Here is a 72,089-nt window from a genome sequence, read left to right as displayed (position 1 = left end):
ACTTTCACTAGGGTATGGATTTTTTATTCGACATATAAACATCTTGAATCACAAATCACACATTTGTCCACAAATGTGTAAAAATATAGGGAAAGAGGAGTAGGTTGCGAAATATGCTTATTGAGACCAGAATTTTCACAAACTTACCATTTGCATCAGCTTGAACTCCTGAACTGGATATATCTGCTACATAAAAAAAACATATCTTATGCAATCAGAAATATGTTTCATGAATGCTATTATTACAGAAGGCAGATTAACGAAATCAACAAACAAGAACATAGATTTTACATGGGTCACTAATAATGAGTTAACTATGTCAATTGATCTTGAGGATAGTATGGATCACACAGTGATTAGGTTTAGGTTAAACCCTAGAATTTATGTAGTACTTCTGAAACAATAAACAAAATAAGCCAATACAGATCAATATTTTGGCTTATTTACTTCTGAAACAATAAACAGAATTAACCATTTGCAGAATTGTATCCTAGGGAGTTTTTATTGTTCTCAAGGATGGTAAAGATCACAAAATAGTGGCAAGATCCATGTGATAGTCATTCGAACGGGGCTAATTTATTTAAAGCACAGTCTAATAAATGCTATATCTTTTGACTTGTGCCCTGTTTTAAAACACTTGTCTTATTGAAATCTTTAACCTTGACAATTCTGGATCTTGGATACGTACCCATACTCCACTCATACATGTGTTTGATCAAAATATACTGATGCATTGGAAATATGTGAGGAAGGGGTTCATCCTGCTTTGAGCATCTACTCTTATTCTCCTTGTAAATGCATAATAGTTCTTATATGTGGAATTTAGATCCATACCTTATCGGTGCTTACTGGCTTTGGATATAAAAGAACATTCTAGAGGCTACAGTCTCTCAAATTTAAAATTTATCAGGAAATGAAGGGGATTATAAATGACTTAAAAAATAAAGTTTGATACTTTGAATTACAGTAAGAAGCTGGTGATTAGAAGGAAAAATCTTCAAACTAAGTGAAAATAAAATTTAAATTATCGGAGAGCAACCGTTTTAGAAAATAAAATATTGGAGTATATTGTTACTGTAATACTATCAGATTTTAGATAAAATGGAAATCATCTTGTTCTTTGAACCTGCTATCTTAACTTCCTTAGGCTTAAAAACCAATGTGATTGCTCTTTCCTCTCAAATCCTACCCCAAGTTACGCCTTTATTTGTGATCCCAGTTATGAGGTTCTCCACTCTCTTTCCTTTTTAAGAACCCACCTTTTTTGGGTAGAAATTTAGGTGTGTGGGATCCTGTGATTGGGCAGAAATTAGGTCATTGGGTTTTAACACAAAATTACATTGCAAATGATAAATACCTAAATTTAACCACCATCCTCATTACCCACCATAGTTAGGGTATTAAGAAAAATCACGATGTTTTAAGAAAATATTGGGATCACAAACAACTTGTGGAGGAAAGGGAGGATCAATGAGAAAATTTCTCTCTTTGTTCCTCCTTGGCAAAAATAATGGGTGATTAGTTAGGACTACAAAACTAATTTGGGTACTAGGCCCCGTGGAGGACTCCTCTTGATTGTGGCATGGTTGTAAGGACTCTGATGAATATCACTTCTTTTTCCACATTATTTTATTTATTTATAGTAATAATTTGAATGCCCAATAGGATTGCTCTTCAATCTACTCGCTTTCCTCCATAAGCTGTTTGGGATGTCAAAATTTTCCTAAAACCTCTAAAAAAAGAAGCCATAACTAAGATGAAAAGTGGAGATGGATGTTCTTTTTTTCCTTTTTTTTTTAAATTAAAAAAAAAATTGTTATTATTATGGTAGTATGGTGAGAATGATGTGGGGAATCCAGTTTTGTAAGGGATTTTGATAAGAAATTTGAGGTTTACAATGTTTGGATGGAAGGTTTAGCAAGGAGGTATTTTTAGAGAGATTGTTTAAGGTTTGGGCGAAAATGAAACAGGGGGTTCATACCCTTATTTTTTTCCTCCGCTTTTGCATTTCCTGCCCTTTGCTCCTCAGGTCTCATTTTTTAACAAATTCCCTTTTCTTGTGAATTACACCCAGTGGGTAATTACTCTCCCCTTTCTTGCTTGGCTTTGTTTCTTAGCAAATAAAAAATTGCTTGTTTCCCAAGCCGAAGGCTCTTGATTCTTCAAAAAAGTTTCACCCTACAACCATATGCACAATTCATCTTAAAACTGACAAGCAAATTACCAAACAAGAAAGATATGAGATGTAGTGAAAGGATATGAAAATTGGGTTGCCTCCCTAGAACCGCTTGTTTGTATTCGTCAGCTCGATTTTGTCATGCTATCAAACCAATTAGAAAGGAAAGCTTGCATCCTTGAGGGTGATGATGCAAAAATTTTACAAGGGATTCTTTCTGATATAGCTTCAAACGACGCCTGTTTGACTATTTAGACCAAATTTTTACTGACCCATGAGAATACACTTTCACCGTATAGAGAGGACCAATCCATTGGGACTCTGAAAAGCTTGAGTCTTGAATTGAATGAGGAATTCTATCGCCCACTTGGAAATCCTTTCTAAGTATGTGTTTGTCATGCGATTCCTTGAAATGTGCTTTGTAAGCTTGCCAAATCATACGCATTCATGCTATAGCTCCTCCAACTCATGTAAGTCCAGTATATGTTGCTCACAGTCACTTTTGAGGCCAAATACAAGGTCTCGATGTCCTAAGCTTTGTGTTCCAATCTTAAGGGCAAGTGACACTCCTTTCCATAGATAATCTTATAGGGTTTTCTTGAATGCCGCTCTATAGGCCCAAAGAGGATCATCCAACTAATCAGACCATGACTTTCGGTTTTTATTAATGGCCTTTTCTTAAGTGAACTTGATTTTCCCATTGGTGATTTCAGGTCTTGGTGTGGGTTGGTGTGGCAGAACAAGCGTGAGAAGAGGTGTGAGATTATGTGTGGCCTTCAGGTCTTGTGAAAGTGCAATTAATTATGAAAACTTTATATATGCTATGAAATAAATATAAAGAAATGGCGCAAAAACTACTAAAAGAATAGTTAAAATGCAAAGAAAGAAATAAATTGTTGTTTTAGCTATCGAATTTTAAGAGGTAGAAACTAAAAAAAATGAAGTTAGAAGTGGATTGTGGTGATGTGATGTTAAAATGGCCTAAAATATAGTTATAAATTATTCGTATCACTCTGGTAAGAGGAGACAATGGAGATTGCTGTGAAGGAGAGATCATCACTGTAGTTTGTCTATTACGAACTGGAAAGAGCTAGTGTGTTCTCAAATGAGGTTTCTATAAGTTTTTTTGTTGACAAAGAATTCTTGGAGGATCTGGGATGAAACCTCCAATCACATGGTCTTACAAGAGTTGATTGATTGGTAGCAATATAAGCTTTGTTACTTGGGCAAGGTAGACAAGGTAGCCATGTCTGACATAGATACGTGTCCAAGTGTCTGACTTGGCTATTTTTGTGAAAACATTCCATGATTGTGAACTAAAAGTGAAGTGTCCAAGTGTCATATCCATGTCCAGGGTTTGACACAGTTACTTGAAATGAAATGAAGAGTCCGAGTAACATAGAAAATAAGACATCTGTAGGCCAAAAGTTGCTATACATGCTAAATGCAACCTTATTACCTATCTCAAGGTTTTAGCTCCAATATTAGTTATATTTAAATCTGTATCATTTGAATATGGTGAAATCTGATATGAAGCTTGTCTGAATGGGCTCCTTGTCATTTTCATGGCTAGTAAAATTATAATTTTATGAAAGTCTCTCTGAATTGGTTAAATGTTTGGATTGAAGTTAGACATATATAGATTCATATAGTTTTCCATAACAAGTTCAAAGAGAGCAAGACTTCAACCAGGCGATTGGTTGCTGCTAGCAGTTGACTTAACTACAATTTTTAAGATGAAAAGTTAGCTTACCCAGCTCAACAGTTGGCTTTTCCAAATGAAACAATTTGAACTTGTTAGTTGTAATTGTTAACGAATGGTTATCCTACTAATAATTAGAGTTGCCATATTCAGTTCAAATAGTTAGCCATAGCAATCTGGCTGACTGTCCAGGTACCTGTTAAAATACTGTCATTGTGTTGTGGTCATCCTCTGCAGTCTATTGGAAGCTGTCCATTTGTGTCAGACTCGTAATATTTTCACGATTTCCAGAGGATATGTGGAAAATTATATCCCTTTATTTAGCATCTAAGGTCCCAAAAAACCTAGTTTCCCAAGCTGATATTCAGCCTATAATAAACGGTGGTTATGGGATTTCTTATTGTGTAACTGAAAATGCTGTTAATGTCCTAATTGTGTAACTTATCCTGTAGTGGATGCAGCATAGCATAGCAGTCTTTCTGTTGTCTTTATTGGTGATACATTTGATATTTGGATTCAACATCTGCTTTTGGTTTTTGATTGATTACTTCGTTCAACCTGCAGGCTGGGCTTTTGCAGATGCTGTTTTGCATAGGTTAGCGCCTCTTTGGGTGGGTGCTAGAGGATCGGAATTCACATGGGATTACGTCCTGCAGGGTCTTGAAGCGAATGCTAATCTGGTATAATTTCAATTTTTTTACTTTGAAATATATGTATTGCAAAAGTTTAGATTAAATTATAAGCTTCCTTATCCCATACATTTTGAAATAGAAATCGATCATTCCATGACAAGTGCCATGTTCATTTTATTCTAAATAACTTTAAGGAACAGTACTATGCCCTTCATTGGTTTGGAAATACAGTGGTGTCATATTGGTCTTGGAAAATCTGTGAAGACTGATAGCGGAGAGGTTGAAGTGGTTGACAGAAAGGGGCAGTGTTGTGGAGGATTTGCTATTGAAATGACCTTTCATTGCTTTTCTCTGCTTTTTCACCATCATTTCTATGCTGATTTACAATTCTTCTTCAGGTGTTGTGCATCTCTCTGGCTGCATTAGGGTCCTTGATGTGGCTCAGGAAAAACAAGCCAAAGACACTGATACCTATAATATACTTGTGTGCTGGGATAGTGGCCACCATGCCATCTATCACAAGGTTTGTTTCATATACTTTCTATAGATTTCAAAAGTGCATCATATGGCATTAATCTATCTCGCTGCAACTTCTACACCACCTATCCATATTAAATCACCTAAAATGTTTGGGAGATAATTGCCTTTTTATCCATTGAAAGGCTTTCATAACAAACTTTGAAATTAATAAAAAAATGACTTATTGTTCCAATGTTTGCAACCCTAAGAACCTTATATTAAAACAAGGTTGACTCCCAATACCAAGTGGTGGAGTCAGCTCAGGAAGTGGCAACATTTATACAAAGATCATGCAGTAAACTATTAATACAAAAATCAGGATACTGCAGAATGAGTATGAAATAGCAGATTAGCAGGTGGCTCCAGAAGCATCCTAGGCTTTGAATCTACATATAACTCCACTTGAAAGCCTTATGTTTATAGTGATGTCAAATTCGGGATCAATGGACTTCCTAGAAGCATAACACTTTTGAGTTTCTTGTACATCACTTGTGATGAATCAGAAGACTAGTTTCCATTAGCCTGTGTAGACTACATTTCAACATTCTTTTTCATGTAATGCTTTAAAAAAATCAGAAACTCATGCTAATGTAGATCGCAACAATCCTTATATTGCTGAAGCTTGCTGACTACTGCCATGTTGATGCTATAACTTTTCAGTGATTTATTATGCCAACTCTTTTGTATTTTACTACACTGAATTTCAGTTATTTGCGTCGAGGTATGGGATGGAAATTCCCAGAAGTTGTTGGCTTTCAGCTGGTCACTTCTTTGGTGATTGCTTTTATTAGCTGGCAACTCTTTGCAGCATGTCAAAGACCATTGTTTTGATGATGCTCAGATACCGATTATTCTACCCAGTCGGTGATACCATGATTCAGCCAGGGGAACTGATTTTAAGAAGACAAGCCTTTTTGATATGTACCCTATTTTAATTTTGGAGCTTTTTTATCACATTGGCTTGGTAGCAATTTTACTTAGTTCCTGCTGCCACTAAGCTCTTTTCAGCGATTGGAAGCTCCATTCAGGATGAGACATTTGTTTAATGATGGAAGATCAATGGGCCTTTTTTATAAAAGCGTTTGGTGTTTGAAAGATTTTGTAACAGAAATATACACAATGTATTTTGAAGTGATTCAGTAGAAATGGTACTCAGCTTAATGTTTAATCAGCCCATTATGGAGGCATAATGTTTAATTCAATTGGTGTAATTTATTTTGTTTTTTCTTCGACATAGTGACTTGTATCTGGTTCTGAGATCTCTATTGCAGAACTGTGCGTTGCATTTTACCAGGCTACCAGCCTGATCAGCATCATACTTCTAAGTAGGCTGTGAGTTGTATCCTGAATCTGAGACATTTGTGGCCGAATGAGGGCGCACTAAATGAGTATTATTTAATTGCCTCCAGCCTGCTGGGAGGGGTTTGCCAATTGAATCAATATATGCAGTATCATAATTGAATTATAATTGAAATGATGCGGATACTCAGCTTCATTGTCACTTTGTCAGGTACTCAGGTGAGGACATTTACAGAACAATGCAATGAACGAAGACTGTTAATGTCCCAAACAACAATTTATGTATAAACAGCTGTACAGTGTTATTTGGTGTTATCACGCTTGTTATAGGTACAGTGGCATCAATCTGCTCTTAATTATTGTGACACTATGCTTACAAACTGTCAGGTGTGACATATTTAAAGTCTCAATTGCCTCTACATTATGGTTAAAATTTGGTTGATAACTGGTAAGTGATTCAATGACTATTTACTGAAGGATTGGATAGGAAATTGGTTGATTAGCCAGCCATACTAGCTGATGATCGACTCTCAGCGATTGGTAATTCTAAGGCGATTTACTTAAGTGTTTTGAGGTGAACAAGTAAGGCAATGAAAGCTAGACATTCTTCAGTTTGAATAACCTCTGCAAAGAATTGGCGATAAATTTTCCAAGAATACAGCAACTTTTGAAAGATTGGTGAATGATAAACAAATTGCCTAGACATAATTACCTGAAAGAATAAAACTTTCAAAAGGAAAATGTAACACTATATGAAGGAAAAATAATGTGGGAGTTTGAGGTTTGTAATCGAACTTACAAATTGAACACCAGTTCCCAATTCATGAGATTGAGGGGGGCAAAGGTACAATTTTATATAGCTACATTCAAAGTTGAATTATGGAATAAAAATTACTCAGCTTCCTCCACGGAAGCCTCGATTCGCAAAAGCACAAAACCAACAGCAACACCAACGAGTGTAAGTCCATTCATAATAGCAGCAATCCTGAAAATTTCAGCTGCAGCATTGCAGGTAGAAGTCAAAGCACCACCTGATCTTCCTTTCTTGCTTGAAGTACTCCTCAATGAGCTCACAACGTCGGCGAAACACTGCTCGGTGCAGACTGCCTGACCAAGACCGAGCACGGTGTTGTTCGCCTTGAGACCACCGTAGGAGTTAAGTCCACTCATGTACACCACCTTGTTCATCTTTCTCTGAGTCCTGCTGCCTGATATTGTAGCAGCAGCTGGAACTGCTGCTGCAGAGAAGGTTGTTGATGCTGCTGCTGTTGCCATTTTTAGCTAGCCCCTTGATCTGAAAACAAGAATTAAACTTATATATTATTGCAAGAACTGAATACAAATATTGTGAAGTAACAAGAACAAGAATCTATAGAATGGAAACTTCAGGTAAGTGTAAGAAATTGACTGCTGAATATGGAGCTAATTATTTGGTTAATAAACTAAACATCATTAAAAATAACTCTTTTAATGAGGTTGGGTTTATGGTAGTAAACATACCTTTTTGTGTCAGATTGAGAGATGATGCAAAAATTGGAGGAAATGAAGGAGTGGCCTAAGTAATGAAGAGTGTGGTGAAGGTGGGTTTGGATAAGGTAAGATGATATTTGGATGGCTGATAGAATTGAGCTGAAGATTTTGAGCACCAAAAGAAAATTGGTGGGGTACACTTGAATGCTTGGTTCTAGAGATTTACCTTGTTAGGAAATATTGATTCGGAATACCTAAAATAAAAGAAAAATAATATTGGCAACTTATAATTTTAGCAAGTCTTTTATGTGTTCAGCCAGCCATATTAGTATGACTACATTTGTTTATAAGAAAAAATTCAGTTACAAATAATGTGACCAACTATATGGGATGACAACATTTGTTATTATAAGAATAACCTTATTTTGTCCAAAAGTATAACCCTGGTTTATTATATAAATTATATCAATTAATTATATAAAAATTCATATTTAATTAATTTTAAAAATTTATTAATTATAAAAAATAATCCGTACTAAAAGCAACAAGTGTGGCTAGCTAGGGCAGCCACCATGGGGTTACTCGATTAGTATTAAGAATTTACTATGTTGGGGTTACTCGATTAGTATTAAGAATTTACTTTGTTACGGTTGTAGGGGTTACTCTATTAGAGTTGTAGTTATTGCTTTGTTATTTATGGGTTATTCAATAAGTATAATAAAACAATTGGCACGGCAACTACAAGAGATAATTAAGTTTATATACTTCCTCCGATCTTTTTAGTTGACGTGTTTCTTTAGTCACGTTTGTCAATGTACAAATTCAACCATTAATATCTTTAATTACCGATAAGCAAATATTATAAAAAGTTGATATTTTGAAAATATATATCGTGACGAATTTAACAAGATCCCATATGACTATATTTTTCATTACTTATAAAGCACAAAACACGATCAAAGAGGAGTGTGTGAATAGTGTTAAGGTCAAACTGTGTAAACTAAAAAACGGAGGTAATATAAAATAGAGCATCTTACTTAAACTTTAAGCTTATCTCTTTTTAAGAAGTGAGTGATCCCTCGCTAAGGAGTGTGGAAGTTAAGAAAGAATGCCATTCTTATCGTTTCGCGGGAGTAGCTTCCCCATCCTTGTCTTGTAGCTTGCAATCCGCCCCAATCACCATTTTCCAAGTTAAAGAACTCTCAGGAAGAGGCGCAAGAGAATGGTTCCCTTATAAGTCTGCCAAGAAATATAGGCTTGCCTGCCATCCATACCAGAATAATTGATTTTTCCCACAAAGCCTGCTACAAGCTGGGCTCGGGTTTTTAGCTTAGAAAAAGCTTCCCCTTTAGTCGTCAAGTTACTCTTGTACGGGGTAAGGCCGACAACATCTGTTGATTAGCCGGTAAAGGCACATTGCGTTGCTAATCCTCTGTTAATTAGCACACCAGCTCAAACTCCCCTACCGGCCTTCCTCTCGGCCACGTGGAGAGCTGCTTTAGACCACGTAGGCACCTGCTGCCTATAAGGTCGGTCTGCCACCTATCAGCATAGGTGGCACCAGCTTGGTTGTCTCTCTATAAATACCCAAGCAAATTCCCATTCAAAAGGTAGAATATCTCTCTCTCTCTCTAAACACTTTCTCTCTTTTCTTTCTCTTTCTTCTCATCAGATTACTAATTTTAGCATCGGAGCGGTTATTCCCGGATAACCCCTGGGTTAGCTAATCTGTGTTGATTGTGCAGGTGCGTAATTGGACGGTAAATCATTACCTGCCCTCAGGGATTGTCAGAACCGGAGTTCACCCGGAACAATTTATCGGAACCGGAGTTCACCCGGAACAATTGGCGCTAGAAGGAGGGGATAGTAATAACTTCTATCGTCTAATAAAACCTTCGACAGTCATGGAAGGAAGCAAAGAAATTGCAACGCCGATGCCAGAAATTGAAAATCACCAGTATGATAGCAATACCCTCAATGCTAACGCGAGTAAAACCGTAAACAACGTACCTGAAATCGTGGTCGAAGATGAAACTCATCTCCTTCATGGGAATACGACAAACACACCGGTAACACCTGACCGGAATTGAGCAATAACCCCAGATCCCATGGAAGGGTTTACTCTAGAGGAACTGGAAATAACAGCCAGGGTCATGCGGGCAATGTCTAAAAAAAGAAAGGAAGCTGAGGTGGCGGCTGGCGAAGTAATAGGGAGCATACCGGCAAGGCTAGTGGTTGTAAACCTTGAAAGCCAGTTCAATCAGGTAGGACCACAACCTCGTCCTCAGGTTCAGGTCCGAGAGGTAATAGTACCAGCTGAGCGTCACGTCACCCGTGACACCCAAGTAGGGGACTCGGGTTCCTATTGGCATGAAGTTAGTAGTGGACCGGGAGGACGCGTGGCCCGAGCTGTAGTCAGGCCAAGAATATCCCCGTTCACCCAGGAAGTGCTCGATTAGCAAATGGAAAAGATAAAGATGCCATCGTGCGCGTTTGACAGTAAAGGAGACCCCAAGCGGTACATGGCGGCTTTTGAGAGCCACATGTTGCTGTACACCGACACAGATGAAGTATGGTGCAAAGTCTTCCCGACAACCTTGGTAGGGGCAGCTCAGACTGGTTTTCTAATCTGGAACCAGGTTCCATTGACTGCTTCGAGACCTTGGTGGAGTTGTTCACGGGCTAGTACATAAGTAACAGGGTAAGAAGGAGGACGTCCAGAGAACTTATGGCAGTCCAGCAACGGAAAGATGAGTCGCTTAGGGACTTCATCAGGCGTTTCAACAACGAGGCTAATACCATACCAAAGTTGCAGCAAGAAATAGCGGTAATGGCTCTAATGAACGGCTTGGGTGATAACGACTTTTAAAAGTACATGGCGCGAAAATCTTTCCCGAATTTAGGAGTGGCGCTTGGCAAGGCCCACGAGTACATAAAGAGTGAAGAAATATTGAAACGAGCCACCAGATAGCATCAGCAGAGCCCTCTCAGAGACAGAACGACAATATGATGCCCAACACTCATGCAAGCGGGATAAACAGGCCGCGGCAGCAGAATCAGTAGAGAACTGCCAGGCCGGCAAGGGGTCTAGGCTGGTACAATAGTTATACGCAATTGAACACGCCAAGGGCTGCAATATACTCAATCAACCAGAACAAGGAGGATTGGAGTCGACCAGCACCGATGATAACAAAGGGTCGGGATGTCAAAAATACTGCATGTTCCATAGGGATGTCGGCCATTATACCAAGGAGTGTATTCAGCTAAAGGAGAATATCGAAGACCTCATTAGGAAGGGGCATTTATCTCAATACCGTGCCCAGGCAGGACTGAGCCGACAACAGCCTACGCAGACAAGGCAAACTGAATACCGAAAGCAAGGTGACTCATCTATGCAAGATGACACTTACAGGAAAAATCATACAGAAGTTTACAGGCAGGGTAATGTTCCACCAGGTCGAAAAATTACAATAGATGTCATTACCGGCGGACTAGTATATGGGGGTTCCGTGACTGGAGCAAAAAAGAGTTTGTCAGAGTATAAGCATATAGTGAATGCCCTGGGGGTAGAGGAGCGACCCCGACCTTCCTCTATACCTTCCGTGTCTTTTTCAGAAGTAAATGCCAAGGGCATAGTTTCCCCCACGATGATCCATTAGTGTTAATACTAACGGTTAATGGGGCTGATATCAAGCGAGCACTGGTTGACGGGGAAAGCTCCGCCAATAACTTATTCGCAAAGGCCACTGACGCCATGAGAATAGGCTGGAAATACCTGACGCCAATATCGTACCCGGTAATTGGTTTCAATGGGTCAGCAGTCCGGCCAGAAGGTAGCATTGCTCTGCAAGTTAGAATAGGTGAAGGCGCAGCGGTTAGGGATGTTATGACAGAATTTCTAGTAATCGACATGCCTTCAGCCTACAACGCTATTGTCGGCAGACCCCTGATCCATGATATGCAAGTCGTGGTCTCGACGTATCATCTGACAATGGTGTATGTGTCAAACGTCGGAAGAACAGAGCGTGTCAGGGGAAGCCAGACCATGGCTAGAGAATGTTATGTCTCGGCACTGAGGCAACCAAGCCGACAACCCGTCATCGAGCAGGCAGCACAAAAAAGAGAACGAGCTCCGTCCACACATGATTTGGCAATGGAGAATTTTGATACCCGACCAGTAACGGTTCCACGACCCTCACCGGGGGGCGAGACCATTGAGATTGAGTTGCAACCTGGGGTCCCAGGAAGGGTAGTGCAGGTCGGGTCCGATATGGATGTCGACACACGCTGCCATTTGGTAGAGCTTTTGCGGGAAAGTGCCGATGTGTTTGCGTTTTCGGCATATGAAATGCCTGGGATACACCCCGATGTCATAGTGCATAAGTTAAACGTTGACAGGAAAGCAAGGCCGGTTAGGCAGAAGATAAGGAATTTCTCCACAGAAAAGATAGAAGCCATATAATCAGAAGTCAATAAGTTGCTAGCGGCAGGGTTTATTGAACCCTGCTATTGAACCCTGCATGTATCCTGAATGGCTAGCAAATGTGGTCATTGTAAAGAAACCGTCAGGGAAATGGAGAATGTGTGTGGACTTAACAAATTTGAACAAAGCCTGCCCAAAAGATTGTTATCCCTTGCCTAGGATAGATAGGCTCGTAGATTCAACTTCCGGTCACGCTCTATTGAGTTTTATGGATGCCTTCTCCGGATATCATCAGGTCAGTTTATACGAGCCAGACAGAACCAAAGCAGCATTTATCACTGATGCCGGTGTGTTCTGTTACAGGGCAATGCCGTTTGGGCTGCGAAATGCAGGAGCCACATATCAGAAGTGGGTTGACAAAATTTTTGCAAATCAAAAGCGAAGAAACGTAGAAGTGTATGTTGACGATTCGATTGTAAAAAGCCGTTTGGCCGCAGATCACGTTGCTGATTTAAGAGAAACCTTTGAAACTCTTCGGCACTACCGAATGAAGCTAAATCCAGAGAAGTGTGTCTTCGGTGTTCGGTCAGGGAAGTTCCTTGGATTTATGGTTAGCGAAAGAGTAATAGATGCCAATCCAGATAAAGTCGAGGCTATCCTCAATTTGCCGCAACCAAAGATCGATAAAATATGTGCAAAAACTTACCGGTCGTATGGCTGCTTTGACAAGGTTTATTAGCAAATCAGCTGATAAAGCCTTACCGTTCTTTGTGGTATTGCGTCAGAATAAATCGTTTGTGTGGGGGAAAGAGCAATCCAAGGCACTAGAAGCGGTGAAAAATCATTTAAGGTCTTGGATTGCTCTTTCCCCCACACAAACGATTTATATATGATAATATATAAGCCGAGAGTATCGATAAAAGCTCAGGCATTATCTGACTTTATCGTAGAGACATCGTATACTGAAGAAGATGAGCTTATCAGGACATGGAAGGTGTCAGTTGATGGCTCCTCTACATCGACCGGTTCGGGGGCCGGTATAATTATGGTCTCCCCGCAAGGAGACGTGTTCAAGTATGCCGTCAAATTCAAATTCAAGGCCTCGAACAACGAGGCCGAATACGAAGCAGCCTTGGCGGGGATACAATTGTGCATAGCTGCTGAAGCGAAGCGTGTCGAACTAACAACAGATTCGCAACTAATAGCAAACCAATTTAATGGCACTTACGAGGCTCGGGAGCTGACAATGATGGCATACCTGTCAAAACTAAAAATAATAACGGCTACTCTAGAGCATTTTGAAATAATGCTAGTCCCTCGAGCTAAGAACACGCAAGCAGATGCGTTGGCAAGGCTGGCATGTTCAAGCTTCAACGATCTAGAGCGCACGGTAATGGTAGAGATTTTGGAACGAAAGAGTATCGAGGAAGAAGCCCCAAAGGAGATGAATTGTATAAATGGGGGTCGAGAATGGTAAGATGACATCTTAGCCTATAAAGTTCACAATGTTCTCCCAACCGATAAAATTGAGGCACAAAAGGTCAAAAAGGACAGCGTTTGGTTTATCATGTTCAAGGGCATGTTGTACAAGCGCGGATTTTCGTTACCATTGCGAAGGTGTATAACGGCCTATGAATCGGCAAGGCTAGTGGAAGAGATCCACGAGGGTGATTACGAAAATCACGCAGGAGGACGGTCAATGTCCTTGGAGGCACTGAAAAGGGGATATTATTGGCCGACAATGAATGTAGATACTCTGGAGTATGCCAAAAAATGCGATAAATGCCAGAAGTTTGGGCCCGCAATAAATCAGCCCCCAAATGACTTGACACCCATCCTCAACCTGATTCCCTTTGCACAATGGGGAATGGATATAGTTGGACCATTCACCTCCGCTACGGGTGGCCGAAAATTTCTGATAGTAGGAATAGACTACTTCACTAAGTGGATAGAGGCAGAGCCAGTAGCAAAGATCACGGCAAACGAAGTAAAGAAGTTCATTTGGAAAAACATATTCACCCGCTTTGGGTTGGCGATGGCAATGGTATTTGACCACGACTCTCAGTTCGATTGTAGTTCGGTTAAAAATTTCCTGAGCATGTATAAAGTGAAGTTCGCATATGCAGCGGTGTGTCATCTGCAGTCAAACAGGAAGGTTGAGGCCGCTAACAAGGAGATATTGGGTGCGCTTAAAAAGAAGGTAGAAGATGCCAAAGGCCTGTGGGCAGACTTGGTACCTGAAATATTATGGGCGAATAGAACAACGGCATGGGAAGCTACCGGAGAGTCGCCTTTCAACCTTGCTTTCGGCTCGGAAGCAGTTGTTCTGGCTGAAGTTGGCCTTCCTACATTCCGCATACAACACTTTTGTGAAGATCAAAATGATCTACTCCTTAGACAACAATTAGACTTTCTGCCAGAATTAAGATTGACGGCCGTAATCAAATCCGCAACATACAATAATCGCATGAGTCAGGCATATAATAAACGTGTTCGTTATCCGGCCCTGGAGGATGGAGACCTAGTTTTACGGAGAACTGCTGCAACAGGCAAAAGAAATGCAGAGGGCAAATTCACCGCTAATTGGGAAGGACCTTACCAAATATATGAAACTCTGAAACAAGGATCATATCGGCTTATGACCCTAGAAGGAATGCCCTTGACGAACGTTTGGAACGCAAGTGTTTTAAAAAAGTATTATGCTTAGATAATCCAAACAGAGGAAAAATTAGCGTATACCTCAAATGTCAAGGCATGTACAGTTAAACAATGAAAAGTCCCACAATTATGCTTAGATATCTTATGTGTATTTTGCTTAATTTTTAAGTATCGGGATGACATGTAGTCATGCGTTTAACTATGGTATTTTATGAGCTTTGCAATCTGTTTGTAATTTGGCTAAGGCCGGTAATAAAGTCTGAAATACATGACCCCCCTACTTTCGATATGAATTGATAAATAGCCTAGCTAGCTGTCTCGTTCATTCAAGTGAGGAGGGAGGTGGATAACAAATGGGCCTCAAGGCGAGTTGAAATGACGGTCTGATCCACTGCCTTTACTCGGCCTGATACAGGTCGCATATATAGTTCCAGCATAAAATTTTTGAAGTAATTTACGAATATGGCCGGAAGGGCACATAAGGTTTCGCATAAAAAATTTAGATAAAATTCATTGCAAAACTTGGGGGGCATTGGTGACAGACAGTAAGCCCACTAAAACCGATAGTACAACAAGCAAGAAAAGGGTTAACACATGAAAATAATTTTTTTTTAAAAAAAAAAATATTTAAAGATTACAGACATAAAGAACAACAGCACCCAAAAAATCAAAGGGTCGGATCGGCTAAATATTCGGAACAGAGATAATTGTACGATAAAAGCAATGAAAAATTGTTTAAACAGCAATTACAAACAACGATTACAAGAAAAAGAAGACCCGCATGATTCTGGTGGTGACTGCCCATCCATTAATCCTTTTTGGCTTTAGCTCCTTTCTCAGGCACATTCCCATAATCTTTACCAGCTTCCTTGTCAGCGTTCTGCGTAGCAACAGGACTGCCAATAAGGGCATCATCGAACTCCACTTCTGGCAAGTCGCTGACGTGGGGAAAACTAGGTCGTTGGGCTAATTCTCCCTAAGCCAAACAAAATTTATAAACACTCAACAAACCTAAATACAAGTATAGAGGTAAGTCAAGGGTCGAACCCAAAGGAACGGTAATGCCTAAGTGCTTCCAATTATATGCCTAAGCTAGGTCGAAGACAAGAGATAAAAGATGACTCTAACAACTACTAAAACGAAGAAACCAAACAAATATAAGAGCTAGGGATTAGGATTCACTTATAAAAGCAATGAACAATGCAAATTGGAATGGAAAGTCGACTAAGTCAAGCAATGAGAGGGAAAATCAATCATGCAACCAAAAGAGCATGTCAAGCTATTCTCCTAGAGGTCTAACTAGCGTCAACTACGATAAACTCTAGCTAGGAAACATCACAAGACACCTCAATCGTGTAAATGCAAGCCACAAATCAATGGTCCGTATCAATGTGAACTTACAATGCAATCTAGTGCAATAATCAAAGTTAGCTACTCTCTAATTAATCACACACATGCACATGATCAATCAACCAAGTTTAATCACATCATCAACTCCATCAATTATCCCCAATTTACATCAATTCATTACATCATAAGCTTCACCAAATCCCTAACTAAACAACTACTCAAACATTATCATCAATTCTTCCAATACAAACATGAACATCCAAAATCAATCATCAAATCATAAAATTCCAATCAAATCAATCAATCAAAACAATGAATATTAAACAAAGCAATAAATGAGATAGAGTTTAGAAATGCTCATTGATAATAGAGTAGATCTCCAATACAATTGTCACATTTGAATCTTCAATCTCTCAATCACCATTGAAATTCCTCACTTTCTCTCTCTAAAATCTACTCCTAAAATTAACCCTAAACTAGAGAGAGAAGCTCTCAACTAAGCTAGGAATATGATCTAATTCTATTTCTAATTCTAATTCTCTAATTCTCATTGTTTTCTCTCTCTACCCAAAAATGGGTATTTATAGAATACAAGAGTAAAAGAAAATAAAATAGAAATTAAAATAAAAGAAAAAGAATATAAAAGGAAAAGGAAAAGGAAAAGGAAAAGAAAAGAAAAGAAAAGAAAAATAAGAAAAGAATAAGGAAAAGAAAAATAAAAGAATAAAAAGAAAATAAAATCAAAGAAATAAAAAAAGGAAAAGAAACGGTTTTTGCTGAACACTTGAGGGGAAATGATCCCCTGCTTCTCACGCATCAAGCTCCAAATCGCAACTCATCATCATCAAATCACACACATCACAACCATTCATCATCTCCAATCAACGGCCCAAGCAATGCCCAGCTGGGTGCGGCCGCACTCGTTGATTGTGCGCCCGCACCTGCTGAGGTACGAGTGAAGGAGGAGCTGCGGCGGCCGGAGATTACTTGCTGGTGTTGCGATAGGAGGCAGCGGAGGATAGAAGGCGTTTCCGCGGCTGTGATTAATTGCTAAAGAAAGGGTGCGGATGGCGGCTGCTGCTTGGTGTTTGAATTGGGGAAATAAGGGAAGAGCAACGGCTGGAGCAGGGACGAATGGAGGTGGTGATTGCGGGATGATTTATGGCGGATTAGGTGGCTAGGAAAACAGGGGAAGGTGCGTGGTGAGTGGTGGTCGGAGTGAAGCAGGGCTGCGCTGCTTGTTTAATTGCGATTGTTGGTGGTGTAATTGGAGGTGCGTTGTGGGGAGGTGCTGCTGCTGTTGGGTGGTGTATTGGTGGCTGATGTGCGGCAGTTAAGGGGGGCAGCAGCTGGTTGATGTTGTGTGAGGTGATGGCTGGTGTTGGTGTTGCGTTGCTGCAGGTGGAACAGGGGAAAGCAGGGGAGTTGAAGTTGAAGCAAGGAGTGTGGAGCAGGAGAATGTTGGAGGAATTTCTGGTTACTAAGCTCACCATCATCATCATCACCATGATGGTGACGAAGACCCAAGTGTGCAGTAGCTATCTTCAATTTGGACTTCGAACCAACACCTACAAACGCACATAAAACCGAGGAATAAAAATAAAGTAAAATAAAACTAAAACCGACAAATAAAAGTAAAAGAAATAAAATGAAAATGAAAATAATAAAAGAAAGAAAATAAAATAAAATGAAAATAAAATCAAATAAACTAAAATAAAATAAAACTAAATCTATAAAATCTAAAATAAAAAGGAAACAACTAAAATAAAGAAAATAAAAGAAATAAAAGAGAAAATACTAGAAAACCAAAGAAATGCTCAAAAGCCGTAAAATAAGAGAACAAAGGTAGAATAGAGAGAGAAAGCATAAAATCGAGCATTTATTGAGCAAGAAAGCAATGAAAAGAGGACAAAAAGGACCTAAATGCTCATCAAATGTGTGCCATTTATGACACACATCAAATACCCCCAAGCTTACCTTTTGCTCGTCCTCGAGCAAAACAAAACCAAGGGAGTGAAAATGACGAGCTTATTAAAACAAACTAGAGAAGAGACGAGATGAGAATATACACTAACTCACTGTCGTAGGAATCACGGTTGTTTTTAGCTACAACAAGCCCTTTAAACCCCAAAGTCGCCTATGAGGACGAGTGAGGTCTCGTAAGGGTATCCTAAGAGTTTGACCCATAACTCTCATAGCAATACAAACAAGGAAAAGCATGAAAAAGAAAACAAAATACAAGAAAAGCAAACAAATGTTCATGAAAGGACTTTTGCAAATGTACAAGCACAAGTGGATGCAAATCTTTCTAAACAAGTAAGGGAGTGCACGTTCCAAGATACCCAAGGTTGATAGAAACATAAATATGCTAAGCATAGGAACTAGCTTTCACAATCCACTTTCATCCCAAACAATATTACCGCGTTCTTCATAATAGCTTCAAATCGACCTCAATTGAGCATCCCAATGATTCCACGAAGGAACCGGAAAAAGAGAATTTTTAGGCTACTCGACATCTTGACTTTTGCATTCCCTCTCCCTATTCCTAAGACTCACATTCCTCTCCACCGATGAATGACTCAACCATGTAGGTCAAAAGGTCTTTCCCCAAGGTTGTAACGTTAAGGCAATAAGGGTGAAGGTAGGCTAAAATTTAAAATTTGGTGGTTTTCCTAATAGTGAAGCAAAGATTGCGCATATCTTTACACCAAGACTAAGTTGTCACCAAACAAAAACAACACCCCCAAGCTTACTCGAAGCTATACTCACAAAAATATATACAAAAAGCGTGAGAACGCTTCCCCCCAAGCTTAAATGGAGCATTGTCCTCAATGCTCAAAAAGGGAGAAAACTCACATCAAAATATATTTGAATTTTTCATTTGTTCACTTTTTTTCTTTTTTTTTTTTAGTGCTTGTCCTCGCCTCTTTCTACTTTGGACGGCTCTTTCGATTTTGCACTTATTTGTCCATGCCTTTTATAATATAGGACGGCTTTTACTCATACTCATTTGCCATTATTCATAAAGAAGATAAAACACAAACTTGCTTTCATAAGAACCAAACATTCCAACTTCTCCTCCACAAACTCCATCAAGAATGATCACTTGCTTCACAAAAACCAAGAAAAGAAAGAAAATGAAACAAAAGGCCAAAGATCTAAAGATGTGGCTTGAAAAGAAGGTATAAGGCTCAAATGGTTGCAAGAAGGCAAATGTAAACCTAAAAATAAAGAGAATGAATAAAACTATCCTAAAAATGAAAAATACCACCCCGAAAAAGGTGCCTTTGTCCTCCCTAAATGGTTCGGTCTCGGATTCAAGATCTATGAGTCAAGTTTCAAGATTAGGTTTGCAAAAAGTCAAGGATCCATGCCGCTCATGCAAGTATAGGTTGAAGGCTTGAAAAACAAAGAACTCACACGGATGTAGCAAAAACTCATTATTGGCGTCAAATCGACTATAGGAAGCAACTACCAAACATGCCACAAACAAGTAGAATCCGGCTTCATGTTCCCACTAGTTCTAACCAACTACCTTAGCATGCTTTATCCTAGAATCAACCAAGCGTACTCTCAAACCGTGCACACCGTTACCATTTAGGAAGAAAAGCATTCAATTATACAAGTCCAAATGTTATTATGTCCAAAGCAAGAACAAAACAAAACACATTGCAAATTTGCCTTGATAGAAACAAAAATCTTTTTGGAGTTTTTCAAAATATAAGAAACATGGAAAAGCATATACAAAGGTGCATAACACATAAGAATCAACATTCCACCAAACATGATAGAATACCCTCCCCCAAGCTTGAATGAGAAAATACACTCAAACATAAATCATATAATCCATGGGAGGGGAAAACAAGGAGATCAATCCAACAAACCAACATATGTCCAATAAGTCATCATCCACTAGAGAAAGAGCAAGGGAAGATATTACCGGATTTGAGGTGGGTGTAAATACCCGCAAATGACCCAATTTAAACCTTTCAAAGCTAATTTCTCAAGAATTGAACCTTGTTTCCATATGCTTGCAAAGATAGGAGTCAACCTTCCTTGATTCTTGATCCAAATCGAGGCCCAAAGTATATCAAGTCATGTACCTAGCAAAAGGCACACAAACATTTCCATGAGAGAAAAATCTATTCTAAAAAGAAAAGGAAAATCTAATCTAAAACACGGGTTACTTCCCGAGAAAGGCTTGCTTAAGGTCCAAGCTTGACCGCTCTAGTAAAATAATATTGCAACGATCGCAAGAGCTTGTCAAATGCACTACTACACATTTCATAAGATAGAAGGTAGGCAAATGACGGAAGAAAAACGTGCAACAAGATCATTGCACGCAAGTGAGAAGGGAGGTGCCAAAAGAAAGAAGAAGAAGGATCAAAAGGAAAAACAAGAAAATAAGAAGAAGAAGGGGGAAAAGAAAAAGAAAAAGGCAAATCCTCCTCACTAGGATATTTTTGGGTGGCAACATCACCCTCTTCCTCAATTGGAGACAAATGACCCACATGCAAATCCTCATAGACAAAAGGGTCCCCAATGGGCTTACCAACAAAAGAAGGGAGAAAAATATGGCAATAGGGGATGTGGTCAAACTTTTGAGAGAAAGGGGTATGAGAAATAGGTAAAGGGTTCGCGACTCCCTCAACACAAGGTCTCTCATCGCCAATGAGGGCATGCAAATCAATCATAGAATCCTCAAAAGAAGAACACTCATGATCACCATCTCCCTCAAACATCCAACTCCCAAGAGGAACCACATAATCTCCTCCACTACCTTCATGAACAATAGCTCCCTCAACTTCCTTAAAGCCTAGAGTCTCAAAACCATGCATGAATGGAGGCAAATTCACTTCAAATTCATCTCTCTCCCATGAAGCTTTCTTAATCAACTTGTTTAAAAGGCTGTGGCTATTCCTTATGCACTCAAGAAACACATTTGACATAACCTCAAACGAGTCCAAATACTCATGGATAGAAGAGTCACATTCACACACTTGAGACTCATCACAAAGGGTGGGAGGGTTGGGAATTTCAAATTCAACACTCTCTTCGTTCACAACTCCTTCACCATCACTCATATGCTCACCAAAGGTATCCTCACACACTCTTGGTTGCTCAAAATCACCATCATCATCCTCAACACACACATTGGATTTTTTATTTTCACATACAAGCATCAAAGATGACAATTGGCTTTTTAGCTCTTCATTTCTCCTTCTTTCCTCCTCAAAACGCTCCTCACTCTTTTTCATCATCTCCAATTGACTTCTCAAACAATTAAGAGTTGACTCCATTTTAGGCCCAAGATCATCACTAAGCTCAACATGCCTAATTCGAGTTTCCAAGGTAACAATAAGAGATTCAAAGGATGTAGGAGATTGAGGCTCAACAAAAGAAGAAGAAGAAGTACAACCAAGATTGGAAGGATCAACATCGAAATCATGAGCATGTACATCACATTGGGGGGTGGGGGCAAAATCAAGAACATGAGATTCATTATCAAGGGAACGAAGCACATCACAAGAAGGCATGGTAAATAATGAAGAATATTGAAACACACCATTAGCATCAACTTGAGCATGTACTCCATTATCATGAACAAAAGGGGAAATAGAGTTGAAATCATGTGTTCTAGGTTCACTAATGGGATCATGTGACAAATCATGGGAAATCATGCTAACATTAGAAGAATCAAGACATTGCACATCAATATTAGGAACATGATTATCCCTATTATAAACACCCCTAGCAAACCAAACATAAAAATCCCAAGCATCATCAATTGACAATGCTCTAAATTCACCATTGTGCATGCATTCAACTTCATCCCTAGTTTGCCCATTCAAACCAAAATAACAAATCTCACAAGCCTCCCAAAGGATACTACAATTACAATCAAGAAATCCCTCTAGTCTATTAAAATATTCACAAAAAGGCTCATTGTCAAATTGAGGAAATGAGAGACATGCCATTTTATACAAAACAAGCAAAAATCAAATAAAAGAAAAGTATACACAAAGACCTAGACTCAAGCAATCAAAAACACTCAAACATAAACACCGTTCCCCGGCAACGACGCCATTTTGACGTGGGGAAAACTAGGTCGTTGGGCTAATTCTCCCTAAGCCAAACAAAATTTATAAACACTCAACAAACCTAAATACAAGTATAGAGGTAAGTCAAGGGTCGAACCCAAAGGAACGGTAATGCCTAAGTGCTTCCAATTATATGCCTAAGCTAGGTCGAAGACAAGAGATAAAAGATGACTCTAACAACTACTAAAACGAAGAAACCAAACAAATATAAGAGCTAGGGATTAGGATTCACTTATAAAAGCAATGAACAATGCAAATTGGAATGGAAAGTCGACTAAGTCAAGCAATGAGAGGGAAAATCAATCATGCAACCAAAAGAGCATGTCAAGCTATTCTCCTAGAGGTCTAACTAGCGTCAACTACGATAAACTCTAGCTAGGAAACATCACAAGACACCTCAATCGTGTAAATGCAAGCCACAAATCAATGGTCCGTATCAATGTGAACTTACAATGCAATCTAGTGCAATAATCAAAGTTAGCTACTCTCTAATTAATCACACACATGCACATGATCAATCAACCAAGTTTAATCACATCATCAACTCCATCAATTATCCCCAATTTACATCAATTCATTACATCATAAGCTTCACCAAATCCCTAACTAAACAACTACTCAAACATTATCATCAATTCTTCCAATACAAACATGAATATCCAAAATCAATCATCAAATCATAAAATTCCAATCAAATCAATCAATCAAAACAATGAATATTAAACAAAGCAATAAATGAGATAGAGTTTAGAAATGCTCATTGATAATAGAGTAGATCTCCAATACAATTGTCACATTTAAATCTTCAATCTCTCAATCACCATTGAAATTCCTCACTTTCTCTCTCTAAAATCTACTCCTAAAATTAACCCTAAACTAGAGAGAGAAGCTCTCAACTAAGCTAGGAATATGATCTAATTCTATTTCTAATTCTAATTCTCTAATTCTCATTGTTTTCTCTCTCTACCCAAAAATGGGTATTTATAGAATACAAGAGTAAAAGAAAATAAAATAGAAATTAAAATAAAAGAAAAAGAATATAAAAGGAAAAGGAAAAGGAAAAGGAAAAGAAAAGAAAAGAAAAGAAAAATAAGAAAAGAATAAGGAAAAGAAAAATAAAAGAATAAAAAGAAAATAAAATCAAAGAAATAAAAAAAGGAAAAGAAACGGTTTTTGCTGAACACTTGAGGGGAAATGATCCCCTGCTTCTCACGCATCAAGCTCCAAATCGCAACTCATCATCATCAAATCACACACATCACAACCATTCATCATCTCCAATCAACGGCCCAAGCAATGCCCAGCTGGGTGCGGCCGCACTCGTTGATTGTGCGCCCGCACCTGCTGAGGTACGAGTGAAGGAGGAGCTGCGGCGGCCGGAGATTACTTGCTGGTGTTGCGATAGGAGGCAGCGGAGGATAGAAGGTGTTTCCGCGGCTGTGATTAATTGCTAAAGAAAGGGTGCGGATGGCGGCTGCTGCTTGGTGTTTGAATTGGGGAAATAAGGGAAGAGCAACGGCTGGAGCAGGGACGAATGGAGGTGGTGATTGCGGGATGATTTATGGCGGATTAGGTGGCTAGGAAAACAGGGGAAGGTGCGTGGTGAGTGGTGGTCGGAGTGAAGCAGGGCTGCGCTGCTTGTTTAATTGCGATTGTTGGTGGTGTAATTGGAGGTGCGTTGTGGGGAGGTGCTGCTGCTGTTGGGTGGTGTATTGGTGGCTGATGTGCGGCAGTTAAGGGGGGCAGCAGCTGGTTGATGTTGCGTGAGGTGATGGCTGGTGTTGGTGTTGCGTTGCTGTAGGTGGAACAGGGGAAAGTAGGGGAGTTGAAGTTGAAGCAAGGAGTGTGGAGCAGGGGAATGTTGGAGGAATTTCTGGTTACTAAGCTCACCATCATCATCATCACCATGATGGTGACGAAGACCCAAGTGTGCAGTAGCTATCTTCAATTTGGACTTCGAACCAACACCTACAAACGCACATAAAACCGAGGAATAAAAATAAAGTAAAATAAAACTAAAACCGACAAATAAAAGTAAAAGAAATAAAATGAAAATGAAAATAATAAAAGAAAGAAAATAAAATAAAATGAAAATAAATTCAAATAAACTAAAATAAAATAAAACTAAATCTATAAAATCTAAAATAAAAAGGAAACAACTAAAATAAAGAAAATAAAAGAAATAAAAGAGAAAATACTAGAAAACCAAAGAAATGCTCAAAAGCCGTAAAATAAGAGAACAAAGGTAGAATAGAGAGAGAAAGCATAAAACCGAGCATTTATTGAGCAAGAAAGAAATGAAAAGAGGACAAAAAGGACCTAAATGCTCATCAAATGTGTGCCATTTATGACACACATCAGTCGCGTGGGTCCAAGTTGGTCAGGATCGAAAATGGCGGAGGCTCGTCAAAGTAATCACCCTCATAGCTGGTAGGAGAGTGATGCATTTCCTGACTATAAGCGTTCTCGGCAGCCTGCCACTTTGATGAATCCCATCCCTCAGCTTTTCATACACAACGATGCTCTGCAACCCATCCTCCGGTATAGCGGTCAACCAGTAAATTACGGTAGAGATCAGACTGCAAAAATCGATTCACTGCTCGACGTCGGATACCGGGCTTGTCACGCTGCATCTCCTCCAGCTTTCCTTCCAGCGCGACCTTAGCCTCTCTCTCTTCTTTGCTCAAGGCCGACAATTTTCTTCTGCAAGTTTTCTTGATTCAGAAGTTTTTTCTTCAACTCTGAATGTTCAGACACCTGCTTTTGTAGAACTTTCATATCAGCCTTAAGTTTGTCACGTTCTCTAATAACGGCTTTGCAAGCATCATCAGACTTCTTCAGTTTTGTTTCGGCTTGGTCGCCGCAGCGCTGGTAATATTAGTACATATGCACCACCTCAACAGCCGAATTGACAGTCTGAAAATTAGATAGTATATAGTAAATCATAATGATACATGTATGTATATATATATATATAAATAATAATAATAAAAAATTAAATTAATAAGTAAAAATAATAAGAGAGAAAAAGGAAAAAGAATTGAAAGGATCACTGTTATCTTACCCGGAGCATGTTGTTCATCATTTGGCCGCAAGGGGCAGCAAAGCGATCGGCAGGTCTGTCTGCCGGTGTAGCCAAACACTACTAAAATTCGGCTAAATTGCGACCGTTTTTCTACGACCGTCTGGAAAACGTGCGACCGTTTTTTATGCAGTTGCAATATTACGACTGCTTTGACAACGGTCGCAAATTTGCGACCGTTTTGCGACCATTTTTAGCCTTTTAGACGGTCGCTAGGATATTTGAACAATTAAAAATAATTCTAAATTAAATTAAATCGTTTGCGACCGTCAAAGACGGTCGTAAATGTCATAATCTGCGACCGCCTCTAAAACGGTCGCAGATTTCTAATTTTGAGACCGTTTTAGCAGTCGTAATTTTTTTTAAAATTTTTAAAATAGGGTATAAAAGGGATTCCAACTTCCAACTCACACTAACCCTAATTTTTTTACACAGCCGCTGCTCTTCCTTCATTTTCCTTATCTCGTCTCTTTCCTTCTCTTCCTTCTCACGTTCTTCCTCTCTCTAATTCATTCTCCTCTTTCACTCTCATCTCCTATTTTCTGACTTTCATTGCCAAGAAATCAAACAAAGCAAACTTGTTCTCTTTCTCTAAATTTCCTCCTATTCTCCCCCCCCCGTACTCTTTCCTCTTCTCCTTCTCGTTCCCTTTCCTTAGGATTTTCGCTCCATCTTTGTTTCTTTGTTTTTTCTTCATTTTATCTTTTTCTTAGTATTTCTGTCAACTAATGAATTGTGGTGTTGTATTTTCGTCAAAGTTTGGTATTAATGGTCAAATTCGACCATAAAAATTCCAGATCTGGAGTTTTTATGGTCGAATTTGACCATATAAACCTAAAGAGGAAGAAGTTTTGTGAAAGGTATGTGTTTCTTCTCTGAATTTTTATTATATTTTTGTTTATTTTCAATTTTTGCTGTTTTATTTTGTTCTATAATTTCCATGATTGTTCAATTTTTTTCGATTTTTTTTTGTGTTTTTGTTTGAGTTTTGGTTCGATTTTTGTGTATTTTTGTTTGAGTTTTGGTTCGAATTTTTGTTGATTTTGTTCGAATAGTGGTTCGATTTTTGTCGAAATTGTGTGATTGTTGTTCGAATTTTTGTGGGTTTTTTTGAGTTGAATTTTTGTTCAAATTTTGCTTAGTGTTCGTGGGTTTAATTTATGTTCGTATTTTTTGTTGATTTTTTTATTTAATTTTTGTGCATTTTATTTGTGGGTTAAATTGTTTTGATTAATTTATGTTGCTTTTTTTTCGATTTTTTGTTTGATTTTTGTAAATTTGTTTGAAATTATATGGGTTGTTTTTGTTGGTTTAATCGGATGTTTTTTTTGGTTAAATTTCTAGGTTAATTTTTTTTGATAAATTTATGTTTTTCTGGGTTAAGGGTGGGTGGATGGTGGTGGGTATTGGTGGTTGAAGGTGGGCGAAGGTTATTGTGGGTAGAGGGCGGCGGCTAGTGGTTGTTTAGGGTGGGCAGTGGTGGTGGTTTGGGTGGGATCTAGTTTCGGTGGATCTGGGTCAAGGGTGGGTGGGTGATGGGTCTGTTTTCTTTTTTTTTCTTTTTTTTTTTAAAACTTTTAGCGACCGCTTATGACGGTCGCTAATTTCAAGATTTGCGACCGTTTCATAAAGCGGTCGCAATTATTGATATTTGCGACCATTTTCTTAACGGTCGTTGAAAATAGTAAAAACAGTCGCTAAAAATCTGCGACCGTCAAACGGTCATAATTTTGTTTTTTTGCGACCAAGAAAATAACGACCGCCATGTTACGACCGTTGACGGTCGCAATTATGTTTTGCGACCGTTTTTGCTATTTTCTGCGACCGTTTGAGACGGTCGCAATTTGGCCGAATTTTAGTAGTGAAATCCTTCAGCATCCTCCAGCCCATGCTTCTGCCGGTACTGGGGTCATCACAGATAATGGACTCGCCCCGGTTCACATTAATGCGAGGACGCCATGGTTCCCCTGCAGTGCCGGCAGGAACTGTAAAGGCCTCGGCAACCTCGTCAGGAATTTTAACTTGAGGAATTTCTATAAACTCGCCGGTCAGTGCCGAATGAAGGCATTTCTGCTGGAGGTGCCAGAGCGCGCTGAGGTGACCGTTTGCCTTTCCTGGTTAGGAGGCTTCTCGGTAGTCAAAACCTTTTCGGTTCTGACTGCGTTGTCTGCCCCAGCATCACCTGGGTCACGTAGGGTGACCGTTAGCTTCCTTTGATGAGGGGGCTCAGTCTCATCCTCCAAGTTGACAACACCTTCCGCCCATATTTGCTGCTATTCCTTCTGGTTCTTAGCTAGGTCAGCGTCCTGCTGCTTTTGTTTTTTAGGCTGATCTCGGTCAGTGAACTCAACCATCCTCTTCGAAGCGTTGCTGCCGCCCCTTTTGGTAGGAAGGACTCTGGGCTTAACCACGCGTTCATTAGGGGCCATGTCTTTCTCTCTTCTTCTCTTTCTCTTAGACGCTCTTGTGGCAAACGCAGGTAGAGTGTCGTACGATTTTTTCAGCTTGTCGGGACACTGCTGTTTTACTTTGCCGTCAGGATATAATCCTAGCCGGTTGAAGTCAAGTTTATCAATACTTGACGATAAAATGACCCGTTAGAAAACAGATCAAAACAATAACATTGAAGCTAACGAGCAAAGAAAAGTACGGGAGACAGGAAGAAGAACATTTTGATTATTAGTTATACAGGCAGTTAAGGCAAATGTAAAATAGATGTATAGAATTTATGAAAAAATTCCATACCAAATTCATGGGTATGGCAGAGACCGACATGAGACAGAGGGGCGTTGCCCAGAATGTAATTACAATGGGGCAGCCACACCCCCGGAACAACTTTATTCTTCTTACCAACACTAACATATGTACAAGTAAACCATTTAATGGCCTTTTTCTCCAACGATCCTAACGACCTGGACTTTATGGTTTCAAACATGCTGTGTGGGGGGTAAAAGGTCCTACGGACGTTATAGTCCTCAGGTACACTCATGAAATAAAATTCTTTTTGCCATTTCTTACAACTGGTTATTTTGGCCAAACTGTACATTTGCCGGGAGCAGTAAACAAGGACCACCATCCCGGCGACTAAAAAACTCTTTATCCAGTGTAACAGTCGGAATAAGTTCAGAGTCAAAGGAAAGTCCATAAATATCATCACCCTGACAACAGAAATAATGTTTCGAATGGTTGGGGGAGTTAACTGTGCAATTGATACATTCCACGCCCTGAATATTTTTATGATATAATGATGAAGGGGAAACCGTAAACCAAACTCAAAATGCTTGGCATAGACGACTATATGGCCGGGAGGACAATCAAGCGTTGTTTGTCCCTCATTTGGTAACCTGAGCTCATAACCATCAGGTAAACAGTAAAAGCGTTTACCATGTCAACAATACTCCTTCTCGGTAGCAGTCTGTAACCACTCTGGATCACGACAGTATCGACCACCTTGTAGCTGCTTGGGATTTCCAGTGGTTGCAGATATTTAGGATCGTCCTGCTGAGAATCATACCCCTGATCGAGCCTTTCTTCCTCCGCAATCTGAGCAGCAAGGTTGAAGTTAGCTTAAATTTCTTCGTCGATCTCATCATCCTCCTCTCCTGCATTTTCATCTTCTTCGTCCTCTTCTTCTCCCTCACCAAATCCCCCTGCTTCTTCCTCACTACCCTCGTTCCCGGCACTTTCATCCCCACTACCAGCATGACGTTCAATGCTTTCCTCTACTGAGTGAATATCCTCTTCCCTAATATCAGATACCTTAGGTTTTGAGTCATCCACCGGTTCTTCACCAGAGCGTCTACTGCTCTCATCAACCTCAGGTTGGTAACTGGTGCGTTTGGTTCTCGACATCCTAGTACTTTTGAGACCTATCCTGTCAATATTAGTACTATATTGATTAAATAAATCCGAAGTTGACCTTAAATGATAGCGAACGCTAATAGGCTCAATGTCAGCAATTTCCGTGTCCTCTGGGATCTCGGGGTTGATAGGAAGCAAAGCCCTCTCGACATCAGCTGGAAACTTATGTCGGTAATAAGCTTCCCGTTCTTGCGCTGAGGACAAGGGTGCAAAAGGGTCAGCCTCATCGGCTTTACCCATGTTCGAATGCACTCTAGAACCAGACATTCACATATAATGCAATAAACAGAGAAATCTACTTAAGCATAAGCCAGCGAGAAATCGAAAAGAAAGTTAGGGTTTTTTACCTCTTATAGTTCCAACTCCTGAAGACGAGCGAGCAACATAATAGTTCCTTTTGACTCGCAAGAACAATGATCTTGAAGTACTGCACGAATCCTCGAGAATTCGAACCCCTAAATCGCAGCGATGAAGGGTAACACAGGCGAAATTCGAAGGAGAAATTTTTCGAAATTTTTTTCTGATATGGGTAAAATGGGTTAAATATACAGTCCCACTATTTATACTCCCAAAGTGAAGCGGTTAATGTGACATTTACTGCATGTAATCCAACGGAATGAATAAAACGCCTTTTCAAGCACCAACATTAGATGAAGGACACGTGCCCCACTACTTGGTGGTTTTTTCCCGCCCAATCCTGCAAATTGTTTAAACGCATTAACTTCCATTTTCGGCTAAATATTCAATTGAGCAAAGTACTATCGGTACTTTGCTCACTTATGGGGCAAATCAGAGATTTTCAAATATTCAATTGAGCAAAGTACTATTGGCTATATATGTTCACCTTTATAAGTGAGAACATCAGTTCTACTGACGTCCTCACTTGGGGGGCTAGTTGTACGGGGTAAGGCCGGCAGCATCTGTTGATTAGCCGGTAAAGGCGCATTGCGCTACTAATCCTCTGTTAATTAGCACACCAGCTCAAACTCCCCTACCGGCCTTCCTCTCGACCACGTGGAGAGCTGCTTTAGACCACGTAGGCACCTGCTGCCTATAAGGTCGATCTGCCACCTATCAGCATAGGTGGCACCAGCTTGGTTGTCTCTCTATAAATACCCAAGCAAATTCCCATTCAAAAGGTAGAATATCTCTCTCTCTCTAAACACTTTCTCTCTTTTCTTTCTCTTTCTTCTCATCAGATTACTTTTTAGCATCGGAGCGGTTATTCCCGGATAACCCCCGGGCTAGCTAATCTGTGTTGATTATGCAAGTGCGTAATTGGACGGTAAATCATTACCTGCCCTCAGGGATTGTCGGAACCGGAGTTCACCCGAACAACTCTATCAGTAAAATAGAGGTTATTCTGCCAGTATAATATGATTACTTTAACAGTAGAATAGAGGTTATTCTGTAGTATAATAGGATTACTCTATTTTTTTACAAGCGGCCACACAATGTAGCCAGTCACATACAAAACACGTTGTAATAAAAGAATAAATAATATTTAGATATTAACTCATTCACCTCTATCGCAGATTACAAACATGAGATTATATTGTAGACAGAGTCACTTACTTTCTAGCTAAAATAGGTACTGAAGTACTTTGACAAATTTAAATTTATTTTTTTAATAAAAAGTTGTAGATTAGTGAGTAAGATTAGCACTAAGTTTTAAGACTCGAATTTTGATGACATGGCATAGAAGCAATCAAGCAAATACTCATCATTCGTGTGATTTAATGTATTGTAGTGAATTTGATTCAATTCTAGGTGTACCTCGTACAATGAAAGAGATTAACATTGGTACATGTCAGATGTCACAAACTCACAATACCATCAGAATTTCTCTTAGCATTTACAAAAAGCATAGACGCAATCATAAAAAATTTTATTTTATTTTATTTATATTTATTTATTTATTTTAATTATTACAGTAGGTTTTTGATAACCGAAGTAATGTGATAATGTAGCCAGGAGGTAAGTTCAATTATGCTCAAGATGATGACACAGACATATGAAGTCGCAAAACATTGCTTGAAAACTTACTACCATGGAGTAAAGAGAACCACTGAAGCTTTGCCTCCTTTGCTCGAGTTACTGGATTCACCAAGGATCATCAATGTTTCCTCTTCTATGGGGAAGCTAAAGGTATATTGCATATAAACATCATCAACTGAGAAAAATACTCATCAATTAACTAGCACTTTTCTTTTCTCCCCAGAATATACCAAATGAAAGAATCAAAGGAGTGTTTTAGGCGATGCTGATAACCTTACAGAAGAACAAGTGGAGGAGATTTTAAACGAGTTGCAGAGAGACTTTAATTACGGTTCATTCAAAGATAAGGGCTGGCCTTCTACCATGGCAGCCTATATAGTGTCAAAGGCAGCTTTGAATGCATATAAAAGAATATTGGCTAAGAAATACCTGTCAATTATCATTAACTGTGTTTGTCCTGGCTTTGTTAAGACACATATCAACGGAAACTTGGGACATTTTACAGTTGAAGAAGGGGGTGCAAGTCCAGTGAGATTAGCATTGCTGCCCCATGGTTCACCTTCTGGTCTTTTCTTTGCAAGAAATAGAGTTTCTTCATATAAATAAAATGAATTACATATTCAAACCGGTTTCAGATCAAATAATTGTTACCAGTTTACCACTGGAACTCATCACTAGTACAAAAATCAATGTAAACCATAACAAATGTATAAATATTTTACATAACATATCTACAAGTTTTTCATTCATGCTTATCCGACGACAGCTTTTGGCATGCTGTCTTATAACTTTCTGATCTCTTTTTGTACATTTTGTCTGACTGCAAACATTAACAGTCTATAACTCACTTACACAGTTAATTGATCAAAAAACTAATAAGAACACCCCTTATTTCTGTTCTTTCATGGCAGTGTAAGGAATGTTATAAACCTTATCACACCTTTTATCCCACAGATAAAATCCAATCCAAGCTGACTACTAGTGTTGCGTTGCATGTCCCTTATCATGTTCCCTTACTGTGTTCGTCTTCCCAGTCATAGATTCACTGAGAGCATGTGGACAAAAATTTAAAGTCAAACACGAGAATATGATGTCAGCTTAAGTATAGAAAGAGAGTTTGACCAGTGAACACACTGAAAAGAGAATTGTCAGCTGAATATCAGCACTAATTTAGAACTAAAAGCATCAACTAGAAGTAAAATCTACTCCATACTAGCTTTCTGCAAAAGAGTATGAGTTTGTACTTTAATTACATTACCTATAAAGAAGAGATGAGCGAGTCATGGGGATCTTCATCACTTGGAGACCAAGAAGACCTCAGGCTTACTAGATTTCGGTGTGTTAGCATTGGAAGAAGAAGTGGCTAAAGCAGCAGCCTTAGCGGTGGCGCGAGCACGATTGTCAAGCTGAACAAGGCTTCGTGTAGCCAGGATAGCTTGTGGAGCTAGGTCATGAGAAGCCCTAGCATAGAGACGCCTCACCGCCACAGAAGCAGCGTCCTTAACCTCCTGGTTATTCAGAGGAGCAGGAGCAAGCAGACAGTGACCCAGTATCCTTAGCAACGGCTGCAATAGCTCCCACGGCAGCAAAATTCTCACCCCTTCTTGTTCCTGCCCATGTCCCTGTCCCCCAGAAGAAGAAGAATGTGACATCTGGGAGTGATTGGTATTGTTGCCATTGATATCCAACCTAGAAATAACCTCTGAAAGGATAATCTCACTTCCTGCTGTTCCATTTTGGTGAGGTTGAGGGTGTTGAGCAATGATACCTCCAATAGTACTAGACCTACTAGTGGTGCTAGTAGTGGAGGAAACAACCAGGTCCTCACTGACAGAGACAGCATCGTCATCGTCATCCAGTCGATTAGCAGTTGTAGTAGGAGTATTGCAATGGAAGTCAAGAGAATGAGCACAGGGACAATCACTACCAGCCCACGAAGCAGCAAAACGGCAGAGATCTATCTTAGACCAAAGTGGCATTTGGGAGATGTGTTTGAAAAAGCAATGGAAGGCTACCCCGACAATAGTAGCACGCTTTGTGGACTGGATCCCTATTTGGGGCTCTAGAGGTGGTGAGATAACCCCAACTCCAATTTCAACTCCAATTCCAGGAACACCAGAAGGAGAAGGAGAAGAAGAAGAGGATGATCTGGAAAAATTATTTTTATTAACAGGGGAGTGAGGTTGAGGAGATGGGGTGTGATAGAGAGAAGGATGGTGAGCAAGGTAAGCAGGTGAAGGGATGGAAACGAGGAGGGGTTTGCCAGCACGAGCCTTAACCTCAGAAGAGTAGAGAGCCAAGAGAACGGCTTCAAAGCCTGCTAGGGAAGGGAAGCCGAGGGCGGAAGGGGAGGTGGTGGAGAAGGTGTGAATGCGAGATAGATAGAGTCCAGCAACGAGAGGCACCAAGGAAATCACCACAAGGCGAAAGTCTGATTCAGAGTCGTCAGAAGACTGGAGGAAGGTGTCATAGAGCCATTGACAGAGAGGATCATCACCAGATCCAGAGAGAGCAGATGACACAGCAGAGTAGGTTTCATAGGAGTCCAGAAGGGAGCGAGCAGGTTGATCAGAGTCAACCAGGGAAGAGAGAGAATCACTAGATGAAAATGGAGGGAGGAGAGAGAGAAGGGCTTGGATTCGGGAGCGAGCTTTGGACACTGACTCCCACCATGATTCCATTGGATCCTGTTGCTGCTACTAGTGTATATGATGTTACTGCTGCTGCTGCTGTTGATGTAGATTGAAATGGAAAATCTAAATCAGCCACAAACTGCAAAATAACAGCAACAGAAAAGAAACGAAAATATTATCCACAAATGAATTTCAAGGTTGAGGTAGCAATCAAATAACAAGAGACGAACAAGAAAAGATCATAGTGGCTCTTAATTACACCCTAAGGTCCCTATCTGTTTAGTAAGCACTAAGCACTTGACAAAAAAGCTTAAATATCATCACACTCACATAACAAACTCCCTCTAAACCTAAAAGAACATGGAAAAGAAAGGAAAATCAGATTCTTCAAATACGAATCAGTAAGTTGCTGATTACTAGGTGCAAGTGTGATATCAAGAATTTTAACCGAAAATTCAATATCTATCAATCAATCAATCAAAGTCGACCCCATATCAACCATAAAATCTGTAACTCCATGAGGGGTAAAAAGTAGAAATTAAGAGGTCAACAAAGCCTTCAAGATTCAAAGTGCGTAGAATGAAAGGAAAGTTTACGATAAAAAATGATGTATTACCTTAATGACCTTCCTCTCTCTCGGTCCCTCTCCCTAGTCCCTACCCATGTAACATCCCTCATGGTGCATACATTCCTTGTACTGGGATAATGTTGGACATGAATACTTAGCTCAAAGATATTAAATCCATCCTTCATGGCATAAACCCAATAAAAAGGAAAACATCGACTAAAGTGCTACTTGCATCCGAAAACCCCCACTCGATAACAACACCAAAGTAACAGCTGGTGCTTTCAGTTTATATCAGGAGATGGAGATGACTAATTCAGAGTAGTTATTTCTTAATTTATGTTCTCATCCTCTTTCTTTTGTGTTAAGAGCTTAGCAAAGGGTCAATCCTTCTCAAATCACCATCTTACGACAGAGTTTATGAGTGGCCGAGGTCCCTTCCTCATCCACCAAGATCCTATCACACCTCCAAACAAGTCGATTGGCATCATTGCCTACGACACCCATCCATTTCTGTTTTGAAGTAATTACATTACTTTCTAGTTTAGAAATTTCTCATTTTCATGATTCTCATTGTAATTCATGCTTAATTAAAGGGTTGACAATGAATAGTTGAAAAATCAACACCAGAAGAGGTCTAACATTAACGGATTGTGCAATACATTAGCAACCAAATCAGATTCAACAATTATCAAACAAAACCCGAAAAATCACATAATTTTAGGGAAATGTGATTCAATATCAAATTTCTAGCAACAATATGATCTTTCATAATATTAGTAATCAGTTGAGATTTTGGTACCCTACACTTACTGCATTGACAATAAAATAAGGTCAAAGATGAACCCTAGATTGTGCAATTGATATGATGATTACTAAAAGAAACAACAGCGAACTTACCTCAGAAGCTGCTGAGAACAAATGGTTTGTAATGGAGAACATCAACTGCGATGTTCAGTGCGCTTCAATGGAGATTTGAGAGTTATTTATGTTATGAAATATTGTATGGATATCAATTATCCTCCTTTATCATTTCGAAATGTTATAGAACTAGGGTTTATTGTTATCTAAGCAAATCCTACTTATATTGTGTGTGTGTAAGATAGACTGATCTATTCTCTCCCTAATTTCTCCTCTTTCTCATTAATTTTATAACACGTTATCAGCACCAAACTCTAGCCAACTGAGCAGATTAATAAGACAATTGATTTAAGGAGGGTATTAAGAAATTCACATATTGTCGACATAGTTGTATGAGAACGGAAGATCGAGTTGATTCATGAATATAATTTTAGTTTGTTATGATGATGATGAATATTTTCACGAGATATTTATTCTTTCCTATGATATAGGTAAGATGAGTATTAAAGGTTTATACTCTATAACTGCATTTTTTCCGATTTTATTTATTTTATTATTTTTACTATAAGTTTCGGATTTTTTTTCACGTACATGAATTAAAATTACAATTGACATGAACTTAGTATCATGGTCAAATTATTAGTTAAGTTGATAGTGTATTATGAATCACATTGTCATGCTGATTGATATACGATTGAATCCAATTGTATATATTTGATATTATATGTCTACTTGAAATCAGATCAGATTATTTGAATAATATTTCAATTGAACATAAAATCCTCGTATAAATATGGACTTGAAGTCCCTTAAATTTTAGTCGGACCAAAAACCACCATTGACAAAACTAATGTGTTCCTATATATATACACAATGTCATGTATAATATATGAATTTTTTTTTCTTTAGTTGTAGATATATTGTCTTTTGGGTGGAAATTCTTGATACCAAAGGGTGAGATTTGATTATTCGTAACTAATTAATTAAATTTACTAGCTCATTTCCAGAAGTGAATGACAAAGTACATAGTTGAAATAACAGCAAACTAACACTTTATGATGTTGTCTTAATTATATAATATTCCCGGAAAATTTATAAGAATTGTAAACATGCATAAGATTAAATTTATGAGTTAAAGAGATTCTTAGTTGAAATATGTATTTATTATGCCCGTAGTTTTTTTTTTTTAAAAAAAAAAAAATTTCAATATAAAGATTAATACAATTGGGCAAGAGTTACAAGTACAAGTTTATAAAAAATTTATTATGTTTGATACATGCATTGTTAAAAGAATTTATGCCTTAAAAGGAGCAAGAGATTTAAAGATTGTTGGACTATTTTTATACCCCCATATGCAAGGATTAGGGGGAGATAGTGTTTATTCCATTGTTTTTATGTAATCCTTGCACATGAATAATTAAATATGTTGATGGTCAGTTTGGTACATACACTAGCCTAAATATCAATAATTTATTTAATAGAGGTGGCCACATGATAATCAAATATTTAGAATGATACCATCCTGAAGATGGATATGAATAAATGCCATTACCTATATACTAGCTATAAATATACATATTAAGTTGATGTCCTAGATGGACAAGATCAGTTGCTATTGAAGTAGCACACCTGAAGTGTGGAATCCTTGGAAGAGGAAAGGAGCACTAATTGACAATCACAAATTTGAGAAAGTGACACATTTTGATGTATCTCCTGTAGAGATCATTTCGAATATATTAAAATGTGATATGATTATATAAAGTACTCCAGAAGAGTAAAAAATGTTGTCCAACAAGATTAGCATGTATCAAGATTACAATCAAGGCTCTAATGGATTATGAGTATTAGTTAATTGTCTTGCCAATTGTAAAAAGAAATACATTGGTGTACTAGAATCACATCATATTTATGGCCATGCATAAAGTATCTCTAATAAGGTAATCACCAATATTATAAAACAGACCATAATTTAAATACTAAAGGAAAAGTGATTGGATGTGATATTAATAATTAGGCCATCCGGGTTTAATAAATTTCCGTTATGAAAACCTGAAGAAATAATGTGCTGATACTCTCTCATGTTATATATATGAAGTAAATTGAATGGCAAGACATAACATTGAGATTGAGCTATATTTGGATTGTGATTTTTATAATTTGTGTTAAAAGAGAAGTTCAAGAGATAATACATTGGTTTATTCTGAATAATTGGTGACCAGAATTTCACTAGAATAATTTATATGTTGACAAATATTAGGTGACCAAAGGCTCACCACGTACAAGTTATATGTGGAAATTTTTAAGTAACTAGTATCATACTATCAATGTTTCTAGTGATCCCGAAGATCACCACCTAGTGAAATTACAAGAAAGTTTATATTTGTATAACAATTCTCTTGATTAGGGCTATTGTATGTCGGCACATAAGGAATATAATAAGAAATTAGCAACTGCACAATTTATTACCTCCTATTAATATTGATCTCTAAAAGAGAACAAAATTTCATTATTCTCTAGAAGAGATAGAACTTTGTTGAATATATATGATTATCCTACGAGATAAAATTTGATGCATATGAAATTATATTCTAAGTTGGTGAAGAATTGCCCCAATATTTGAGATATTTTACCAACTTATGGGGAAAAATTGAAGTAAGTTGACAAAATTATAATACTATAAATAGTTGATCCCTCTAATGATACTTTGTAAAGTTACATGCCAACTTTTGTATCAACATATGTTGCACGTCTATGATTTGATTTGTATACCGTTATGATCCATCTAGAGGAATAGAGAGATATATTTTGATTATGGTGATAATGATATTATGTGCATACATTAAGATAGATCTTGTCAATTTACTTTAAATCACTGCACCTGAAGTGTAGTTTGTATGATCGGTTCCAATATAAATATGCAATATACGGTAAGATAGTGCAGTTGATACTTTTAAAGTATAATAATAGTATATTAATACCATAGTGTGAGAAATACCCTTAATATGTGGTATAGATATCTGAATTATTATAATAGATGGCCTATTATGTAAGAAAAGTTATGATGGTACCAATGAGAAATGCATTCAGATATCATAGTAAAATAGCATGCGAAATATACGTTATAGGAATTTTATGATACCGGTACACAATGGAACCGATGAATAATATGCATATGCATGATAGAATGGACTAGTGAATAAGGGATCTGAAATATATGTCCATTTTGTTGTCGACATAATGATAATGATCAAAAGTTTATTATGGACCAGAAGTCCAATGAAATATGGATTTTTAAATCCACACTGTACAGTGTCTTGCATCATTTTGAGTCTTATGTTCATGTGCATGTGTGAGTCATAAGTTAATGGATATTTATTGCATATATAGGAAGTTGTTAGATGCATTATTCATTGTATATTTGTTAATATGTTATCATATTTTCTATATCTCATATTGCATGCATTAATTTCTTACAATAACTGTGGTGTATGTAAATGTTCATTCAAAGTATAGTAAGATATGTTTACAACTTTGATGAAAAATTAGAAAGACATATTAATATTCCAATGGGCTTATAATTGTGATGAAATTATTGATGACACCGATTTAATTGCACATTATGAATTAAGAAGAGTTCCTGAAGAACTTATATACGACCTATTGTAATATCCAGCCCTACAAAGTTTATATCTTGAATTTGCAATTATTATCAAACTATTGAAAATCTATGTACGTAACAACATTATTGACATCTCAACCTGAAGTTTGAGCATATGAGAGTTAATGAGATTTACTATTTGTATTTGCAAGAGAGTTATCGTGTCAATTATGAAATGTCTAAAGAATATCAATGGATCACTTATGTGTGACAATGTTTTCTTATGGTCCAGAAGAACCATGATTAGAGTATATAATTATATGTGTTATATTATAATTCATATGAGAAGAATGACATTAATAATATCAAGTTTTGTCATCTAATTATTATTCGTATTAATGAATATTTGATCAAATAATGATCATCAATATTTATTATTAACGACTTCCAGAAGAAGTCATAACCGTATAAGTTTACCCTTTGAATCAACTATTAAACAGATATTTGAAATAATGATATTAGAGATAAACACATGTATGGTGAAATGAAGGCACTTCACATGTTCATGTGAAGACTTGAAGATGCAATTTCACTTTAGGAGTATCGAAGATCAACGAGCGATATTTTACTACATATGAGAAGATATCTAACATATTGGATTCATTGCTGCGATACTAGAAGATCTCAAGGTATGTATTCATCAGGGGGAGAAAATATGCGCTGCACTCTTTTTCCTTTGACCATGGTTTTGTCCCACATTGGGTTTTCCTGGTAAGGTTTTTAATGAGACATCATCTCGAGCGTATTACGAAGAATGTTGTACTCTTTTTCCTTCATTAAGTTTTTATCCCATAGGGTTTTTCCTAATAAGGTTTTAACGAGGCACACTCTTCGATAATGGACATCCAAGGGGGAGTGCTATGAAATATTGTATGGATATCCATTATCCTCCTTTATCATTTCGGAATGTTCTAAGGGTTTATTGTTATCTAAGTAAACCCTAGTTATATTGTATGTATATATATATCCCCACTCTATGGAATAAGATAGACTGATCTATTCTCTCCCTAATTTCTCCTCTTTCTCTTTAATTTTATAACAATTTATTTATTTATTTATTTATTTATTTTTGACGTAGTTCATCCAGTTTTTTTGACGTAGCAATTTATTAATGGGTTGGAGCTTAAAATGAAAATTAAACCTCCCATAAAAAAAATGAACATTAATAAAGAAAATTTAACAACATCGCAACAACCTTTGCTCCGTTCTCCCAAAATGCACCAACTTCTAAATCTTCCCAAAATAACTCTAAGTTGCTTTTATTTTTTCCTCCCAAATTAAACCAAATATACTGGTAAGTGGATAATTAAGTCAACATCAACTATGTAGACCTTGGTCCTTGGCTGGTTTGTTTCCCTTCCAAATCAATTGAAGCGCCATAACTCCCCTTCAACCAACTACGTCGCATCATCATCAGTGCTCAAACTGAGCCAATCCGAACCTGCCCTTCCCCTACCTCACAGTTACTCACTCTCTCTCTATTCCACTATTACTTTGTACTTGCTTTCCCTCTGCAAATTACTATTTTCCTAATTTGGTACTGGGATTGTACTCGATTGTCTAAGCATTCAAGCGAAGATAAATTTCCTGCAAAAGCAATGTGGTCGTCGAATCATTGAAGCACAAAATGGTATGTAATATGCACAACCCTAAATTTGATTCATTTTGCTGTTTATTGCGTGCGGGATTCAATAATTTCCTTTTTTTTATTCTTTGTGTGAAATTGCACACTTGAATACGATTAAAGTAATTGGATTGATGATGATTAATTGCAATTTGTGTTTAGGTATTATTTTTTTTGTCTTTTAATTGAAATGTTGGTGTTAATTTGTGGCTGAATTTTGGTAATTTTATTGTTGGTAAATGGTAGATGGGCGATCCTTTGGCTAATGTAACTCTTAAGTACTTGTATAGGGAAAATATAGGGGTGTTCATTTTTCGGATAAAAACCGAAATCCAATCCAATCTAAACCGAATTATCAATTCGGATCGGATCCAAACTTTAAATAGGATCGGATCAGATTGATTTTTTTTTTTTGAAATTCGGATTTTCGGATCGGATCGAATTGACCTTGTTCAGATCCAAAAAATCGAAATAGCCGAATTATGAAAGCGTTATTTTACAAAAAAAATATTGTTACTATTAATCATGTTAAACTATGTTTATGATTATAATAATATTAATCATGTAAACCTATGTTTTCGATGCTTGTATAAATCACGTACTACTATGCTTTCAAGAATTGAATTTATTATTATAATTTTATTTTTATAATCGCATTAGACCCAAAAAAATTAGCAACATATTTTAATTCGGATTCGGATTGGATTTGGTAAGTAATTCGGATCGGATTGGATTTGTAAATTAAAAACCGAAATTTATTTTAGATCAGATTGGGTTTGGGCTAAATCCAAACCGAAAACCGAATGGACACCCTTAGGCAAATATGTGGAACTGGAGCATTAGAGTATGATGAAGGTGGAAAAGGTAAGACTTTTGGTATTGATCCTAATGAATTATGTTAGTGGTGGTTAGAAGAGTTTGCAAAACAATGTGGGGTTGAAATCCTAGAGATTCTACTTTACTTGGTACCTGGTTTGACCTTAGGGCTGGGGTTAAGGGTTATTTTAGCCATGGCCCAAATTGAGCTCAAAATTGACAAAATAATAACATAAATGTCTCGTTAGGCATGTTTAAACCGACATTATAAAAGTCGAAATCTACATAATTAGACACGCAATACGAGGCATTTATGTGTTTTGGAGATTCCGAGTTTAATTTGGTCCCTTAAGAAATAAAATAACTCCAAAACCTTTACCCAAACAATTTTTAGCAAAAAAAAAAAAAAAAAAAAAAAGTTGCATGCAAATTGATATAATTTTTGACACGTAAAATAAAGCACTGACGTTAATTTTTTTGCTGATTCCGAGCTCTATTTGGATCCTTAAGATGCTTTCAAAATCTGAGAATTTTTTTTTGGTGACGAAATAGGAGAATTGACGAGCCTTAATCTAGGGGTTTAAAATCGTATTTTTATGATTATCTTCTAAATTTGTTTCCCTCCATAGTTGCATATGATGGACAAAAAAAGTCAAACAGTCACATATGAGTTAATCTACCGAGAAGAAAGAAAATGGATGTAATTTGTTTTTTCAAAAGTAAAAGGGCCAGGGCAAAAATGATATGTTTCAACCTGACCCACCTTGCTTAAATTTTAATGTGACCAGCCAATTACCTGTCCCTTTAAGAATTGAACCACCCTGCCCTTGACTCGACCCATTGAGTAGGTTTATTGACAATATCCATTAGAGTATCTTGTACTCACGTATTTTTATGTAATGTATTTTGATCTATTGTAAATTTGCAATAATGGTCTTATTCGTTCTTTTTCATTTTATCGAATCTTTTTGGACTTATATTTTAATTATGTGGTGTACACCCCGATCATACATAATGTATACATTCAACACATGTTTTGTTATTTTTTAACAAAAAAGAAAAAGATACGAGTACTTAATAGCTTTGACTTAGTACTACTAATACATGTGCTCATTTCATTTCTAAATAAGCGAATGTTACGTATGTTGCCTCAAATTATTATTCTTTCGTAATTTTTTGTCTAGTGAGGAAATTTGACGTCATGATATGGCTATTAATTATTAGTAAATGAAGCAACAAAAAAAGAAAATCCTTTTAAGTTTGGGAATGAAAAAAATAGTTATGCAAATATTATTTCTAAAATGGATAGAATGGAGTTATGAGAAGATCGTTATATTATTCAGTTGTTATATTTGATACTTACCACATTTTGTTAACCCCTAGTCACTATCTTATAACAATGGTTACCCATGAAGGCCGTGATTAGAACCTTCTGTAATACCCCGTATTTTTTAAACGTATTTTCTAATTAATTAATTAGTATTCTCTCAAAATGGTATTTTAGTAATTTATTTTACTATTTGAATTTGGAGCCAAAATAATATTTGAATTTTGGCGCCAAAAGTATTTTAAAAATCAATTATTATTGGGATTTGGATAAAATTTATTATCCATTTATTTTATTATAAAAACCGAATTATTTATATATATTAAAGATATTTTAATAAAGAAAAATTTATATTTTCTTATTTATTTAAAAGGGCCAAAAATCCTATTCAATTAGCTAGTAATTTTGGATTTTCTAAATGTAGAAAATCCGATTTTTCTTGGGTAATTTAAGTTAGTTTAATTTGGTATTTTGTAATTAATTATTTTCTACAAAATATATATTATTTACACAAACATTTTTATTCCTTAAAAACTTGCAAAATATTTTCCTAAATATCTAAAGGGAGGTCCGAAAATATGAGGTTAGGAAAGCTCAAATTTTCAGCCACCATATTATATTTTGAGAAAAATTATTTTGGTAAATTTTGTATTTTAATTATCTCCCTTAAATCTATTATTTTCCTTAATTTTATTTCTCCATCCCTAAATATTTTATCATCCTATTTTCCTACATTATATCTTCCTTGATTATTTCCCAAGTAATCTCTTTTGCCATATTATTTTTCATGACAACACACTTTTCTTAATTTTATTAATCTTAATCACCTTAATATCAAAACTTTCCATATTTATTTATTCTCTTCTCCAAGTAATTCCTTAATTTTTCTTGCCATAATTCTTATTACATTCTCCTACCACGATTCTTTCATTCATGAGCCTATAAATACCCCCTCATACCTCTCATATTCTTCACACCAAAACCCAATTCTCTTCTTCTCTCTTATTCTTCTTCTCCATCCCTAAACCTTTTCATACTTTTCTTTCTACTCTTTCCATACATAATCAGCCCGTACACATTGGAAGCCAATTTTCGGGCACTTTTGGTCAGTTTTTTGGGTTTTGATGTTTCACAGAAGATTAGTCCTCTCAAAAAATTCTTGAGGTTAGTTTCAAGAATCACCCAATTCTTTCCAACGAAAATTCAATTCTCTTTAATCCTACTCCTCTATTTTCTTCATAGTTAGTTTTCTAAAATATAAATACCTATTTCAAAATTATAATTTTATATTAAAGTATTATTTTAAAAAGAGTTTTATAGTCCATACACATTAGATTTGAGTTTATGTCTAAAGATGTTGAGATAACCTTATGCTTATGTTAATTGCAAGGTGTATTCGTGATTGAAATTTAAAAGTGCGAAGTGTTGATTGAGATTCGGAATCAAGGTACGTTTAGGTGGCTAGAACCCTTTGCAAGTGATTGGTTTGACTAACATGTTTAAAATAATTTTATTGGTGATTGAATAATATTGGTTTGAATAATATTTTATGAAAAAAATTATGTTTGGAGGTATTGATTTTAAGATTTGATTTAATAAATAGATTTGAAGGATTGATTTTCACATCATGTTTTGAATTAGGGTTTGAATTACTTATCATTTTTAAATAAAGAAATTGATTTGAAAAGTATGATGAATTAAATAAAAGGTTTTTCAAAGAAAGAGTTATTGATTTTGAAAAGTTATTTATATGAGATTTAGTTCTCAAGTATTTATTAAAAGGTTGATTTTGAAAGCACGTTGAATTGAATAAAAATGAGTTTTGAATTAACCTATTATAAATGTTGATTTATTCAAAGAGGAATTTTATGAGGATTTATTGATTTATTTATTTAAAAAGCTTTACAAGCATGTTTATTATATTATTAATCCCACTAGGTGGATTCATCGAAGACTATGGACTTTGTATGGCCTACTCATTCTCCAAGAATAGGAACTAGGAACCAAGTCCTATAATAGGAACTAGGAACTCATCGTGACCGTTGATCGCTCTCAATCCAACGGCTGATGCTTCACCCGCCTTTTTCTATTTCATTAAGGGTATTTTTGTAATTTCGTTAGTTGAATGACCTCCCTTCTTTTTCAGGCGCCGCTTCATTTTCTTTCTCTTTCTTCTTCCGCAATTTCTCTCTCTACCTACAAATTCTCTCGAAGGCAATTCTTATCTTGCAAAGAACTCTCCTACTGCGATATTTATCTTCTATTCTTCGCGCATTAATTTCTTTGAAATTTTGTTCTTCGATCTTCATTCCATGATATTTCTGATCAAGTAAGATATTTGATTTGTTTTTCTTTGTTCTCTTTATTTAATTAGGGTTTTGTTTTTTGAAATCTCAATTTTTTGAGTTTGAAATAATTAGGGTTCGTTTTTGTTATTTTTTGTTTGATTTATTTGTAGTTTTGCGTTTTTTAATTAGGTTAATGATTACTCATTATTTCGGTAATTTTATGTTCTATTTTCATTTTTGGTGATAATAATTCGTTTGATTTTGATGTGATTCGAAATTTTCTCTATTTTTTCATATGAGATCTTCACTTTTATCTATTTGAATTAGAGTTTTGTTTTTTATTTTGTTTGATTTCTCTAAATTAGTGGTATGTGGTTGTGTTCTGTTGCTTTTTTTTTTATTCAGTCACTTTATTATTATAGAGAATATTTCAAGTATCCCACACTTGAGCCCCACTGTGATCATGCACTTAAGCATGGTGGCGTCCAAAGGGAAAGAAACTAGAGCAAAAGAGTCGCCAACAAGTTTTAGGAACTTGTAAACCGTTTATAGGGTGAAGGATACACCTCTTCACGATCCTAGATATCTCTAACTCCATAGTGGTCCAGAACCATGACTGGATATTCGTGGATGAAGGTACAATCCAACCTAAAAGAGATTGAACCTGTCCTTAAAATAGGCCTCTACTTTATTCTTCTCATATTCATGTGCGCTTTACGATCAACATACAATTAATATATTAATCCTAAACCAATTTTGTTTTGGGTGTTTTTGTCCCCCGGGAGAGTTACAACTCGAAGACTGGTCTGGTGATGCCTGTACCTGCAAAATAACGGAGACTCCGGGTGGTTGGAGCTCCGCCTCCGACGATCAAGTTAGAACGCGTTGGAGAATGTGAAAAGGTGCGGAAAGTAAAGTGAGATTTTCTCGGATTTCGAGATCAGGTTTTTTCTCTGATGTGAGAGAATGTAGGGTAGTGTAATAAATGATTGAATGCGTCCCCAAAATGGGGGATATCTCCTTATTTATAGGGTCATTGGAAAATGTGCCCTCTCTTAGGTCACTCTGACCTATATTTGGTGGGCTGCGGCTTTCTCGGGAATTGGGCCTTGAAGGCCACAATTCCAGCTGATATCTGAGGCTGACACGTGTCAGCTAGTGAGTGGCCCATGTGGACCTGTCCAAGCTTAACACGTGTCCCTCTCTGATTTGTCCACGTGTCTAGGGTATTTTTACCCTAAACAAGTTTAATCTATGTTGGTTGATTTTTAATGCACAAACAAATCTACTATTGGCGATCACTTGAATTAAAATCATATTAGCCTAAATAAAATTAGTAATTATCTTATTAAGCGTGATTTCAAGTACAAATTCCCTTTAAACCTACAACAGAGGGCGTGATCAAGCAATAACAATAATATATCAAGCAACATAATAATATTAATACAACAAATCATCATCATATTATTCTCATCAAAGCATAATAAAATTAGCAAGATCCTAGGCATGATACTAACAAGATCAATAACAACTCCTAGCATGTCACTAAATAATAAAGATCAAAGCTTTAGCCCTAACATGATAGAAGAAAATAGGAAGCAACCTAAGCATGATACTAGAAACATACATGATTTTAGAAATATTAGTTAATACCCTAAACATGACACTAGAAATCATAAAGACATCCTAACATGATACTAGGAATTAAAATAATCTAAGCATGATTTCTAAAGAAATAGAGCAATTGAATTACTCACTTTTTTGCCTCGTATCTCTTTCTATCAAAACAATACACACGTTAGTAACTTCAAGGAAAATATTAAACAGATAAATCTACTTAAAGAATTGAAATAGAGATTTGGGACCAAACCCTTATAAATTATCAATCTTTCACGTCTAGGGCGAAGACAACTTTGAGCTTGGCTAGGTGTGTCTAAGTCTCGTGGTGGAAGAATGTTGTATTTGAAAAATGAAGGCTTAGAAAGAGGGAGAAAGAATAAGCTTCTAGCTTTTAGAGAGAGAGAATAGAAAGATGATTGTTGATTGTTGATGGTTGTTGTTTTGTAAAAACGGAGGAAAAAGACCCTATTATAGAGAAAAGCGATCGAAAACAATCAGAAAAGAATTAGAATTCAAATCGAAATAAAACTTATTTGTCGCATCGCGACAAAGCTTGTCGCGGCACGATAGGAATATCGCGGCGCGACAGAATTATTGCGTCGCGATAATACAGTTGTTTGCGGATTTTGTTTTTTATCATATATTTTGATCCTGAAGTCAAAATAAGGCATATAATATGTCTTTAGAAATCTCTTGAAGTCTAATTTCCAACCCAATTAGAATCAGATTAAATTATTTTTTATAATAAAAGATATGGCCGAAATAGTGGAAGGGTGTCAGTTTTGGATAGAGTTTCGTATTTCTTTCATATCTTTTTCGTTATAGCTCAGAATTAATATTATAATATATCATTGGAAAGATAATTTCAAGATCTATCAAATCATCTAAGATTTGGATAAAAAATTATGAGGCACGAAGATAATATATGACTGTCTTTGAATGTCTTTCATTTCGAATAGAATTACGACTTTCAAAAAGAGGAGTTTTATTCAATTTCAAATTCTTTATCTTATCTTTTCAAAAAAGATAATTAAGATCTTTTAGAAACTTATAGAAGTTTCTAAGTAATCCTAATTGTTTTAGGAATATAATTAAGATTAATGAATCCTCCACATGATCATTGGGTCGCACATCAAACTCGTTTTGACCCAGTTTAGTATTTTGACCATAACTTCCTCGTTCATCATTAGAATTGGGCTTATAATATATCGTTGGAAAGGTATTTTCAATACCCATCCAAATACACAATTATTGGACCCTGATTATGGACTATACTAAACTGGATTAGACGTTTTTCATAAATAGGATACGAAATGAATGATTTTTGAAAACAGAAATGAATTATTTTTATTAAAACATTTTAGAAAACAGAAGAATTCACGAGACTCTTTCACATTTCACTTTGTTCAATAATCAATGACGTGAAAGGTACTCATCACAGGGTTTGGTTTTTGGGGAGACACAATCAGGTGTCTACAGAAGTCCCCACTTTGACTAAGTTTGGAGAAATGTAAGTTTCGAAACACAAAAGTCAAAGTAGCAATAGGGACGGAGAATGATTCAGAACGTACTGCGATCCTAAATCATTCTTGTAACGCCGATGCCTGCAAACTAGCATTATTTTAAACAGATAAAAGAGTTAGAAACGCGTATCTTGCACCGTCGAGCACACGTCTCCGGAGTAACTGATTTTGTTGTTGCATTTTGTTGTGACGACCTTCCACAAGCTAGGGAATATCGCCGAAGACCGCTGGTTGTAGCCATCTTCAGTTCTGCGGTGACAATCTTCCACAAGCTAGGGAACCTCATCGAAGATCGCTGCTTGTAGCTATCTTCTGTTGTTGTGACAATCTTCCACAAGCTAGAGAACATCGTCGAAGATTGCTGCTTGTAGCCATTTTCAGTTGTTGTGACAATCATCCACAAGCTAGGTGTAGACACCCAAATGTGTCTCCCCAAAACCAAACCCAGTGATGAATACCTTTCACATCATTTGATTATCGAACAAAGTGAAAGTGTGAAAAGTCTAGTAATGAGGATGTTTTTATTAAAATATCTCTTCTTTCTATTTTAGAAAATATTTCTTTTCTTACTCTATTTATGAAAACGTGCATTCCAGTTTAGTTTGGTCCATGATATGGGTCCAATAATAGTGTAGTTGGATGGGTCTTGAAAAGACCTTTCCAACGATATATTATAAGCCCAATTCCGATGAATAATGAGGAAGTTATGGCCAAAATACTAAACTGGGCTCAAACCGGATTTTACCTACGGCCCAAAGATCATGTGGAGGATCCAAAGGTTTAATCCTATTCCTAAACTAACTAGGATTAATTAGAAGCTTTCATAAGTTTCTAAAAGATCTTAATTATCCTTTTTTGAAAAGATAAAATCAAGGAGTTTGAAATTGAATAAAAACTTTCCTTTTTTAAAACTTTCCTTTTTTAAGTCCTAATTCTATTCGAATTTAAAGATGTTCAAAGATAGTCAGATATTATTTTTGTGCCTCATAATTTTTATCCAAATCTTATATGGTTGGATAGATCTTGAAATTATCTTTCCAATGATATATTATAATATTAATTCCGAGCTATAACGAAAAAGATATGAAAGGAATACGAAACTCTATCCAAAACTGACACGTTCCACTATTTCGGCCATATATTTTTATCTACAAAATATTTTAATCTGATTTCAATTGAGTTAGAAATTAGACTTCAAGACCTTTCTAACGATATATTATATGACTTATTTGGACTTCTGGATCAAAAGTTATGATAAAAACAAAATTTGCAAAAACTGCTGACCGACGAGTTTTATTTCGATACGAATTCGGATTCTTTTCTTATTCTTCGACTCTCTTTTTTCCTATAATAGAGGTCATATCTCCCTTTTTTCAATCATTTACAATCTACAATCAACAATCATCTTTCTCTCTCTAAAGCTAGAAGCTTTCTTTCTCTCTCTCTTTCTAAGCCTAACCTTTTCACAAACACAATTCCTCATACATTAGCACTAGACACACCTAGCCAAGTTCGAAGTTGCCTTCGCCCTAGACGTGAAAGGTTATAATTTCTGAGGGTTTGGTCCCAAATCTCTATTTGAATTATTTAATTTAATTGTTTGATTTTATATTTTCCTTGAACTTACTAACGCGTGTATTTTGTTATTAGAAAGAGGTACGAGGCATCAAAGTATGTAATTTTATTGCTCTATTCTTGTAGAAAGCATGTTTAAATTTATTTAATTTGTAGTATCATGTTAGGATGTTATTATTGCTTTCTAGTATCATGTTTAGGGTGCCTTTTACTCTTTTCTAATATCATGTTAGTATTATGTTAGGTTTAAAGCTTTATCTTTATTGCTTAGTTACATGCTAGGGTTTGTTATTAATCTTGTTAGTATCATGCCTAGGATCTTGCTATTATTATGCTTTAGCTTTAACATAATTATGATTGTTAACATGATTATAATTATGATGATTGTTATTATCATGTTGCTTGATGCTTATTTATTGTTATTGCTTGATCACGCCTTTTATGCAGGTTTAAAGGGAATTTGTACTTGTAATCACGCTTAATAAGATAATTAATAATCTTGTTTAGGGTTAATATGATTATAATTCAAGTGATTGCCAATAATAGTTTTGCTTGTGCATTAAATTCAACCAACATAGATAAACAGGTTTAGGGTTAATCTGTTGATTGCATGCTAGTCAGAAAGCGCACATGAATACGAGAAGAATAAAGTAGAGGCCTATTTAGGGCAGGTTCAATCTCTTTTAGGTTGGATTTGTACCCTCATCCCCGAAACCTATTTGGTTCAAGACCTTTTGGAGTTGACGATCTCCTGGATCGTTAAGGGGTGTAATCTTCACCTTGTGAACGGTTTACAAGTTCCTAAAACTTGTTGGCGACTCTTTTGCTCTCTTTTCTTTCCCTTTGGACGCCACCATACTTAAGTGTATGATCACAGTGGGGTTCAAGCTTGGGGTTAATGGCTTGAAATATTCCATACAGTTTTTGGCGACTCCACTGGGGAGGATTTCTATTTTAATTCCTGAAATTTATTTTGGCAATGATTTAAAATGAGCGGATGAGACTCGAAAAGTTCTAAGTATTTCATGTGCGTAGTTTTGATTAGCATTATTGTCATACGCATAAAAAAGGTCTTCATTGGATAGACCATCCGAAATGATTCCAAAACATAGGATTTTTACATGTAGGAAATTTGAGAAATATCTTTCACAACTAGAATTGAAATAACGCTGTGAAATCTGGAAAATTCTAAGAGCGTAGATACCTGCTGAGGCATACGCTTGTAAAGTGCTTCTGTTGCCTGGCTACAGTTCTGTCGCTTGGCGACGGGGTACTTTTGCGGCGACAGTCCCTGTAGTCTGGCGCCAAGTTCTTCCAATACCGAGCCAGAACTCTGCCTTCTTGTTTTGACCATTTCTAGCACTGTTGGCTCGATTCTACTTCCTGATTGAGTTTTTCTCACTTTTCTAAAACCCATATGCGTTCTACATATGGACATAACCCTCTGGGGGTTCACGCTCCATCTACCCAATCGAACGCTCCTGGTAACGACGGGTACATCCGAGTTTGTGAATCTACCAAACCATGGAAGCAAGTTTTTAACTTGCGGGGTCCCATCCACTCGCGCCAACCCTTCCAAAGTTAAGGCTTCCGCGCGGTGCATCCGGACTCATAACCATGGACCCTATTTGACTAACCCATATCCCGAAGTTTAGAGAACTAGAGCCATGGTTAGGTTGCAAACTCATTGCATCATATTGTGACTACTTGACTATTTGTGCATTCTTTGCTTGTGCATACTTACATGTGATTAAACTAACCGTTTGGTTTGACTTGTAATAAACTAACCAAGGACTAAAAGGCTTTGCTTAATTAATTAGTTAATTAATTTGGCTAATAAATATGGCTAAAATCGAGTCATAGTTCCTTTGAGTTAACCCGGATTTTTATTCCCGTATACTGCACAAACTTTAACTTGTTTTGGTCATAGCCGGAGTTCTAGGAAGAACTACGAGTCTGAAAACCTATGGATCTATAGCCCCGAGTTTTATCTTTAATGTGGCGTTGGTTTCGTCCCAATCAGAGTCACAAATCAAAAGTTATGACTAAAATACCACAGCCTGTCCAGTTTAGTGCACATATGTGAGGTCTTAACTTAGTCTTTGCTTGAGTCTAGTCACATAGTCTAGCCACATGGTCATGACACGAGTCTTAACATATCACCTATACTCACTAGTCTTAGCACACACTTTGTATATGTCACCATGCATGTCTTAGGTTCATGCATGAGTCGGTTTTTTCCGTCATTTGAATTGGGGGTACATTCTATTCCTAATTTTTTCATATCTCTCCATCTACATCATCTTTCCATTCTCTACATGCTTTCCCCATATCACAATATTCATTCTTCCTACCTTCTTCCATCTATTGCATGTTGAATAAAGTTGAGTCAAATAATTAACAATGAATATCCCTTAATTTCCCTTTCCACAGTACTTGGTCAAGGAGAGAAGGACGATTAATCAAAGACAACACCTTTATTCAAGTTCAACTTTTTGATAAGCCAATCGGTCGAAAAAGGAAAGCTAAGAAGATAATGGCAAGTCAGGAAGAAGTCAACGAACTCAAGGGACAAGTGGCTAACATGGCTGAAATGTTAAAGAATCTGACTCTCCAAATCAATGACCCTGTGAGACAACAACAAATGGAGCTCATGCAAGAAAGTTTGAGCAGATTATCCAATGACTATATGTAATACCTCGTATTTTTATACGTATTTTATTTAAAATAAGTATTTTGAGAAGTATTTAATTGAATTTAAATGTTTTATTTAAAGTATTTTATTTATTTATTTTAATAAATTGGAAATATTTTATAAAAGGAAAGTTTATTTAATTAATTATTTTAATTAAGTTGGGGTTTATTTTAGGAAAGTTTATTTTAGTAAAGTTTTATTAGGGATGGGATTAAGAAAATTAAAAAGGAAAAATCTAGGGAGAAAGGGTTTTGGAGAAGGGGTATAAATATCCCACATATGAGGCAAATCAAACTTTGCCCAGAGTGGAGAAAACCCAAGGTAAACTTCTCTTTCCTTTTCCTTATTCTTTTTTTTTCTTTTCCTTCTCCCCTTCCCCTTCTTTTTTTTCGGCCACCCCCCACCACCACCGCTGCCAGCCACCGGCAGCAGATGGCTGCCGCCGCCAGCAGCACCAGCCGCCGGCAGCAGGCGGCCACCGGCACCGGCAGCCAGCTGGTGGTGGCTGCCACCTTCTTCCTCTCTCCTTTTTCGAAAAAAAAAATATATTATTAATTTTGTTTTAAAAATCAATTTAATCCTAGATCTAAATATTAATTATGGGTTTTGTGATTTGATTTTTGGTGTTTGATTAGAAGTATTATATTAATTAATTTTCAGATTATGTTTTTAATTAAAAAGCCCCAATTTTTGAAACCCTAGGTTCTTGATTTATAAATTATTGAAGGATTATGATATATAATGGTGTAAACCTTTGATTAAAGTGTTTTAAGACTAAATTACAGCAAGATTTAATTAAAATAAAGTGCTGGAATTTTTGGTAATGCATTAGAAATCAAGTTTCTTTAAGGAATTTTAATTACCCATTAATTGAGATTTAATTATGAGGTTTTAAATATAATTTCAGCTTATTTTAAATAAATTATGAGGGGTTTTATAATAGTATATATTGCTGGAAATTTGTGTAGAGTGGGTTTTAATATCCTTTTATGATTTTAAATTGTAGGAGACTTTGAAGTGAGTGATTTCTATTAATTGTGGCGATATTAAGATCGTATTCAAGGTACGTTCGCGTACTTAGCATAATTATGTTGATGTAATAACATGCTAAATGTGCTTCATTGATTACAAGTAGTATCATGCTAGGTTTGGATTGGAAATTATGATTTGGATGTTATTGGTGATTGGATTATGAAGCATGATTATTTGTGATGGAATATTGGATGGAAAATAATGGTTTGGAATATTATTTATGAACCACATATTTATTTATGGTATGATAGAGAGCATGTTTGATTAAACTAAATGTTTAATTTGGTTTGGAATATTGAAAAGGAATTTTATTATGGTTCATATAATTTTTATTGATGCTTTAAGCATGAGGAAAGGAGCTATATAAGTGTCTATGTACACGAGGAATAAATTGTATGTTGGTGCCTTAGTGCACTTAAGGTGTTTTTAACACCAAGGGATAGGATTTGTGGCGCTTTATGCGTTTAAGGTGTCATTGGCACCGAAGTAAAATTAAAAAGGGTTCAACATTAAATATTATGTGATCACTAATTATTCAAGGATTAAATTGAAATATTTGATTGTTCGAATAATTATTGTTGATTGAATGATTATGGTTTGAGAGTCATCACCAAGTTTAATAATCGGTAAATAATGTAAAGTGAAAGAGATTACGCACCAAAACTCTTGGAACGTATATACCTTGAGTATGAACATATGGGGGGAGTTATGGGGTTTTATATTTAACCATAACTTCTAATGGAGTACAGGACGCTGTATATTCCTTTTTATTATTATTATGCGCTGGAATTCCGCCACCTATGTGTGGTTTTTGATGCTGGCACGGTTAGCTCCCGTGTTAGTAACCTCAATTTATTGGGGGAGGCTAGGGGGAAACCCGTTCGATGCGTAATCAATGCTAAATAAATTATTTAGTGTCTAGTGAGAATTTTTGTTGAATGTGGTATGCTTGAAAAACAGGTGCAACAAGGTAAGTAGTGTGTTGATAGGAAATTGTATGTTATTGTGTTAATTACGCTTATGTACTCAGCTTTGCTGATTGTGTGTTTTGTGTGTTTGTTGGCCTTGTCTTTATCTTGGACCTATGATGACCCATTTATAATGGAGAGTAGTGGAAATAGGTAGAGATAAGCTTTTCAGGTATTGGAGCATATTCATGAATGGGCATGAGTGAAGAGCGTATCATGCTAGTTTCCATAAGTTTATGATGTGTTATCGCTTTAATTATTTATGATAATATTATTATGCGTAACTAACAAAGAGGTTTTAAATTTGGTTTGGTTTTAATAAGGGCCTATAATGGTTCCAAGTTGTAGGTTGATTTTATTTTACTTCGTTTGACTTTGGTTTGACTTTACTTTCGTTGATTTACTTTTTAAGTTGACTTGTTTTGAAAGGGTTTGAAATTAGTCTTCCGCTGTGTGTCTTTGATAGTTGCCTTAGCCGTTATCACGGTGGCGGTAATGTCTTAGATATTCCTAATTTGAGTTTTTAAAACAGAGCAAAACAGGTATTTTAAAAGAAAGGAATTTCTAGGGTGTTACACTATAGATTCCAGGGCATTAGCTCACAAGGAGTCTTGGTGGACAAGGATCTTCTTCCGCAGAAGTTCAATGCCAACGACATTTCGAAATTCAAGGCAATGGATAACCCTTATTTTCAATTAAGAGCCTTTGAAACTATAATGAATATTAAGGGAATAGATTAGAAAGCTTTTCATTCTGTGTTCCCTCTATATTTAGAAACCGTTTGTCAGCAATGGTACTTTTCTCTTGATAAAGAGAAAACCTCTAGTTGGGAGTCAATAACAAACGCTTTCATAGATAGATATAAGTGCAACATTCAAGACGAAACAGACCACAGACAACTTGAGATGTTAAAACAAAAAGAAAACGAAGGGTTCACTTCTTTCTTCAACAAATGGAGGGAAACTTCTGCTAACATGGTCAAGGTTCCTACCGAGAAAGAATCTGTGAGGATGTTCATCAAGAATCTTCAAGAAAAATATGCAAAGCACTTAAAATATCAACATAACTTGAATACTTTCAAGGCTGTGTATAATATAGGCATTGACATTGAAGATGACCTTCTGAAAGATAATAGTGCGAGAGGAAAGAAGAACGACCATCCTTCTTCTTCCTCTCCCATTAATGAAGTACATGCTACGATCACCTCCAAACCACTAATCCAAAGGTCGAAAAGAGTGTTCACTCCACTTGGTATGAGCTATGAAACAACTTTCGAAAAATTACACCACAAAGGACTAGTCATGCCCATAGGGCCTATCAAAGATCCAGTTCCAGAAGCCAGGCCACCCAAGTGGGATCCTAATAAGCACTGCAAATATCACCAAGGAAAGGGTCACGACACTGAGGAGTGTTGGAAACTCAAAGAAGCTATTCAAGATCTGATCGATGACAATAAAACTTCCGAGATTCTAGCCATCGCAGAAGATCAAACATCCTTCGATCCTTCACTCCTTATCACACCTGTAGGTAAGCCCATGATCGAGACAACATATATAACCTCTCTTGATGAAGTGGTCGTGATTGAGGAGGATGAAAGTATTATCTTAGATAATATCAGGGAAGACTTGTCAAGTCTAAAAGAAGACGTTCGAAAACTGCAAGATGTCATTGCCATGCTCTTGAATGTGGTAGAAGGATTAGCGAATCGGATGATAGTTGTTGAACAAAATTCTCACCAAGGATCTAATGAAGAACTCAATGCTCCTAAGCCACAGGCAAAACAGACCATTGAAGAATACACACCAATAGGAATGACTTACAATGAAGCTTTTGACTGTCTCCACGATCAAGGTCTCATTCGCCCCATTAGTCCCAGTCAAGACCCTCTGCCTGAAAAACGGTATCCCAATTGGGACCCAAAATCTTATTGTCGATACCATAGAGGTCGTGGTCACACCACCGAAGTATGTCTCGCTCTCAAAGATCGTATTCAAGACCTCATTGATTCAAGTTTCCTTTATGTTCCTCCGCGCAATAAGAAGACCAGGATTAGTAACAATAATAACAGTGACTGGAAAGGAAAGAGGAACGACAATCCTTCTTCTTCCAAAGCTACCCACTCGAACAACGTTAGCATGCTTAACTTGGATGAGGTCCTTGCCTTGAACAAACAAGAGCAAAAGAGAACCTTTACACCTATTGGCATAAGTTATGACACAGCATTCGATCGCCTTCATGCAAAAGGTTTTATAACTCCCATAGGACCGTTGGGGGACCCACCTGTCGAGAAGAGAACGGCTAGCTGGAACCCCAATGCACATTGAAAATATCATCAAGGTAGGGGTCATACTACCGAGAGCTGTTGGAAGCTAAAGGAAGCAATTCAATATTTGATCGACAATAACAAGCTTCCTATACCTCCAGTCGGCAAGAAGACCGAGTGATGATAAGACACAAGATAAGAGGCGAGCTTCAACGACAAGATTTCGTGACCTATTTTTCTATTTCTTTTTTATTCCTTTCCCCAATAAGTCTAGCATATGCACCGTTTTATTCTCCTTAGATTTATTTTGTAGGATCATTATTTCTTCCCCTTTTAATAAAATGAGCATTTATTTTCTTGCATATGATCATCGCATTGCATTGCATTCATAAAAAAAAATAATAAAAAATTAAAAATTAAAAAAAAATCCATGTCAAACTACGCATAAGGTATACCAATGATTTGAGGCACCCCTTGTAGCCACATCATATCACCTTTCACCCTCCAAATATGCAATCCTTTTTTGATAAACCACTTTGAGCCTCGTCTAACGATAGACCTTTTATTTTTCAACCCATATCTACCTAAACTTGGGATGGGATGGTGTGCAACTTATGCAATTTTCAAAGAACGAAAGCTTGAGTGATTTTACATAAAACTCAAAAATTCAAAAAGAAAAAATGATAAAAGTGTACAAAAGGGCAAGTGTTCCAATGTCATTGACATGAACATGTCTTTGATATGAACACGTCTCAGATTGCATCTCTTATCGAGTGCTAGGTACCATGTCTGAGAAACATGAATGCCAAGTGAGTGATAGACCGTATGATCGGGATTGCCCACACTTATCAAAAAGGTTCAAAATGAAAAAATGCAAAAGCAAAAAAAAAAGAGAGAGCAAAAATATAAAAGATTCAAAAATGAGAAAACTCAAGCATAAAAATACAAGGATCCAAATGCAAGGTTGCACACCTTGGGGGCTTATCTAGGGTCTTGAGCCTTTATCCCTTTCTTCTATAACCTTTAGCCTAACCACATTACAACCCTCAAAAGACCTCTTTGAGGAATACACACTTGTGCGAGGTTTGGCTAGAGCTACGTTCGGCCTGATTCCTAACAGATACGTAGGCAACCTCACATTGGGGTGCGGCCGTAATAAAAATGCATTCATATTCACATTCACACACTCACACCATGATCATATCAAAGGATCTCCTATGCTCATCCCTATCTATTTAGAGCTAGACTTGGGGGCTTGATCCTTACATTATTAGCCTACCTAGCCTAAGAGTCACCACCATTTGACTCTTTTCAATATATTTTTCCACACACTTAGCCCTTGCAGCCTAACTTTAGTGTCACTATCACACACATCACAGATACATGACCAAATAATCCTACCTTTAGGAACCCTTTGTCATGAAATCTTAACACAACGCTGAAGCATGCCTTTTCATGTCAAAATCAAGATCAATCATCATTGCATCACAAAGTATAAAGTACTTAGCCTCCGCGCCTAAGCTACCTAAATACTTTCATCTTTAAGACAACTAGGATAGTCTAAGATGTTACAAATCCTTGTACTGTAAGAGGCAACATTAACGGATTAAGCTCATTCAACATGCACCTTCAAAAACTTCACTTTGATTCTTTTTCGCGTCTTTCTTTTTCGGGAGAAAGTCGGTACCCTCCACAAAAAATGACGGAAAATTTTTGCTTTTTTGCATTTTTTCGAGTCGCATAATCACTTTATAATGCACACACGAGTCATGTACGTTGAGTCATGTCACCTCGAATTGAGTCTAACGCATGTGTCAAAACACATTAAATCACATAAGAGTCACACACGTGTCGAAACACATTGAGTCAACCTCAAGTCGGTCAATCACCTTAGGTCAACCCTAAGAAAAACACCAGCAAAGTCTTTTGGCAATCTTTTAATTTTTACAGGATACAACCATTCAGCAAAGCTCCTGTTCGCAGCCAACCGAACGATCCTAACAAACATTCAAGTATCAAAGCTCTTTTGTTCAGAGACGCGTGGACATAAAAAGCTCCATTGTTCAGAGACAAGTGAACATCCCCCTAAAAGCTCTTTTGTTCAGAGACGCGTGGACATATCATCAAAGCTCTATTGTTCAGAGACGCGTGGACATTTCATTCAAAGCTCTATTGTTCAGAGACGCGTGGACATTTCATTCAAAGCTCTTTTGTTCAGAGACGCGTGGAAATTTCATTCAAAGCTCTTTTGTTCAGAGACGCGTGGACATTTCTTTTCAAGCTCTTTTGTTCAGAGACGAGTGGACATTTCTTTTCAAGCTCTTTTGCTCAGAGACGCGTGGGCATCCTATTCAAGCTCTTTTGCTCAGAGACGCGTGGGCATCCTATCAAAGCTCTTTTGCTCAAAGATGCGTGGGCATCCTATCAAAGCTCCATTGTTCAGAGACGAGTGAACATCCCTCTAAAAGCTCCATTGTTCAGAGACGAGTGAACATTCCTCAAAAAGAAGCTCTTTTGTCCAGAGACGAGTGAACATCAACGGCGACAAAGCACGAACAGAACATCAACAACGGTGGAATGACGTTCTCTAGTTTGTGGAAGGTCGTCAAAACAAAATGCAACAAATCGGTTACTTCAGAGACGTGTGCTCGACGGTGCAAGATACGCGTTTCTTAACTCTTTATCTGTTTTAACTAATGCTAGTTTGCAGGTATCGACATTACAAGAATGATTTAGGATCGCAGAACGTTCTGAATCATTCTCCGTCCCTATCGATACTTTGACTTTTGTTTTCGAAACTTGCGTTTCTCCAAACTCAGTCAAAGTGGGGGCTTCTGTAGACACCCAAATGTGTCTCCCCAAAACCAAACCCAGTGATGAATACCTTTCACGTCATTTGATTATCGAACAAAGTGAAAGTGTGAAAAGTCTAGTGATGAGGATGTTTTTATTAAAATATCTCTTCTTTCTGTTTTAGAAAATATTCCTTTTCTTACTCTATTTATAAAAATGTGCAGTCCAGTTTAGTTTGGTCCATGATATGGGTCCAATAATAGTGTAGTTGGATGGGTCTTGAAAAGACCTTTCCAACGATATATTATAAGCCCAATTCCGATGAAAAATGAGGAAGTTATGGCAAAAATACTAAACTGGGCTCAAACCGGATTTTACCTACGGCCCAATGATCATGTGGAGGGTCCAAAGGTTTAATCCTATTCCTAAACTAATTAGGATTAATTAGAAGCTTCCATAAGTTTCTAAAATATCTTAATTATCCTTTTTTGAAAAGATAAAATCAAGGAGTTTGAAATTGAATAAAAACTTTCCATTTTTAAAACTTTCCTTTTTTAAGTCCTAATTCTATTCGAATTTAAAGATGTTCAAAGACAGTCAGATATTATTTTCGTGCCTCATAATTTTTATCCAAATCTTATACAGTTGGATAGATCTTGAAATTATCTTTCCAATGATATATTATAATATTAATTCCGAGCTATAACGAAAAAGATATGAAAGGAATACGAAACATTATCCAAAACTGACACCGTTCTACTATTTCGGCCATATCTTTTTATCTAAAAAATATTTTAATCTGATTCTAATTGAGTTAGAAAGTAGACTTCAAGAAATTTCTAACGATATATTATATGACTTATTTGGACTTCTGGATCAAAAGTTATGATAAAACAAAATTTGCAAAAACTGCTGACCGACGAGTTTTATTTCGATTCGAATTCGGATTCTTTTCTTATTCTTCGACTCTTTTTTTTCCTATAAATAGAGGTCATATCTCCCTTTTTTCAATCATCTACAATCTACAATCAACAATCATCTTTCTCTCTCTAAAGCTAGAAGCTTTCTTTCTCTCTCTCTTTCTAAGCCTAACCTTTTCACAAACACAATTCCTCATACATTAGCACTAGACACACCTAGCCAAGTTCGAAGTTGCCTTCGCCCTAGACGTGAAAGGTTATAATATCTGAGGGTTTGGTCCCAAATCTCTATTTCAATTATTTAATTTAATTGTTTGATTTTATATTTTCCTTGAACTTACTAACGCGTGTATTTTGTTATTAGAAGAGGTACGAGGCATCAAAGTATGTAATTTTATTGCTCTATTCTTGTAGAAAGCATGTTTAAATTTGTTTAATTTCTAGTATCATGTTAGGATGTTATTATTGCTTTCTAGTATCATGTTTAGGGTGCCTTTTACTCTTTTCTAATATCATGTTAGTATTATGTTAGGTTTAAAGCTTTATCTTTATTGCTTAGTTACATGCTAGGGTTTGTTATTAATCTTGTTAGTATCATGCCTAGGATCTTGCTATTATTATGCTTTAGCTTTAACATAATTATGATTGTTAACATGATTATAATTATGATGATTGTTATTATCATGTTGCTTGATGCTTATTTATTGTTATTGCTTGATCACGCCTTTTATGCAGGTTTAAAGGGAATTTGTACTTGTAATCACGCTTAATAAGATAATTAATAATTTTGTTTAGGGTTAATATGATTATAATTCAAGTGATCTCCAATAATAGTTTTGCTTGTGCATTAAATTCAACCAACATAGATAAACAGGTTTAGGGTTAATCTGTTGATTGCATGTTAGCCAGAAAGCGCACATGAATACGAGAAGAATAAAGTAGAGGCCTATTTAGGGCAGGTTCAATCTCTTTTAGGTTGGATTTGTACCCTCATCCCCGAACCCTATTTGGTTCAAGACCTTTTGGAGTTGACGATCTCCTGGATCGTTAAGGGGTGTAATCTTCACCTTGTGAACGGTTTACAAGTTCCTAAAACTTGTTGGCGACTCTTTTGCTCTCTTTTCTTTCCCGTTGGATGCCACCATACTTAAGTGTTTGATCACAGTGGGGTTCAAGCTTGGGGTTAATGGCTTGAAATATTCCCTACACTAGGAAACATCATCGAAGATTGCTGCTTGTAGCCATCTTCAGTTTTGCTGTGACGTCCTTCCACGTCTCGGGAATTCTATTGTGAGCCACTACGCCTCGAGCGATCCACTAGACGACAATCTTCCACAACTTGGGAATTCTATAGCGAACCATTACGCCTCGAGCGATCCTATCGGATGACGGCTTTCCACGTCTCGGGAAATCTTATCGTGAGCTTCTACGCCTTGAGCAACTCACAAGTGAATGACGACAAATTTCCTCGCCTCAGGGAGCATGTCGTAGACTCCTTCGTCTTGAGCAGTCTTCTAAATGATAATTTTCCACACCTTGGGAAGTCTAATAGTTTAACAGTTTCCACGCCCTGAGATCATGTCGTGAGCCCCTACGCCTTGAGTAGCTCGCAAGTGAAATTCTACTAAGTACCCACGCCTTGGGATGCGATGCCAACTTCTACGCCTTGTGAGGTGTGTGTCAATCGACAATTTATCTTCGTCTTGGAAAAACTTGTCTGATAATTATGGGCCTCTTCGCCTCAAGAAACTTGCTATGTGAGTCGTCTATGCCTCAGGACACAATCAATTTTTGTTGAATCAAAGTTGTTTTGTTCGACAACCTCCACATCTTAGAGAACGTCGTCCAAGATTGCTTCGCCTTAAGCTATCTTCTCAAATCAGGTGACAACTTTCACATCCTAGGGAATGTTGTCCAAGATCACTACGCCTTGAGCCGTCTTGTCAAATTTTCTCATCTCCACGCGTTGGAAGTGACAACTTCGCATGTCTTTGAAAACTTGCGTCTTTGTTTGGGACTTAGTGCACCTGCATCTATGTGATACGACATAACTCAATGTACATGACTCGTGTGTGCATTGTGTTTGTGCTCGTGCGACTTAAAATGCAGAAAAGCAAATATTTTCCGTCATTTTTGTGGAGGGTATCGACTTTCTCCCGAAAAAGAAAGACGAGAAAAGGAAGAAGTGAAGTGTTGCGATGCTTGTTAAATGAGCTTAGTCAAATATATGCGTCAATGTTGTATCTCATGGTGCAAGGATTGTAGCATCCTAGCCTATCTCAATTGTTGACTCAATGACGAAAACTTAGGCACGGAGGCTAAGTACTTCATACTTTGTGATGCAATGATGATTATGATAATGAGTGATTCTAAGATGACAAAGCATGCTTCAACGTTGTATTTAGATTTCATGATGAAGGATTCCTAGGGGAAGGATTATTTGGTCATGTATCTGTGACGTGTGTGAAAGTGGCACTAAAGTTAGGCTGCAAAGGCTAACGGTGTGGAAGAATATTTGAGAAGAGTCAAATGATGGTGACTCTTAGGCTGGGTAGGCTAAAGATGTAGGGATCAAGCCCCCCAAGTCTAGCTCTAAATGGATAGGGATGAGCATTGCAGATCCCTTGTTATGATCATGTATGAATGTAAATATGAATGTAAATGCATTTTATTACGGCCGCACCCCAATGTGAGGTTGCCTACGTATCCGTTAGGAACCAGGATGAACGTAGCTCTAGCCGAACCTCACACAAGTGTGTGTATACCTCAAAGAGGTCTTTTAAGGGTTGTAACGTGGTTAGGATAAAGGTTGAAGAAGATGGGATAAAGATTCAAGAACCTAGATAAGCCCCCAAGGTGTGCAACCTTGCTTTTGAATCTTTGTATTTGTACGCTTGAGGTTTTTTATTTTTGAACTCTCTTGTTTTTTTTTTCTTTTTGCTCTCTTTTTTCTTTTTCTTTCATTTTTTCAAATTCAAATCCCTTTTTTTTATAAGCGTAGGCAATCCCGATCATGCGGTCTATCACTCACTTCGAATTCATGTTTCTCAGGCACGGTACCGAGCACTCGATAAGTGACGCAATCTGAGACGTGTTCTTATCAAAAATATGTTCATATCAAAGACATTGGAACACTTGCCCTTTTACACACTTTATTATTATTTTCTCTTTGAAATTTCGGTAAAATCACTCAAGCTTTTTGAATTGCATAAATTGCACACCGTCCCATCCCAAGGTTAGGTAGATGTCGGTTGAAAAAATAAAGGTCTATTGTTAGACGAGGCTTAAAGTGTTTTACCAAGAAAGGATTGTATATTTGAAAAGGTGAAGGTGATACGATATGGCTAAAAGGGTGCCTCAAATCATTAGTGTACATCGCGCTATTAAAAAGGAAAAGGATAAAGAACAAACTCTTAATAAATCTAATGAGGATGATGAGGAATTCCTATGCTAGACTTATTAGGGAAATTAAAGAAGGAATAAAAGGGAAAAAAAAATAGAAAAAGAGGTCACGAAATCTTGTCGTTGAAGCTCGCCTCGTGTCTTGTGCTCTATCATCATTCGGTCTTCTTGCTAGCTAGAGGTATGGGAAGCTTGTTATTATCGATCAAATATTAGATGGCCTCTTTTAGCTTCCAACTACTCTCAGTAGTATGCCCCCTACCTTGATGGTACTTGCAATGAGCGTCAGAATCCCAGTTAGGTGACCTGTTTTCGGGTGCTGGATCTTGAAGAGGTCCAATGGGAGTGATAAGTCCCTTGGCATGGAGTCGATCAAAAGCAATATCGTAGTTCATCCCAATAGGGGTGAATTCTTTCCTCAGTTGCTTTTTAGGTCTTTGGTTATCCATGGCTAAGACTTCGTTAAGGTCAAAGGTACTAACATTGTTACTAGAGTAGGTGTTTTCGGAAGAAGAAGGATTGTAGTTCTTCTTTCCTTTCCAGCCACTGTTGTTACTATGGTTAGTAGCTTTCTGTTTTGCAAGATCGTCTTCAATATCAATACTTACGTCATAGACAGCTTTGAAAGTATTTAAATTGCATTGATATTTCAGGTGCTTTTGGTACTTGTCTTGAAAGTTCTTGATGAATATCCTCACATATTCCTTTTCAGTAGGAACTTCTACCATCTTAGTAGAAGTTTCCCTCCACTTGTTGAAAAAGGAAGTAAATCCTTCGTTTTGTTTTTGTTTTGACATCTCAAGCTCCCTATGGTCAGTTTTAACTTGGCTGTTGCACTTGTATCTACCAATGAAAGCGTTTGTAATAGACTCCCAAGAGGAGGTCTTCTCCTTTTCCAGGGAGAAAAACCATTGTTGACAAACGGTTTCAAGAGATAGTGAGAATAGTGAAGGGAAGGCTTTCCTGTCAATTGCCTCAATACTCAATATAGTCTCGAAAGCTCTTAAATGAAAGTAAGGGTTATCAGTTGGTTTGAACTTAGGGATGTCGTTGGCATTGAACTTCTGCGGAATAAATTTCTTGTCCATTGAGACCCCTTGTGAGCTAATTCCTTAATACTTATAATCGTTAGAAACTTTTTTAAGGCTTTCTTCCATGCACTCAAGCTGTTGTTGCTTGCTAGGATCGTTGACGTGAAGAACGAGAGTCTTCAACATCTCAAATAGATTGTTCATGTTTTGCCTCAACTCATCAACTTCTTGTTGGGAAGCCATTAGTATGAACTTTTTCCTGTGTCTGATGGGTTTATCGAAGAGTACAACTTGAACGAAGATGTTGTCCTTGATTAAGCGCCCTTCTCTCTTTGACCAAGTGCTGGGGAAAGGGAAGTCATGGATACTTATTGTTAATTGTTTGACTCAAACTTGATTCAGCATACATAGATGGGAAGAGATCGTGGAAGAATGATAGGAATGATATGTATGTGGAAAGCATGTAGGAAGAAGGTGATTTAAAAGAATTTAGGAATAGAGTGGCCCCCCAACTCAAATGACGGAAAGGACGACTCATGCATAAACCTAAGACATGGTCATGGTGTGAAGGAAGTATATGCAAGGTGTGTGCTAAGAGTAGTGAGTGTAAGTGATATGTTCAAGACTCGTGTCGTGACCATGTGACTAGACTCGAACAAAAACTAAGTTAAGACCTTATGCATACACAGTAAACTGGACAGGCTGTGGTATTTCAGTCATAACTCTTTATCTGTGACTCCGAAATAGACGAAACCAACGTCACATGAAAGATAAACCTCGGGGCTACAGATCCATAGGCGGTATGACTCGTAATTATTTCTAGAACTCCGGTCATTACCAAAACAAGTTGACGCTTGTGCAGTATACGGGAATAAAAATCCGAGTTGACTCAAAGGAACTATGACTCGATTTTAGACATATTTATTAGTTCAAATTAATTAATAAATTAATTAAGCAAAGTCTTTTAGTCATTGGTTAGTTTATTTAAGCATTATAATCACAAGTCAAAACAAACGGTTAGTTTAATCACATGTAAATATGCACAAGCAAATAATGCACAAGTAGTCAAATAGTCACAATATGATGCAATGAGTTTGCAACCTAACCATGGCTCTAGTTCTCTAAAAGTCAAGGATTATGGTTGTCAAAGAGGGTCCATGGTTATGAGTCCGGATGCATCACGTGGAAGCCTTACCTTTGGAAGGGTTGGCGCGTATGGATGGGACCCCACAAGTTAAACTTGCTTCCATGTTTGATGAATTCACAAACTCAGATGTACCCTTCGATGCAATGAGCGTTTGATTGGGTAGATGGAGAGTGAATTCCCAAGAGTTTATAGCCATATGTAGAACACATATGGGTTTTAGAAAAGAGGGAAAAACTCAATCAATCAGCCGAACAGTACTAGAACCGGTCAAAGCAAGGCAAACGTCTGGCTGGGTATTAGAAGAACATGGCGCGAGAAAACAGGGACCATCGCGAGGAGATGGCCCTATCGCGCCGCGATATCACTATTGCATCGCGACAGAGCCATCGTACTGCGATGGGCTCTGTTCTCTCAGCGACAGTTCCTACATGGCTCAGCAGTTTTCTGTGTTCTTAGAATTTTTCGATTTTCGCAGCATTTTTCAATTCTAGTTGTGAAAGATGTTTCCCAAATTTCCTACGCCTAAAAAGCCTATGTTTTTGACGCATTACAGATGGTCTTTCCAGTGCGGACCTTTAAATGCTTATGCCAATATGTAAATCAAAATTACGCACATGAATACTTAGAACTTTTCGAGTCTCATCCACTCATTCTAAATTATTGCCAAAATAAATTTTAGGAATTTAAATAGAAATTCTCCCCAGTGGAGTCGCCAAAAACAGTAGGGAATATTTCAAGCATCCCACACTTGAGCCCAACTATGATCATGCACTTAAGCATGGTTGCGTCCAAAGGGAAAGAAGCTAGAGCAAAAGACTCGCCAACAAGTTTTAGGAACTTGTAAACTGTTCACAACATAAAGGTTACACCCTTTCACGATCCTAGAGATCGTTAACTCCATAGTGGTACGGAATCATGACTGGATATCGGGGATGAAGGTACAAATCCAACCTAAAAGAGATTGAACTTGCCTTAAAAATAGGTCTCTACTTTATTCTTCTCATATTCATGTGCGCTTTTCGATCAACATACAATCAATATATTAATCCTAAACCTATTTAATCTATGTTGATTGAATTTTAATGCACAAACAAATCTACTATTGGCGATCACTTGAATTAAAATCATATTAGCCTAAATAAAATTATTAATTATCTTATTAAGCGTTATTTCAAGTACAAATTCCCTTTAAACCTATAACAGAGGGTGTGATCAAGAAATAAGAATAATATATCAAGCAACATAATAATATTAATACAACAAATCATTAAGCTAATATTCTCATCAAAGCATAATAAAATTAGCAAGATCCTAGGCATGATACTAACAAGATTAATAACAACTCTTAGCATGTCACTAAATAATAAAGATAAAAGCTTTAGCCCTAACATGATACTAACATGATAGACGAAAATAGGAAGCAACTTAAGCATGATACTAGAAACATACATGATTTTAGAAATATTAGTTAATACCCTAAACATGATACTAGAAATCATAAAGACATCTTAACATGATACTATGAATTAAAATAATCTAAGCATGCTTTCTAAAGAAATAGAGCAATTGAATTACTCACTTTTTTGCCTCGTATCGCTTTCTATCAAAATAATACACACGTTAGTAACTTAAGGAAAATGTTAAACAGTAAATCTAATCAAAGAATTGAAATAGAGATTTGGGACCAAACCCTTAAAAATTATCAATCTTTCACGTCTAGGGCGAAAGCAACTTTGAGCTTAGCTAGGTGTGTCTAAGTCTTGTGATGGAAGAATGTTGTATTTGAAAAGGGAAGGCTTAGAAAGAGGGAGAAAGAATACGCTTCTACCTTTTAGAGAGAGAGAATAGAAAGATGATTGTTGATTGTTGATGGTTGTTGTTTTGTAAAAACGGAGGAAAAAGACCCTATTATAGAGAAAAACGATCGAAAACAATCAGAAAATAATTAGAATTCAAATCGAAATAAAACTTATTTTTCGCGTCGCGATAGAGCTTGTCGCGGCACGATAGGATTATCGCGGCGCGACAGAATTATCGCATCGCGATAAGACATTTTTTTGCGGATTTTGTTTTTATCATATCTATTGATCCAAAAGTCAAAATAAGACATATAATATGTAGTTGGAAAGCTCTTAAAGTATAATTTTAACCCAATTAGAATCAGATTAAAATATTTTATAGAATAAAAGATATGAACGAAATAGTGGAAGGGTGTCAGTTTTGTATAGAGTTTCGTATTTCTTTCATATCTTTTTCTTTATAGCTCAGAATTAATATTGTAATATATCATTAGAAAGATAATTTCAAGATATATCCAACCATATAAGATTTGAATAAAAATTATGAGGCATAAATATAATATGTGACTGTCTTTGAACGTCTTTTATTTCGAATAGAATTAGGACTTTCAAAAAGAGGAGTTTTATTCAATTTCAAATTCTTTATCTTATCTTTTCAAAAAGGATAATTAAGATCTTTTAGAAACTTATAGAATTTTCTAATTAATCCTAATTGGTTTAGGAATATAATTAAGATTAATAGATCCTCCACATGATCATTGGGTCGCACATCAAACTCGTTTAGACCCAGTTTAGTATTTTGACCATAACTTACTCGTTATTCATTGGAATTGGGCTTATAGTATATCGTTGGAAATGTATTTTCAAGCCCCATAAACTACACAATTTTTGGACCCTGATTATGAAATAAACAAAACTGGATTGGACGTTTTTCATAAATAAGATATGAAATGAATGATTTTCGAAAACAGAAATGAATTATTGTTATCAAAACATTTTAGAAAATAGAAGAATTCACGAGAATCTTTCACATTTCATTTTGTTTGATAATCAATGATGTGAAAGGTACTCATCACTGGGTTTGGTTTTTAGGGAGACACAATCAAGTGTCTACAATTATACTTCTAGGAGCTGCATATCTTATTATGTTCACCTTGCTGCTTATAGAGGCAAATTGTATCTCAAAAGGTCTGACTTTGTGGGTTTTATTAAGAGTGGAGCTTCTATGAAGTCTCAAGTTGCTTCTCCAAAGGCAACTCCAATGCCTAAGATTAGTGAAAAATGTAAAAGGTCTATGTTTAATTGCTAACTTTTTAATCAAGTACTTTATATGATGATTTATTTGATGAAAGTATCATGGGCTAGCTTAGCTTGTAGATTACAGAAAACAACCTAATAGATGAGTGTGCCATGTTGAATTACCTTATTATCTTAGCTTAGTTGTCTTCCTAAATTGTAACTAGTTTTGCATAGTTGTTTGGTATTGTTTTATTGATATTTTGATTTACATTTGACTTTTTTCTTTTTACTTTTGAAGTGGATCATGTTCAGTGTATCAATTGCTGCTTGACCCTAGCCTAGATTAATATACATCTATAATGTTGAGCATTCTAGATAAGGGTGTGTGTTGTTGTGTGGCTGTATGGGCAAGGGTTTCTATAATTGTGTAGCTGTATGAACTCATTTGTATACATTGCTGATATGTGGTAGTTCACTTCTAATAAAATTTTTATGAAGATTAGTGGTTGTTATGCTTTCCTCTAATGAATTGGTTTTTAGCCTGACGATTTTTGTTTGCATTACATATTCTGATCTGATTTCCATTTGGCTGCACAATCTGATTCAGAATATTTGAATTTAGAATTAAAGTGCTGCGTGAAGTACAACATTATTACAGCATAATTCTAAAGAATAGTATGTCAAAGTTATGCTAAAAGAATTAAAAAGATGTTGTCTAGTACTTCAGAATTAAAGGAAACTAGCTGATTTACTAAACTTTGCTATTATAAAACGTCAAATTCTCTTCCATTGTTTAAAGTGTTACACTTACATAACGTTCTGTACCTGCAAGGCCAGGCTGTGTAGTCGTGATGCTTGTATGATTATAGCTAATAATGATCCCATTGTCAAGGGAGGAACATGTGAAGATCAGCCCGAAAAATGATCGGGTTGAGTGCTGCTACCCTACAGGCCCTCCCAAGGCTGTGAGGAGCAGCAGAAGCATGAGTAGAGCCAGCTCGATGAGTAGCCAACAGCAACAACATAGGCATAGCATAGTAGCAACTAAAGTAGCAGCTAAGCAAAATGTCCCCCAGGCTTTGGCATATTTTGTTGTACTTTTGATTTTTTTTTAGAGTTATTTTGATTTGCTTTAGAGATATATTAATTTGCTTTTTTAGTTTTTCTAATTACTTTTGATATTGTTCTTTTTTTGTTTACTTTTGATATAGTTTTATTTACTTTTAATTTGAAAACCGCTACATCAAGCTCAATATATTTATAAGTTTATATATATTTTTTATTTACTTGTGCGATAATTTTATTTACTTTTATAATTTTTTTAATTACTTTTCCTTTACTTCAAATGTTTAATATATACTAGCCTACTTTGATAGATTAGTTTATTTACTTTAAAGATTTTTTGATTTACCTTAAGTAGTATTTCTTTACTATGAATGTTTTATATACTAGCTTAATTTATTATGTTGAATTACTTTGCAAGACTTGTTTTCCTTGTTAGAATTGGTACTACATAAACATGTTAATAACACTAATATACTAGCTCAATTGGTAGAGCATTTCTTAAATGCGCAAAGGATGTGGGTTCGAATCCCACGTAGGTTTAATCCCATATAACTTGAAATAATTTTATAGTTAGTTTTTATTAACTTTTGTGACATTTTAAATAACTTTAAAGTGTTTCATGTTTACTTTAAGTTGGAGGAATATTAGAGCTGAAGCTGGTACTCTAATAAATCTTGGTACTGTGATCATATTTTTTAGTTTTTGGGAATTTTCAGGTTTAATGATGACAAAATACATCCAAAGCCAATTAATTTTCAATACACCTTTAAGCTAAGTTGATTTATGTTTTGGTTATTTTAATTTACTTTTGAGGTATTTCGAATAACTTTATACTGTTTTATAATTTACTTTTAGAGATAACCTATGTAAGAATCAAACCTACACCTCTATGCATCTGCATAGTGCTCTACCACTTAAGCTAATAGGTACTGAAGCATTGGGTTTTGAGGCTCAGGTGCTGGAGCAGGAGGTGGAGCAAGAGCAGGCTTAGGTTTGTCAGGTTGGGCAGTTGAGGGAGGAGCAGGCTTGATCTCGCTGCTCTTAATGGATTTTCCAGCTTTGCAATAAAGCTTGTTTCTGATCTTCTCAGGACTACAACAAACCACGGTGATTGTCACCTTGTTATTCTTTTCATTGAACACTTAGTCTCGTTTTTCTCTTGTCATTAAATCAAATCAAATCATATAACTCACTCCAATTTCATTCATATACTTGAATCACACATATAAATATCATAAAGTATAGCATAAGGATAAGCATAATGATCGATATTAATAAGAATAATGAAAATAATGAATGAAGAGATTCATGAGGGAATTTGCAGCATCTGTCAGGGTTCTACAAATCACATATATCTAATATCTTCAATCACTATGTCTGTTGGGGTTCCGCCAGGGGGCTCTAACCATATAGCCTTGACAATTTCAAGAGCATCACATTTTAACTCAATGTGTTTAAATTTAAACCTCTTAGCAAGCCCAACTCCCATCCTTGCTGCCAGAGCCTCAACAAGCTTCACAGATTCAACAGCAGATCTGCTATAGCAAGCAGCTTCCCCTCCAAATCCCAAATGAAGACCTCCAGCCCACACCAATACCCTCCATAATTGCATCATATGTGTTCACTCTCACCCTCCCATCGGCCGAGTGCACCCATTTCTCACGAGATAAAACCAATCACTTTCCTGTACTCACCTGAACAAACCCAGCTCCCCATGAGACAACAGATGCATAAAGTTTAAAGTCTTCCAACTATGTTTACTTTCATTAACTTATGAGTCTAATTGGTTTACTTTTATTAACTTTCAATCTAGTTTTTAATCAAGAGAAAAATCAAACATTTAAGACTAATTGATTTACTTTTAACCAACTTCTATCTACTTTAAGAAATAGGAAATTATAAGAAGCAATATTCATTTTTTATCACATAAGATCCTATCCTTCAACTATAGAAGCAAATTCATATAGATTATGC

General features: G+C 36.7%; 4 protein-coding genes and 1 pseudogene across 4 annotated transcripts in view; 3 read left to right on the top strand and 2 right to left on the bottom strand.

The window, feature by feature from the left end:
• The window catches only part of LOC145585012 (uncharacterized), a 9,903-nt gene extending 3,642 nt beyond the window's left edge, over positions 1-6,261 (top strand). The window contains exons 5-7 of the mRNA XM_081641780.1: positions 4,443-4,558; positions 4,909-5,033; positions 5,737-6,261. Coding sequence (XP_081497906.1) covers positions 4,443-4,558; positions 4,909-5,033; positions 5,737-5,860 — 365 coding nt within the window. The 3' untranslated portion in view covers positions 5,861-6,261. The remainder of the gene's footprint in view (positions 1-4,442; positions 4,559-4,908; positions 5,034-5,736) is intronic.
• Positions 6,262-7,081: 820 nt separating this feature from the next.
• LOC145586303 (uncharacterized) lies at positions 7,082-7,988 on the bottom strand. The gene is made up of 2 exons (XM_081643089.1): positions 7,829-7,988; positions 7,082-7,622 (listed from the first exon to the last, which is right to left on the bottom strand). The coding sequence occupies exon 2, from the start codon at positions 7,601-7,603 to the stop codon at positions 7,220-7,222; it is 384 nt and encodes a 127-aa protein (XP_081499215.1). The 5' UTR covers positions 7,604-7,622; positions 7,829-7,988; the 3' UTR covers positions 7,082-7,219.
• A 5,122-nt stretch (positions 7,989-13,110) lies between these two features.
• On the top strand, positions 13,111-13,698 carry LOC145583978 (uncharacterized). The gene has a single exon (XM_081640922.1). The coding sequence runs from the start codon at positions 13,111-13,113 to the stop codon at positions 13,696-13,698; it is 588 nt and encodes a 195-aa protein (XP_081497048.1).
• A 17,576-nt stretch (positions 13,699-31,274) lies between these two features.
• LOC145585011 (short-chain dehydrogenase/reductase 1-like) lies at positions 31,275-31,986 on the top strand (annotated as a pseudogene).
• Positions 31,947-35,508, bottom strand: LOC145585010 (uncharacterized). Its single transcript, XM_081641779.1, has 3 exons — positions 35,370-35,508; positions 32,530-34,043; positions 31,947-32,316 (listed from the first exon to the last, which is right to left on the bottom strand). Exon 2 carries the CDS (start codon positions 33,950-33,952, stop codon positions 32,567-32,569), a length of 1,386 nt encoding a protein of 461 aa, XP_081497905.1. The 5' UTR covers positions 33,953-34,043; positions 35,370-35,508; the 3' UTR covers positions 31,947-32,316; positions 32,530-32,566.
• Positions 35,509-72,089: the final 36,581 nt, after the last annotated feature.

This window comes from Chenopodium album, chromosome 16 (genome assembly GCF_948465745.1).
Source record: "Chenopodium album chromosome 16, dcCheAlbu1.1, whole genome shotgun sequence".
NCBI classification, from domain to species: Eukaryota; Viridiplantae; Streptophyta; class Magnoliopsida; order Caryophyllales; family Amaranthaceae; genus Chenopodium; species Chenopodium album.
The sequence above is the reverse complement of the archived record's forward strand: the minus strand, read 5'-3'. Positions and strand labels throughout refer to the sequence as shown.

What these genes read in the sequence shown, in the direction of transcription:
- LOC145583978 (XM_081640922.1), top strand. Translation starts at nt 13,111, where the DNA reads ATGATAATATATAAGCCGAGAGTATCGATAAAAGCTCAGGCATTATCT.
- LOC145586303 (XM_081643089.1), bottom strand. Translation starts at nt 7,603, where the DNA reads ATGGCAACAGCAGCAGCATCAACAACCTTCTCTGCAGCAGCAGTTCCA.
- LOC145585010 (XM_081641779.1), bottom strand. Translation starts at nt 33,952, where the DNA reads ATGGAATCATGGTGGGAGTCAGTGTCCAAAGCTCGCTCCCGAATCCAA.